The sequence below is a fragment of the Oncorhynchus mykiss genome, chromosome 17, assembly GCF_057628025.1.
Source record: "Oncorhynchus mykiss isolate SJ-2025 chromosome 17, ASM5762802v1, whole genome shotgun sequence".
NCBI lineage: Eukaryota > Metazoa > Chordata > Actinopteri > Salmoniformes > Salmonidae > Oncorhynchus > Oncorhynchus mykiss.
In genome coordinates, this window is record NC_143038.1 from 21,045,468 (window position 1) to 21,117,556 (window position 72,089).

At 41.8% G+C, this 72,089-nt stretch overlaps 1 long non-coding RNA gene across 2 annotated transcripts; it reads right to left on the minus strand.

The window, feature by feature from the left end:
- Nucleotides 1-33,637: 33,637 nt before the first annotated feature.
- LOC149975858 (uncharacterized) lies at nucleotides 33,638-39,938 on the minus strand. Of its 2 annotated transcripts, XR_016487645.1 has the most exons (5): nucleotides 39,589-39,938; nucleotides 34,915-34,966; nucleotides 34,721-34,795; nucleotides 34,215-34,287; nucleotides 33,638-34,019 (listed from the first exon to the last, which is right to left on the minus strand). It is a non-coding gene; the product is annotated as an uncharacterized LOC149975858 (long non-coding RNA). The 2 variants fall into 2 exon arrangements; XR_016487646.1 differs by lacking the exon at nucleotides 34,721-34,795.
- Nucleotides 39,939-72,089: the final 32,151 nt, after the last annotated feature.

Genomic DNA, 72,089 nt, shown 5'->3' on the forward strand with positions numbered 1-72,089 from the left:
TTGGCAAGATGTGGGTGAGGCGTGGTTATAGCATTTCCTTCACATGACCCATTAATTTAGACAAGTGTGTCGGGTAAGCGTCATCTAATAACAATAAAATATTTTTGTTTCTGACATTGCTACTATGCAAGTATTTTTTTTATTTTACCTTTATTTAACTAGGTAAGTCAGTAAAGAACAAATTATTATTTTCAATGATGGCCTAGGAATAGATGGTTAACTGTCTTGTTCAGGGGCAGAACGACAGATGTCAGCTCTGGGATTCGATTTTGCAACCTTCTGGTTACTTGTCCAACACTCTAACCACTAGGCTACCTGCCCTTTCATTTATACCTTCTGTATCCTATGCATATGACAAATAAAATGTATTTGATATAGCCTGTGTTTACCACATGGCCTCACGTGAATCCTTAAAGAGACGAGTGGGGCTTAAGAGGGTGTGAACAATGCTGAATGGGCGAAGACAAAGAAGAGCTCTCCAGTAGGTGTACCAAATTATTCAAGGAACAGTTTCTCAAAAGTGGGGTTACAAGTTTATTAACATTCAAAATATAATTACATTCCAATTGTTCCTCAACTGCAGTGTATAATATACCATTTTCTATGTCTGAATCTCTACTTTTATCCAATGTAATAATCCCAATTTCAAATTTTGATACATAAGACCCAATCAAGGCGGTCGGTCACATTCATGTTTAAACGGATGGATATATTGGTGTTAAAATACACTAGTTATGCAATTTTGGACCACCAGGATGCTGTTGTGTTTATGCTTTTTCCTAACAACAATGACAAATTTCATGTCTGACGACAATAGAATGTTGATGATGTCACTGCGACAACAGCCGATAGACTTAGTATAAACCAGCCTTTAGTCTTGAAATCTTTGGTTGTTTAGGATGTTGGGTTCTGAATTCTTGAATTATGAAATCATGAAATATACCTATTCCTTTCACAGAGGGAGAGAGGGTAATTTATAACGTTTACATTATGTTGTGATATGTTATTGTTAGCCGTCAGGGATCCTAGGGGAGGAGGAAAGACACCGTCTGGTACGAGTCAACATGACAGCCGTGAGTTGGGGTGGAGTGAACACTTTGGGGCAGATGTCAGGTCAGATGAAGTGAGGAAGAACAGGTATCACTAAGGTTCAGTTTAGTAAAAGAGCTGCATTGGCTGTTCAGATGTGTAGGAGGAAACTCGGCATAGGAGAAACAGTTAAATATCAGTGCTTGTATGAATATGTCTCTTGTGGATTCAGCTGTTCGATCCATTGGGAAGAATAAACTTGGTTTAAGCTTTCACAGTGTCCATCCGTATTAGCCAGAGTCAAAGAATGGCACCTGATCCAGACAGAAACTCAGCTACTGCTCTGTTCAATCATTGGGCATCTTTGCATTCAATATCATTACATTTGAACAGTTTAACGTCCATAATTTTGAGACAGTAATGTATTCATAAATGTAATCAATAATACAATGAATTTGACTTAGATTGGTATAATCAAACTATTATTCAATAGGAGTGTGTGCATGCATTGAGTTATTGAGCTTGTTTTAGTTTATTTCATGGGCCTACACATGAGAAACAATCCCTTCCATTTAGGACTTATTTTATAGGCAAGTGCTAAGAGAACATATTTTATTGTACTGATTAACAACATTTGCAAAGAAGAAGCAATCTCTTTTTTCTAAAAGTGTGCGCTGTCTCTTTAAAAATGAATGATGTCATTCCTGAGGCAGAAAGTGGCTGTGTAATCTGACTTTCTGGATATAGATTCTAGTGGAAACCAGACGGAAGGCAAAAGAAGACGAAGAAGTGAATGAGTTTTTGGTGGCGAGGGAGACAAAGTTTTTGAAATCAGCATATATTGCGTTATGGTTTGCATATTGTCACAAATAAAGCACTAGAGTAGTGAGTTTAGCTGTAAACTAGCAAGGAAAGTTAGCCTACAATTAAAGCTGTAAGGTACCGGTATCGTCTTGCATTGTAAAGTGTTCTAGCCTGTATGGACATTGTTTTGCAAACAGTAACGAACAGTTTCAACATTTCTATATGACGTGTTGCATTATTCAAGTATGTTCACTTCTGTGTGGCATGAGTGGGGACTGTGGAGCTAATGCAGGCCAGACAGCTCTTGCAATGAATGAGTAGGTGGAGCAGGGACTTAGCTCTTCAAGATATAAAGTGGATGTGCTGATTAGAGATTGACCGATTAACCAGAATGACCGATTTAATTAGGGCCGATTTCAAGTATTCATAACAATCGGTAATCGGCATTTTTGGACACAGATTATGGCTGATTACATTGCACTCCATGAGGAGACTGCGTGGCAGGCTGACTACCTGTTACGTGAGTGCAGCAAGGAGCCAAGGTAAGTTGCTAGCTAGTATTAAACTTATCTTATAAAAAACAATCAATCTTAACATAATCACTAGTTAACTACACATGGTTGATGATACTAGTTTGTCTAGTTTGTCCTGCATTGCATATAAACGATGCGGTGCCTGTTAATTTATCATCAAATTGGCCTACTTCTCCAAACGGGTGTGATTTAACAAGCACATTCGCGAAAAAAGCACTGTCGTTGCACCAATGTGTACCTAATCACAAACATCAATGTCTTTCTTAAAATCAATACACAATTATATATGTTTAAACCTGCATATTTAGTTAATATTGCCTGCTAACATGAATGTCTTTTAACTAGGGAAATAGTTTCACTTCTCTTGCGTTCTGTGAAAGCAGAGTCAGGGTATATGCAGCAATTTGGGCCGCCTGGCTTATTGCGAACTGTGTGAAGACCATTTCTTCCTAACAAAGACCGTAATTAATTTTACATAATTATGACATAACATTGAAGGTTGTGCAATGTAACAGCAATATTTAAACTTAGGGATGCCACCCGCTAGATAAAATACGTAACGGTTCCGTATTTCACTGAAAGAATAAACGTTTTGTTTTCTAAATGATAGTTTCCGGATTTTACCATATTAATGACCTAAGGCTCGTATTTCTGTGTGTTTATTATATTATAATTAAGTCAATGATTTTATATTTGATAGAGCAGTCTGACTGAGTGGTGGTAGGCAGCAGCAGGCTCGTAAGCATTCAATCAAACAGCACTTTCCTGCATTTGCCAGCAGCTCTTTGCTGTGCTTCAAGTATTAGCCAACGGCTCCACGCCTCCCCAGCTTCTCCTTTAACCAAATCCAGATAGCAGATGTTATGAAAGAGCTGCAAAACCTGGGCCCATACAAATCCGCTGGGCTTGACAATCTGGACCCTCTATTTCTGAAACTGTCCGCCACCATTGTCGCAACCCCTATTACCAGCCTGCTCAACCTCTCCTTCGTATCATCTGAGATCCCCAAGGATTGGAAAGCTGCCGCGGTCATCCCCCTCTTCAAAGGGGGAGACACCCTGGACCCAAACTGTTACAGACCTTTATCCATCCTGCCCTGCCTATCTAAGGTCTTCGAAAGCCAAGTCAACAAACAGATCACTGACCATCTCGAATCCCACCGTACCTTCTCCGCTGTGCAATCCGGTTTCTGAGCCGGGCACGGGTGCACCTCAGCCACGCTCAAGATACTAAACGATATTATAACCGCCATCAATAAAATACAGTACTGCGCAGCCGTCTTCATCGACCTGGCCAAGTCTTTCGACTCAGTCAATCATCATATTCTTATCGGCAGACTCAGTAGCCTCGGTTTTTCTAATGACTGCCTTGCCTGGTTCACCAACTACTTTGCAGACAGAGTTCAGTGTGTCAAATCGGAGGGCATGTTGTCCGGTCCTTTGGCAGTCTCTATGGGGGTACCACAGGGTTCAATTCTCAGGCCGACTCTTTTCTCTGTATATATCAATGATGTTGCTCTTGCTGCGGGCGATTCCCTAATCCACCTCAACGCAGACGACACCATTCTGTATACTTCTGGCCCTTCCTTGGACACTATGCTATCTAACCTCCAAACGAGCTTCAATGCCATACAACACTCCTTCCGTGGCCTCCAACTGCTCTTAAACGCTAGTAAAACCAAATGCATTCTTTTCAACCGTTCGCTGCCTGCACCTGCACGCCCGATTAGCATCACCACCCTGGATGGTTGTATGGTGTATGGCTAGACTGAAAACTCTCCTTCCAGACTCATATCAAACATCTCCAATCCAAAATCAAATCTAGAGTCGGCTTTCTATTTCACAACAAAGCCTCCTTCACTCACGCCGCAAAACTTACCCTAGTAAAACTGACTATCCTACCGATCCTCGACTTCGGCGATGTCATCTACAAAATAACTTCCAATACTCTACTCAGCCAACTGGATGCAGTTTATCACAGTGCCATCCGTTTTGTTACTACAGCACCTTATACCACCCACCACTGCGACCTGTATGCTCTAGTTGGCCAGACCCACTGGCTCCAGGTCATCTACAAGTCTATGCTAGGTAAAGCTCCACCTTATCTCAGTTCACTGGTCACGATGGCAAAACCCAGCCGTAGCACACACTCCAGCAGGTGTATCTCACTAATCATCCCTAAAGCCAACACCTCATTTGGCCGCCTTTCCTTCCAGTTCTCTGCTGCCTGCTACTGGAACGAATTGCAAAAATCTCTGAAGTTGGAGACTTTTATCTCCCTCACCAACTTTAAACATCTGCTATCTGAGCAGCTAACCGATCGCTGCAGCTGTACATAGTACATCGGTATATAGCCCACCCAATTTACCTACCTTATCCCCATACTGTTTTTATTTTATTTACTTTTCTGCTCTTTTGCACACCAGTACCTCTACCTGCACATATTCATCTGATCATTTATCATTGTAATTATTCACTCCTATGGCCTATTTATTGCCTACCTCCTCATGCCTTTTGCACACAATGTATATAGATTCTTTTTTTTCTACTATGTTATTGACTTGTTTATTGTTTACTCCATGTGTAACTGTGTTGTTGTCTGTTCACACTGCTATGCTTTATCTTGGCCAGGTCGCAGTTGCAAATGAGAACTTGTTCTCAACTAGCCTACCTGGTTAAATAAAGGTGAAATAAAAAAATAAAGTAAAACATTGCACTCCCGAGATTAGGCTGACAATACTATAGTGCCTATAAGAACATCCAATAGTCAAAGGTATATGAAATACAAATGGTATTGAGAGAAATAGTCCTAAAATTCCTATAATAACTACAACCTAAAACTTCTTACCTGGGAATATTGAAGATCCATGTTAAAAGGAACCACCAGCTTTCATATGTTCTCATGTTCTAAGCAAGGAACTTAAACGTTAGCTTTTTTACATGGCACATATTGCACTTTTACTTTCTTCTTTAACACTTTGTTTTTGCATTATTTAAACAAAATTGAACATGTTTCATTATTTATTTGAGACAATTGTTTTTATTGAGGTATTATATTAAGTTAAACTAAAAGTGTTCATTCAGTATTGTTGTAATCTTCATTATTATATATATATATATATATTTATATTAAAAAAAATGTTTGGTTGTTACGTTCAGTACTTCTGTCAAATGTGTCTTACGTGATTGAGAAGATCAAGTCTGTATCAACACTAGAGGTCGACAGATTATGATTTTTCAACGCCGATACCGATACCGATTATTGGAGGACCAAAAAAAAGCTGATACCGATTAAGGCACTGTATATACACAGACACGGGTCTGTGTGCCTACAGCTGTATTTTAGATTTTTTCTTTAAACGTCTTCTTCTCCAGAACCGCTGGACCGGTCTGAACCAAATTTGAAATATGCATAAATTAATGCACATCTTTTTCAAAGCGTTTGCTGAAACAATATGGCCTCTACGAGCCAATGAGCTTGCGTTAACGTTTTTTCATTGTCAACAGCGCCACAATGTAGCCAAATGAAACCATATTTTACATGTAAGCTAGACTCATATCTTTTAGCATATGTGCCACATTTCATCACTCTAGTCAAACAGATCAAGAGATATAAAAATGCAAATGTACCCTTTATAGCCTGGATTATAGTGTGTTTACATGACTTGAGCCATAGATGTCATATATAAAGTTTGAAGTTAGAGCATTTTACGTAGCTTTTTAAGTGTTTTTCACAAAATTTGAAATGTCGTAAAATACATAATTGCAGACTTTTTAGGCTCTTGATGCAAATTTGTTCCTTGTGTTGAGAGGGACCTATGGACTAAATTTCACGAATCTAGGTCACACAGGGTGAGGGACTGACATTTCAAAGTTTGAATTTTCAATCACTTGTTATAGCACCACCATGTGGTCAATTAGCATGGTATTGCATGAGAAGTTGTGGCACCCCCAAATCCAATTCTTCCTTTGGCCACCTCTCCTTCCAGTTCTCTGCTGCATTCCAGTGTTTAATTGCTATATTGTAATTTCTTTGCCATCATGGCCTATTTATTGCCTTACCTTTCTTATCCTACCTCATTTACACATGCTGTATATAGATATTTCTACTGTATTATTGATTGTATGTTTGTTTATTCCATGTGTAACTCTGTGTTGCTGTATGTGTCAAACTGCTTTGCTTTATATTGGCCAGGTCGCAGTTGCAAATGAGAACTTGTTCTCAACTAGCCTACCTGGATAAATAAAGTGGAAAAAAACAAGGGCTATATCTGTTCTTAGTTCTACATTTTTTGAAAGGGACATGCTTATTTAAGATGGTGAGGAAATGAACGACCAGGCATCCTCGACTGACGGGATGAGGTCAATATCCTTCCAGGATACCCGGGCCAGGTCAATTATAAAGGCATGCTCGCAGAAGTGTTTTAGGGAGCGTTTGACAGTGATGAGGGGTGGTTTGACCGCGGACCCATAGCGGATGCAGGCAATGAGGCAGTGATCGCTCAGATCCTGATTGAAGACAGCAGAGGTGTATTTGGAGGGCAAGTTGGTCAAGATAATATCTATGAGGGCGCCCATGTTTACAGCATTAGGGTTGTACCTGGTGGGTTCCTTGATAATTTGTGTGAGATTGAGGGCATGTAGCTTAGATTGTAGGACTGCCGTGGTGTTAAGCATATCCCAGTTTAGGTCACCTAACAGAACGAACTCTGAAGATAGATGGGGGGCAATCAGTTCACATATGGTGTCCAGGGCTCAGCTGGGAGCTGAGGGGGGTCTATAACAGGCGGCAACAGTGAGAGACTTATTTTTGGAGAGATTCATTTTTAAAATTAGAAGCTCTAACTGTTTGGGCATAGACCTGGAAAGTATGACAGAACTTTGCAGGCTATCTCTGGAGTAGATTGCCACTCCTCCCCCTTTGGCAGTTCTATCTTGATGGAAAATGTTGTAGTTGGGTATGGAAATCTCAGAATATTTGGTGACCTTACTAAGCCAGGATTCAGACACGGCAAGGACATCAGGGGTGGCGGAGTGTGCTAAAGAAGTGAGTAAAACAAACTTAGGGAGGAGGCTTCTGATTTTAACATGCATGAAAACAAGGCTTTTACGATTACAAAAGTAAATGAATGAGGGTGCCTGGGGACCCTCATGGGTAAGACAATAACAGCTAATCAGCTAAGACAACAACCACTGGTAAAATTGAGCTGAATGGGCAGAGAGGGTCGGTTAACTACACACAGGGCCTGAGTTTGAGGCAGGGGCCGACAGATAATCAAAAAATAAACTAAATGGAGTTCCGTGATTAATGAACAGTCCAGCAGGCATCAGCTATGTAGCCAAGTACTACGCTAGCACACTGTAGACATGGTGTTTAAAGTTAGCAGGCCGGGGTAAGGAGAAGCATTTTCTCTGACGTCCGGCAAAGGCCGGTTGAGGATGGAGTTACGTCGGTGGATCAGACTTGGTGGTTCGGCGGGGCACCGTGTCAACATAGGGTCCGGGCCAGATGTCGAAAGAGGTATTGCAGTTGTAGTAATTTTGTTCACTAGCCGGGCGATGCGCCTGGCTCGCGAGTAACTGGTGCGAGCTTCGGGGCAGGGGCGTTAGCCACTATAGCCACTCAGTAGTAGGTAGCTGTTAAGGGATTTTTTTTTATCAATGATGACTAATTATGTATACATTTCAATCTGGACTGACTAATCAGAATACTAGTGTGTTACTGTGTATGTACTAATCCGAATACTATTATGATATATGTATGAGTTTTCTTTCTTGATCCCAGTACTGAAAATAATGTGTGTGTGAAAGTGGTCAAGAGTTTAGAACAATGACAGTCTGTTCCTTGGTACAAATGAATTAACTATATCTCCAGACTGACTAGAATGCTTATCTACACTAGCTGACCTTGGCTCTAGGCGAGGAGGGAAGGCTAGAGAACTATAGAGCCTTTCTACCAGTGTCAAGAAGAGACGGAACATTTAGAAAACGCTGACGTCATTTTCAGTTTATAACCTGTGGTAAAATGTGTATGTACTCAGTACTCTCTTGAATAAAGGCTGTTACTTGACTTTTAAGACCGGGCTCTGTCCATTCCTATAAAATAAGGGTCATACAAATTCTTATGAATTGACAGAGTGTTTAATTTTAATTGGGAATTAAAACAGAGGAATTAAATTCCTTCAACAGTAGCTAGCAGCAATGATCCGTTGCAAAGGTCCAGAGCTTACGGCAAGGATCCGGTGGAGTAGTGGATTCTAACCGTGTTGGGGGTAGAGTCTGGGAGGCATCAGCTGAGCAGCCAAGTGATCGGAGTAGGCAGGGAGGTGGGCCTGGCTCAGGGCTAGCATCTGGGCTGCGTCACTCGGTGGCAGCTAGCTGTGATAATCATGAGTAAAGGTCCAGGGTTTACGGCAGGAATCTGGCGTTGTAGTGGAGAGAACAGTCCGATACAGGCAGGCTGGCAAGTATTATCCAAGCTAAAAAAAAGGGCTGGTGTCTTCGCAGGAGGTAAGGGCCGCTAGCAGTGGCTAACAATGACTAATTAGCTGGTTAGCTGCTGATGGCTAGCTTCTGATGAAGGATCTGACTATAAGGTCTAAAAAATAAATGTGGATCCGTGTCACATTGGGTGAGGCATGTTACCGGAAGGTATATTTCAGTTAAAAATAGACAATAAATTGAAATATATACAAAAAGGACAAAAAGTAAAAGGGAGGACAACAAACCACGTCTGCACTGCTATGCCATCTTGGAAAGGAAAGTGTTGTGTTAGCTATTCCAAGTTTATCATTTTAAAAGACTAATTGATCATTAAAAAAAACTGTGTGCTGATTAAAGAAGCAATAAAACTGGCCTTCTTAGACTAGTTGAGAATCGGCATTTGTGGTTCGATTACAGGCTCAAAATAGCCAAAAACAAAGTACTTTATTCTGAAATTCGTCAGTCTATTCTTGTTCTAATAAATTAAGGCTATCCCATGCGAGAAATTGCCAAGAAACTGAAGATCTCGTACAACGCTGTGTACTACTCCTGTGTCAAGAGAAGGATACACTGGCGATTTGAAAATCAAAAGATTACACCTATCTAAACAAACTTTACATTGTTTGCAAGATCAGACATACAGTACAGTACATTCAGAAATTATTCATACTCTTTAATTTATTGAAAATGTTGTGTTCCAGTCTGAATTCAAAATTGATTACCCGGTAATTGATTACCCCAACATGTTTTTAGAAATGTTTGCAAATGCACACCTTGATTGTATAATATTTGCACATTATTTTTTTAATTCTTCAAACTCTGTCAAATTGTTTGTTGATCATTGCTAGATTCTGACTTCCAGTGTACATGGTGAAACACTGCCCCTTCTTTCTGGGAACAAACTCTTTCAAACTTTTTTAATTTAAACGTTTTTAATATTTAAATCATACAGATTGGACCGTAAATAAAGGCTTTCTGAATCACATGAGGGTGAAAGACAGTCAACTGATAGACCTTTTTGGGAATGCTTTGCGAGTCCCTGCTGGTTAGCCAGCCTAGCTATAGACTTAGCTGGCCAGCTCCCTTGAACGGCAATAATAAAAACACCTAACCAGTAAAACATATGGATTCCTGTAGAAACCTACGCAGTGGTGAGAAAAGTATGGAGCCAAATTTATCAAAGAAAAAAAGTGCCAACAGCATGACATAGATAAGGAGCTTAGGTTCAAAAGGATGGACAATGTGACACTGAGTATTGAAAAAGGAATGAATTGCAAAGTTGACAGCTTACGTGCATCTTTGGAGAAAGCCATCCCGGACAATCATACAGCTTTACTGACTCAACTGGAGAGTAAATAGCAAGCAGCTACAAGACCCCATAGCCCTTAAAGTTGGACGTCTGGAAACCTGTGTAGAATCACAAGAATCTGGGAGAACAGGCGCTGTCAAAACAACAACGTTCAAACCAGATGTGTCTATCATAGTGGTAGCCGATGACAACTAGGACCTAATCTCCAAAGTGAACCAGCTGAAATTGGTAGGCCTAGGCTGCGAAACAGATGTGATTGGAGATGAGAGGATGATGGAGAGAGGCAAATGTGGAAACAAAAAGCTGCAAAGTCATCATGATTATGACCAAGTCCCACACCGACCTCCTTATAGAATTGAACTTCGAGACGCTGCTGAGGGAATCCCAGGAGGAAAGGACTATTTTGTCACAGGAAATGGATGAGTCATGAAACGAGACCAACCAGAGGGGCAGCGCGGACAAGGACATGGGGTGGACAGACCTACTACATACTGAGGAGCTTCCCATCCCCTATGTGATTAGATTTTAATAGTGCATTGGAATGTTAACGGATGGACTACCTTGAGCAACAATACTACAATCATTAAGCCCAGATATTATCTCAATAAATGAAACGCTTCGGCAAATAACATTGAAGGGTATGTATGGTATGGACACAACAGGAAACATTCCATTATCTGGGGGAGTGGGGGATATGTGTAAGGTCTGATTTGATGAAAGCATTTAAAATAGAAATCATCGATAAAGTCGGAAAATGAATTATTTGTTTGCGTTTAGGGAGTCAGATTGTTTTGTTGTGTTTTCATGCTATTTGCCACCTGAACAGTCCACATGCGGTAGAGATGCATCCTCCTTCTGTAGTCATTTGTTAAGTCAAGTATACCTACAGTATATACAGAAGCAGATGCAGTTTACATTTGTGGGGATCTTAACAGGCGAATTGGGAGGTTAGATGACTATATAAATGATATTGATGATATTCCATCATGTGTTGCTTTGGATGGCTTTGTTATTCATCATGGGGAAATTCCTTTGGGACTCTAAACTGTGTGTCATCAATGGAAAGATATGCCCCTTAAGCAATAACTTTACATCCATATCTGTCTGGCAAAGGAAAGGCTGTGGTCGACTGTTTAGAAACTTGTTTGAAATTTAAGGTCTTACCCCCTACACAGATGGTTGAAGAATGCAAATGTTTTGACTTAATTAGAGAAAAAAGTAGACTTCCTGATTCTCTTTTATTTATTGTCTTTTCTGTTGGCCATGAACATTCTCGACCAGGTATTACTGTGCATCACATACCCCGCATAGGCCTAAATGTAAGAAAAGACATGTGCCAAACGACTTTCCATGTTCTGAAATAGCATGCAGAGCTCTGTTAGAACTCATCGAAATTCTGCAAAGATGTCAAGAAGCAATATTTGATTTAGATGTGTGGTATGGAACATTTTGTGATATAATGAGAAATTAGAAAAAATGTCCAGGAACATGTAGAAGCCAAACAGGTCTTATTGGCTTACACCTTGAAGAGATACAGGCAATAAATCCAGTTCTGGAACCACATAAATAAGTTAGGAACAAAACGAAATAAGAAAATTACAATTGGAGTCAGGGAAGTGCAGGGGGTGCTGAACTCTAATATCACACAAGTACTGAATGAGTGGGAGAAAGGGTTTGCTAGTTTGTTTTCAGGTAATGAAAATGTGGCAAATTTTCAGGATAATTTTACGGCACATTTGCCCTGGCCGACTCAAACAAAAACACAAAAAAATATTGGTTACGCCACTTATTCCAAACTGTATCAGACATGCATATGTCCTGTTGTGGACAATTCAGGAGGAGTGTGGGGTTCTGGCTATTCTGTCAATTGACATATCCAACTATTCCTAAGTCTCACCATACACACCTTCCATCTCACCTTGCAGTGTTCCCAGCCCATGTCTCAACTTACTGCCAGTATAGGAGCAAACTCATATCTAAAAAAATAACTGTGTTATGGACAGGTTCATTTTTGATATACCTCTTAGCCAGTAATGTTTTTCAATGGGATCTGTCAATAGGGCATTTCAGCCTGGGCAACTGAAATGTCTGAACTTTCCCAACTGTGAACAGATGTACAAAAACCAAATTTAGGGAGACATAGACGCTATGAAAAAAAACTGATGATGCAATATGAAAAGAAATGGGTGGAGGAGATTAATCATAAACCCAAATTGAGATTTGATTTGTTTGATAAAGGGTCAATTTGTGTGTGAGAGATATAATATGTTATGTACAACCTACCTAAAAGCAAGATATGTGCACTATTAAGATCAGGGATATTGCCCCTGCGTTATCTTTCTTGTGACGTAAGCGTCGAGACTGTGCGTTAAATCCCAGACAAAGCCTTCTCATAGATGCAACAGAAAGCCAATGTATTCCATTGAGCCCATTTCATTCATTACCGGAGTGTGTTTGATAGGTCCATAGAAACAGTTCCACGGTTGTTAGAGAAAAGCAAGCAAGAGTGGGAAAGAGTCGCCAGCATAAAATGAATGCAACCAACGAGTTTTAAGTGACAAGTGGATTTTGCACACCTAAACACAGGAAATATATGGCTGAAAAGGAGAAATCCTCAGGTGGACGGAGCATGCTCGTTGCTACTTTACAGTGACTGGTGGGAGTGGAATAATGTGTCTTCCACTGAGTAATGGGAGCGGAAAAAAACAAGCCACAAACAATTCTGTGCTGAACCATTTTTCAGGCCGTGTTTAAAAAGCCTTCATCTTGTCCTGGACGAGATTCTGTCACCTAAGATTGCATCAGCCAGAACAGAAACGCAAGGAGACCTTCCTTCTCAGACACAAGGAGAAAGAATGGAGACAAATGGTTCAGTTTACCTCCCGGGTAAATCTAGCGGCATCTTTATCTCTCAGCAACTTTCTCTTGTTCTGTCATTCAGGAGGATTAAATACTCTCTCCAACAAAAGAGGAGAAAACACAGGAATATAAATTAGAATCATTTGCACATACTCCTTCCCATTTGTCTTCCCTCAGAGAGGGTAACCAGTCCCTGAAAACAGGTTTTTCATACCCATCTCGGAGTGCACAAATACACACACACTATTTATTATCTTCACACTGCATTATTTAGTGTATGAACTATAAGATTTATACGATTACCAATGGATATTAGCCATTTGCTTGAGAAGCCCCCATGGACAATCAATATCTATTTGCCGTTGCCAGAAACAACACTGGAGGAGAGTGAGAGCAGAGGAAAAGGAGAGAGGCTGCACCTCCATCACTCGGCCGGATTGTTGCCATTGTTATCAATGTTCTACAGAGGCTGCAACATATTGATGACCGACTGATGGTTAATGCTTAGTCTTTCTGAATGGAGACTAATGACTGTTTTGTCAAAATTACACTATATTGGCCAGGAAATACGATGATATTGCTAAAGTAAACAAATAACTTTACCATCATTATGTTGCCAAGTTTACTTTAGAGAGATGGCAATGTTGCAATGAGTGGCAAAGTTTGTCAGAAATAGCTAGCAATGGTAATGTTAGCTCGCAAAAACATTGGCGCTCTCCCCTCAATCTTAGCTAGCTTTTGTTGAAAACAAAATCTTGTCCGACAACTTTTTGTTGCCTCCTTTTAAAAAGTCTCTAAGACCCAGTAATGTAATTTAGACAAAATCTTCATCAGCACCTGTTGAGACTGTAATGAGTAGAATGCTCAGATGGGCATCAGTCCTAAAACTAAGATTATTGTGACTAAACAAGCAACCCATGAATATCATCACCTCTTTTTCCATTTAAATGCTTTTCATCCTATTATTGTTTCCATATTAAATAGTAAGCTGATGTTTAATTTGCCATGGTCCTTGGGGGTTTTAACCCACTTGTGTGCATACACACACACACGTGGCTAACAGAGGTTGACACTGTCTAAGATCACAAGCTTCTGTTACCTAAAGACAGGTTTTGACTCCTTTTTGGATTATCTTCATCATCAATACAGCATATCCTTTATATCAGAGGTTCCCAAAATGTGGGGCGCGAGGGATCTTTTATCTTTATGCATTTTTAAATGGAACTTAGTCCGGCTTTCAACGTACTCTTGAAAGTTGTAATAGTAGAATGCACAAGGTGCCATTTCAAAATTTGGGAGTGCATAATCAGTTTCCCTCTGGTCATGTGAGTCATTGCATACCTTGGGGAGCTATTTATAACCTGTCAGAAATGCCCAGATCAACCAGCCCATGCCAGCTAACATGTTTTAGCCCATAGATTTTGTTATAATGTTTGAGTCACTCAAATATCACATTAATTAACATTAGACATGGCAAAATTCATAGAATTGGAAGTAGATTTGCTTTAAAACTGCAAAATGTTCTCTGCACCCCATGACAAAATGTATAGAATTGCAGGAAATAACCTTTAACCCTATAAAATCTTCTCTCCACCAACAAGAACGGTGTGAACAGTCATGAGCAGTGCTTGTCCTGGGGTGGGTGGGCAGGCAATGTTCCCCAATGCTGGAAGCGTGGCCTGAGTGAAAAAGTTAGGAAACCTCTGCTCTATGTCATTTTCAGGCTGATTCCATTCTCTCTGACTGCTTCTGTATATCCCAGTCTGGGATTGAGTCCATAACTATAGTTTGGTTGTTACTCATCTCCATGGAGCAAACAAAGCAGATCCTAAATCAATCCCTGATCTTAATCTTTCCAGCTCTATACCCCCTAGCCAAACTCTGTCACTTATCACCCATAATCAGCTCTACACAATCTTACTGGCCTTTGTGAAACCCCCAGAAACAAAACAAAACAAAACAAAAATGCCATGTATCCTAAAAATGAACAGCCTGCCAACTGGCTCTCACAGAGATGGAGATGAACTTAGAGCCTTGGGGGGATTCCCTCTCGACATTGTGAGCTGACGCAATTGATCTATTTAAGACCGCATTACCCATGCTGCAAAGCAGAGCGAGATTTGTGGCGTTTTCATTACGTTCCAAATTTTTCACCTCTTAATTAGATCCAGTTTCGCCTGTGGGGAAGCACTGTCAGTTTCTGCACCCATTATTTTCTTCCTCTGAGCACCCCAAATATGAGTATTTCAAGGGTGAACCTGCCTTGAATAGTGCATAAACAAACAAAAAAAGTATATGTGCCATATCACTGTTTACTCTTCTTTGAGAGTCAGATTATATAGTAACACTATTTAGACAGTATATTGACACTAAGATCAAAGCAAGATTGATCTGGGCAGCTGTAACACACGTTGCTTTTTCTTGCATCAATGAGGGCCAGGTTTTTTTAAGTCGGTATCGATGCTCTATCTCTCTAGGCCAGTTGCTTGTGGACATCCAGAAATATTTGCAGATATATCTCCATTAAAATGGAACAACACAAAGAAGAGCCCCGCTCTACTATACTTATTCAAAGGTGCGAGCTGCTTGGCCAAATCTACAACACACAGATCCATCTTTCATTCTGGACATGTGTGCGGCTTCAAAGAAGACCCGAGTGTGACATCAAAGTTCCCTTCATCTCCTTGAGGTCCGTCTCCCTTCATCCGGCCTGTGTAAAAGTGAGTGTTTTAGTCTACAGACCTACAATCTTCCTCTCCTTGCTACATCTTGCTACATGTGGCTAATGAAGGTGCTTTTGTGCTTCACTAAAGGATATGATGTTCAGTTAAAGATTATTTTAAAAAACTCTCCCATTCTGATACATTGTTGACTCGCAGAGATCACACCATTTTTAGAAACCATGAATTACAAAATCTGATTGGAGAGTAGTATAATAATATCCTATACCCTGTCTTTGTCGAATAAAGAATAGAGTTTGGAAGAAAAACTTAATGTTTGTGCTTTGGTTTTGAATCTACATGGTGGTGAAGGAAAATATTGCTGTGTCAATAATACTAGTAAAATGTTGATTGATGGTATTTGATTAATAAAACGTGACTCCAATCACTGCTTTTGAAACAAAGCATAGAATATATTTTAGTATCTAACCTTATTGTTGGAATTCACTCATTTACTAATGTGATAGTAAAACAATAAGGCATTGATTAACACAACAATGGACCGTTATCTTAAGTTATAGGTAGGGTTGCAAAAAGTCGGAAACAAATTGTATTTGCTTGTTTTTTTACTCCTTTTATTTGAATCTTTATAGGAAAATGCCACAGGCACTATCTGATGGGTGGAGACATTTCACTGCAGCTAATGTAGAAGGAAAAGCTGTGTACGTTTGCAAATACTGTGCCAAATCATAGAATGCAACAAAGATACAGAATCATCTGGCCAAGTGCATGAAGTTCCCTCAGCGCTCAAAATAAGCAACCTCTGACAAAAGTCCCTCTACTAGGTGGAAATGATGAATCAGACACCTTATCAATATCAACAGCTCACGGTCCTCCTGGAATCAGAAGGTTTCTTTTGACTCAATGGAGGAATGTAGTCAGAGATGAATCTCTTGCTCGAGCTGCGTATGCAAATGATTCACCTCTAATGCTCACAGGCAATGTGAATTGGAAGAGATTTCTGAATGTTCATCACCCCAGCATACACCTGTTATGACTTTGCCCTGTTGGGTGAGGGTCATAAAAACCCCTTTCTCTCTCTTCCCTCCACCGGTTTATGAACCCCCCCCCCCCCCCCCCATAAATTCTTAAACTCTCTCTCTCCACAGAGAGTCCATAGAATGGACTTTTGAAAATTCTTTGTTACCACAGAGAGAGACTTTGCAATACAGTAACAGAACAAGGTTGGGGAATGGAACAATATTTCTGTAATTCAACAAGTTGAAAGTGTCCGTTGGTACTTAAAGAATATAATGTCAGATCAGTTGTTGTCTGGGACATTATATATGATGATAGGGCGACATAAATTGTATCTTGGAAAGTCTACACATTCTAGTTAGCAGATTCACATGGAATTGTTGTGCAATTTAAATGTTTAAATATGAAACTATTTGTGAAAAGATTAAATGTAATTTTATCCTTGTAAATGCGAGAATCATTTTCATAAGTAATTTTATGCTCACTCAGTGGCCACGCCCAAGTGAACAGACATTGGCATGAAACACGCCCTTCTCTTCCCCAGTATAAAGCCCCCAGTGTGAGCTATGGGTTACGAATGGTTAAGACCCCTACAAACGTTAAGACTAGAAAACCATCCCACTTGAAGCATTGGCAACACAGCTGGAAATAGTTAAACTCTGAGTCTATCGATTCACAACAGAATAAGTGAGAAATTCTAGACGACACAAATTACTAGACTGCAGCTAGAAATTACATAAACCTAGGATGAGAATACCGACAACCTCCAAAGCATCTATTCCATGAGAACATTTCTGAATGGTACTCTGAAGTTTCCATTCTAAGCGCCTACAACAACAAAATACTTTGATCTTCGTGGAAACGCAACCAGAGAGACTCTGATGAACCCTACAGGACGATCATAGATTCCAACAGAGAAGACAACAATGACATACGGGAGAAAATATAAATCGCAATTTCTTTTTGAATGAGCGGCCGTTCAAGGGCAAAGGATTAGCCTTTCAATTAATATAATTATAGACTGTGTGTAATGAATCCATGTTGTCTTTCCCGCTCTTTCTCAGTCCACACTCCCTTCCCTTTGTTTACCAAGCCGTCATATCAGCTTAGCCCACTAGGGACTTTTCCATCATTGTTAGTAACTAATATCTACTGTTTGTTTTTACATTTTTCTGTGATTATTTAGTTCGTTAATAAATAAAGACAATTTTTATGTTACTGATTCATAATTTATGAGGGTTTATGCAGATAACCAATAATTTTATAACATTCAGATAAGACTCATTGAAGGTAACAATTAATAATGATTAATAATTGACTGCTATTGATATAAAAGATCTTCAGATCTTTAAGAGAGTGGATTCAATCAGTATTCTAAAAGAGCACAGACACAAGGGAGAATAGACTCACCAGTCTCTACATTGCAGATGAGCTGAAGGAAGACATCAATGACCTTGGACCACAGAAGGTATTTGCACTGGTGACAGACAATGCTGTGAACATGAAGGCTGCTTGGTCTAAAGTGGAGGAGTCCTACCCTCACATCACAACCAGTGGCTGTGCTGCTCATGCATTGAATCTGCTTCTCAAGGACATCATGGCACTGAAAACAATGGATACACTCCACAAGAGAGCCAAGCAAATGGTTAGGTATGTGAAGGGTCATCAAGTTACAGCAGCAATCTACCTCACCAAGCACCAAGCAAAGTGAGAAGAATAAGAGCACCACATTGAAGCTGCCCAGCAACACCATACATGCCGCAGCGTACATGTTGGACCCCAAGTATGCTGGCAAGAGCATCCTGTCTGGTGCAGAGATCAACAAGGCCTATGGTGTCATCACTACCGTGTCTCGCCACCTTGGCCTGGATGAGGGCAAGGTTCTTGGCAGTCTGGTAAAGTACACTTCCATGCAAGGGCTTTGGGATGGAGATGCAATATGCACTCATCAGCCACCTGGTGGAAGGGACTTTGTGGATCTGAGGCTATTTCCCTTGTTGCCTCCATCATCCTCCAAATTCCACCAACATTAGCCGCCTCAGAGCGCAACTGGTCCTTATTTGGGAACACACACACCAAAGCACACAACAGGCTGACCATTACAAGGGTTGAATAATTGGTGGCTATCCAGGCAAATTTGAGGCTTTCTGAGCCTGACAATGAGCCACCCTCAACAAGGTTGTAAAATGACAGTGAAGATGAGGCCTCAGAGTCTAATGTTCAAGAGGTGGACTGAGGAGGTCCAGGGAGAAGACATGGAAGCCTGAGAGGAAGACAACCAAAGCTAGTTAGTTTAGTTTCTAGACTATCATTTTACAGATGTATGTTAGACTTTTTGGGGAGGTGCAATGGATCATTGGGGATCATTCAATATTCCCTTTCATTTGTTGTTCAGTGAAATCATCCCATGTGAAAAGTCAACTCATTTAATTTAAGTTAATTTCGTAACTAAATTGTTTTTTTTATTTCTATTGGAAGGATTTAATCATTTGCAATTATGTCTACTTATGAGAAGGTAAAAGATTTGTTTCCGTCTCCATATGATATGGTATATATATCCAATGCAAAAAACATCTACATTTAAATGGGATTAATATCAATTTGTGTATATTGGAGGCTGGTGACTTGAAAAATTGAGGAGGATGGGAGAGCCACGTTATAGGCGCGGAACACACTGAGACCACAAAGTGTGTTTCAAACATCAAAGACAAATTACCTAAAGCATTTAATAAAGACATTTATAGTACAATATTAATCCTTATCCCCGGCTGCTGTTCCCACATGCTTCAAGAGGGCCACCTTTGTTCCTGTTCCTAAGAAAGCAAAGGTAACAGCTAAATGACTATTGCACTCACCTCCGTCATCATGAAATGCTTTGAGAGACTAGTCAAGGATCAAATCAAATCAAATCAAATGTATTTATATAGCCCTTCGTACATCAGCTGATATCTCAAAGTGCTGTACAGAAACCCAGCCTAAAACCCAAAACAGCAAGCAATGCAGGTGTAGAAGCTCGGTGGCTAGGAAAAACTCCCCAGAAAGGCCAAAACCTAGGAAGAAACCTAGAGAGGAACCAGGCTATGTGGGGTGGCCAGTCCTCTTCTGGCTGTGCCGGGGGGAGATTATAACAGAACATGGCCAAGATGTTCAAAGGTTTGTAAATGACCAGCATGGTCGAATAATAATAAGGCAGAACAGTTGAAACTGGAGCAGCAGCACGGCCAGGTGGACTGGGGACAGCAAAGAGTCATCATGTCAGGTAATCCTGGGGCATGGTCCTAGGGCTCAGGTCCTCAGAGAGAGAGAAAGAAAGAGAGAAGGAGAGAATTAGAGAACACACTTAGATTCACACAGGACACCGAATAGGACAGGAGAAGTACTCCAGATATAACAAACTGACCCTAGCCCCCCGACACATAAACTACTGCAGCATAAATACTGGAGGCTGAGACAGGAGGGGTCAGGAGACACTGTGGCCCCATCCGAGGACACCCCCGGACAGGGCCAAACAGGAAGGATATAACCCCACCCACTTTGCCAAAGCACAGCCCCCACACCACTAGAGGGATATCTTCAACCACCAACTTACCATCCTGAGACAAGGCTGAGTATAGCCCACAAAGATCTCCGCCATGGCACAACCCAAGGGGGGGCGCCAACCCAGACAGGACGACCACATCAGTGAATCAACCCACTCAGGTGACGCACCCCTTCCAGGGACGGCATGAGAGAGCCCCAGTAAGCCAGTGACTCAGCCCCTGTAATAGGGCTAGAGGCAGAGAATCCCAGTGGAAAGAGGGGAACCGGCCAGGCAGAGACAGCAAGGGCGGTTCGTTGCTCCAGAGCCTTTCCGTTCACCTTCCCACTCCTGGGCCAGACTACACTCAATCATATGACCCACTGAAGAGATGAGTCTTCAGTAAAGACTTAAAGGTTGAGACCGAGTTTGCGTCTCTGACATGGGTAGGCAACTAAGGAGTGGCTCCGTAAGAAGCATCTGAAGGTCCTGGAGTGGCCTAGCCAGTCTCCAGACCTGAACCCAATAGAAAATCTTTGGAGGGAGCTGAAAGTCCGTATTGCCCAGCGACAGCCCCAAAACCTGAAGGATCTGGAGAAGAACTGTATGGGCGAGTGGGCCAAAATCCCTGCTGCAGTGTGTGCAAAACTGGTCAAGAACTACAGGAAACGTATGATCTCTGTAATTGCAAACAAAGGTTTCTGTACCAAATATTAATATTAAGTGTTTTCTGATGTATCAAATACTTATGTCATGCAATAAAATGCAAATTAATTACTTAAAAATGATACAATGTAATTTTCTGGATTTTTGTTTTAGATTCCGTCTCTCACAGTTGAAGTGTACCTATGATAAAAAAAAATGCAAAATCGGCAGTGTATTAAATACTTGTTCTCCCCACTGTATGTAAGAATGCTGTTCATCGACTACAGCTCAGCATTTCATACCATAGTACCCTCCAAGCTCGTCATTAAGCTCGAGATACTGGGTCTCGACCCCGCCATGTGCAACTGGGTCCTGGACTTACTGACGGGACGTCCCCAGGTGGTGAGGGTAGGAAACAACATCTCCACCCTGCTGATCCTCAACACTGGGACCCCACAAGGGTGCGTTCTCAGCCCTCTCCTGTACTCCCTGGCTATGCACGCCTCCAACTCAATCATCAAGTTTGCAAACGACACTACAGTGGTAGGCTTGATTACCAACAACGACGAGACGGCCTACAGGGAGGAGGTGTGGGCCCTCGGAGTGTGGTGTCAGGAAAATAACCTCACACTCAACGTCAACAAAACAAAGGAGAGGGAGCACCCCCCTATCCAGAGGGAGCACCCCCCTATCCACATCTATGGGACAGTAGTGGAGAAGGTGGAAAGTTTTTTATGTTCCTTGGTGTACACATCACGGACAAACTGAAATGGTCCAACCACACAGACAGCGTGGTGAAGAAGGCGTAGCAGCGCCTCTTCAAGCTCAGGAGGCTGAAGAAAATCGGCTTGTCACCAAAAACACTCACAAACTTTTACAGATGCACAATCGAGAGCATCCTGTCGGTCTGTATCACCGCCTGGTACGGCAACTGCTCTGCCCACAACCGAAAGGCTCTCCAGAGGGTAATGAGGTCTGCACAGCGCATCACCGGAGGCAAACTACCTGCTCTCCACGACACCTACACCACCCGATGTCACAGGAAGGCCAAAAAGATCATCAAGGACAACAACCACCCGAGCCACTGCCTGTTCACCCCGCTATCATCCAGAAGGCGAGGTCAGTACAGGTGCATCAAAGCTGGGACCGAGAGACTGAAAAACAGCTTCTATCTCAAGGCCATCAGACTGTTAAAACCTGTTTGGGCTAGGGGGCCTGTTACTCAGGCCCAGAAGGTAGGATAGATTTGGATAGAAAACACTTTAAAGTTTCTAGAACTGTTAAAATAATGTCTGTTTGTATAACAGAACTGATATGGCAGGAGAAACCCCGAGGACAAACCATCAAAAAAAAAAAAAACATTTAAACCTAACACTCTTTCCAATGGCTTTCATCTTTATTATGAGGCGAAGTCCTCCCAGATTGCAGTTCCCAGGTCTTCCACTAGATTTAAACAGTCTTTGGAAAGTTTCAGGCTGGTTTTTGGAAAAATGAGCTAGAAATTGTCGTTTTTCTAAGTGGGTCCCATTTTGGCTGTAGTGTTTCCATGCGCATGGATGAAAACGCGTTCTTTGTTTTTTATGAACATACTATTCTCCGTCTTAAATTGTATCGTTTATTTACGTATTAGGGTACCTAAGGTTTGATTATATACGTTGTTTGACTTGTTTGGATAAGTTTATTGGTAACATTTGGGATTCATTTTGTATGCATTTTGCTGGAGGGAAACCGTTGGATTATTGAATGAAGCGCGCCAGAAAAACTTAGCTTTTATGGATATAAAGATGGACTTTATCGAACAAAAGGATAATTTGTGATGTAACTGGGACCTTTTGTGCCAAAAGAAGAAGATCTTAAACGGTAAGACATTTATTATATTGCTATTTTTGACTTTCGTGTTGAACATGCCTGGTTGAAAAATGTTTTTCATACTTTTGTATGCAGGGCTCGCGCACTAGCGACTCCTGTGGCGGGCCGGGCACAGTGCACGCTGACCAGGTCAGTTGGACCAATTGGACACCATGAAATTGGAGCGAAAAAAGGGATAAAAAATATATAAAAGTCCAAGCAAGGGGTAAAATGGTCCTCGCCTTTCTCCTCTGAGTAGCCTCCACTAACACTTGCAGCCAACAATAACTGCTGTAGCACATTTATCTTTCACAAAGATGGAATTGTGAGACTCTAATTCATGGCCCTGAATGGACAATCAATGTAATTGAAAATCAAATCATATTTTATTGGTAACAATTAGCAGATGTTATTGAGGGTGTAGCGAAGTGCTTGTGCTTCTAGCTGCAACAGTACAGTACTATCTAACAAATGACACAACATATACCCAATACACACAAATTGAAGTCGGAATGAATTAAGACTATATCCAGTTGAAATCGGAAGTTTACATACACTTAGGTCATTAAAACTCATTTTTCAACCACTCCACAAATTTCTTGTTAACAAACTATAGTTTTGGCAAGTCGGTTACAACATCGACTTTGTACAGGACACAGGTATTTTTTTCCAAAAACTGTTTACAGACAGATTACTTCACTTATAATTCATTGTATCACAATTCCAGATGGTCAGTAGTTCATATACACTAAATTGACTGTGCCTTTAAACAGCTTGGAAAATTCCAGAAAATGATGTCATGGTGTTAGAAGCTTCCGATAGGCTAATTGACATCATTTGCGTCAATTGGAGGTGTACATGTGGATGTATTTTAAGGCCTACCTTCAAACTCAGTGCCTCTTTGCTTAACATCATGGGAAAATCTAAAGAAATCAGCCAAGACCTCAGAAAAAATATTGTAGACCTCCACAAGTCTGGTTCATCCTTGGGAGCAATTTCAAAAACACCTGAAGGTACCACGTTAATCTGTACAAACAATAGTATGCAAGTATAAACACCATGGGACCATGCAGCCGTCATACCACTCAGGAAGGAGACGCATTCTGTCTCCTAGAGGAAAGTACTTTGGTGCAAAAAGTGCAAATCAATCCCAGAACAACAGCAAAGGACCTTGTGAAGCATTTCACTACACTCGCATTAACATCTGCTAACCATGTGTATGTGACAAATAAAATTTGATTTGATTTGAAGATGCTGGAGGAAACAGGTACAGAAGTATCTATATCCACAGTAAAACGAGTCCTAAATCGACATAACCTGAAAGGCCGCTCAGCAAGGAAGAAGCCACTGCTCCAAAACTGCCATAAAAAAGCCAGACTACGGTTTGCAACTGCACATGGGGACAACGATCATACTTTTTGGAGAAATGTCCTCTGGTCTGATAAAACAAAAATAGAACTGTTTGGCCATAATGACCATTGTTATATTTGGTGGAAAAAGGGGGAGGCTTGCAAGCCAAAGAACCCCATCCCAAACGTGACACACGGGTGTGGCAGCATCATGTTGTGGGGGTGCTTTGCTGCAGGAGGGACTGGTGCACTTCACAAAATAGATGGCATCATGAGGAGGAAAATTAAGTGTAAATATTGAAGCAACATCTCAAGACATCAGTCAGGAAGTTAAAGCTTGATTGCAAATCGGTCTTCCAAATGGACAAGTACCCCAAGCATGCTTCCAAAGTTGTGGCAAACTGTCTCAAGGACAACAAAGTCAAGGTATTGGAGTGGCCATCAGAAAGCCCTGACCTCAATCCTATAGAAAATTTGTGATCAGAACGGAAAAAGCGTGTGCGAGAAAGGAGGCCAACAAACCTGGCTCAGTTACACCAGCTCTGTCAGGAGGAATGAATCACCTAGCTTATTGTGGGAAGCTTGTGAATGGCTACCCGAAACGTTTGACCCAAGTTAAACAAGTTAAGGGCAATGCTACCAAATACTAATTGAGTGTATGTAAACTTCTGACCCACTGGGAATGTGATGAAAGAAATAAAAGCTGAAATAAATAGTTCTCTCTACTATTATTCTGACATTTCACATTCTTAAAATAAAGTTGTGATCCTAACTGACCTAAGACTGACCTAAAACAGGACATTTTACCTTGGATTAAATGTCAGGAATTGTGAAAAACTGAGTTTAAATGTATTTGGAATGTGAATGTAAACTTCCGACTTCAACTGTACAATACATACAGTATATGGACGAGTGATGTCAGAGGACTAAGATATAGTAAAGAATACAGTATATACACTACCAGTCAAATGTTTATGAAAACCTACTTATTTAAGTGTTTTTCTTTATTTTTACTATTTTCTACATTGTAGAATAATAGTTAAGACATCAATACTATGAAATAGTACATATGAATTCTTGTAGTAACCAAAAAAGTGTTAAACAAATCTCAATATGATTGCAGCTTAGCACACTCTTAGCATTCTCTCAACCAGCTTCACCTGGAATGATTTTCCAACAGTGTTGAAGGAGTGTTGTGCACTTGTTGGCTGCTTTTCATTCACTTTGCAGTCTGACTCATCCCAAACCATCTCAATTTGGTTGAGGTCAGGGGATTGTGGAGGCCAGGTCATGCAGCACTCCATCACTCTCCATCTTGGTAAAATAGCACATAAACAGCCAGTTTGTTGGGAACAGTTTGTTGGGTCATTGTCCTGTTGAAAAACAAATGATAGTCCCGTTAAGCCCAAACCAGATGGGATCGCGTAATGCTGTGCCTTGAATTCTACATAAATCACACAGTGTCACCAGCAAAGCACCCCCACACAATCACATCCTCCTCCTCCTGCTTAACGGTGGGAAATACACATGCGGAGATCATCCGTTCACCCACACCGCATCTCACAAAGACATGGTGGTTGGACTGGAGTTAGTACACCGGTCTAATGTCCATTGCTTGTGTTTCCTGGCCCAAGCAAGTTTCTTATTCTTATTGGTGTTCTTTAGTAGTGGTTTCTTTGCAGCAATTCGACCTGTTCACAGTCTCCTCTGAACAGTTGATGTTGAGATGTGTCTGTTACTTGAACTCAGTGAAGCATTTATTTGGGATGCAATTTCTGAGGCTCTAATGAACTCTAATGAACTTATCCTCCGCAGCAGAGGTAACTCTCGGTCTTCCATTCCTGTGGCGGTCCTCGTGAGAGCCAGTTTCATCATAGCGCTTGATGGTTTTTGCGAGTGCACTTGAAGAAACTTTCAAAGTTCTTGAAATGTTCCATATTGACTGACCTTCATGTCTTAAAGTAGTGATGGACTCATTTCTTACCATAGTATGGACTTGGGGCTAAATTCAGATTTCCCCCCCCCCCCCCCCCCGCCCACCTTGTCACAACACAACTGTTTGGCCAAACGCATTAAGAAGAAAATAAATTCCACAAATTAAAGTTTAAGAAGGCTCACCTGCTAATTGACATGCATTGCAGGTGACTACCTCATGAAGCTGGTTGAGAGCATGCCAAGAGTGTTGAAAGCTGTCATCAAGGCATAGGGTGGCAATTTGAAGAATCTCAAATATGAAATATAATTTGATTGAACACGTTTTTGTTTACTACATGATTCCATTTGCGTTATGTTATAGTTTTGATCTCTTCACTATTATTCTACAATGTAGAAAATAGTTAAAATAAAGGGAGAACCCTTGAATGAGTAGGTGTTCTGAATATCTTGACCTGTAGTGTACATATGAGATGAGTAATGCAAGATATGTAAACATTATTAAGTGACTAAGATACTGTTGAATAGTATAGAAAACAGTATCTACATATGAGATGAGTAATGCCAGATACTGTATGTAAACATTATTAATGTGACTAGTGTCCCATTCCTTAAAGTGGTCAGTGATTTCTAGTCTATGCCTATAGGCAGCAGCCTCTAATGGGCTAATGATGGCAGGGGGACAGTATCGTGAATTTCCGGCTGACTGACGTGCCCAAAGTAAACTGCCTGTTACGCAGGCCCAGAAGCTAGGATATGCATATAATTGGTAGCATTGGTTAGTAAACACTCAAGTTTCTAAAACTGTTAAAATAATGTCTGTGAGTATTTTGCAGGCCTTTTCAATGCAAGCCTATGGGATATACAAAGAAATAGCTCCCAGATTGCAGTTCCTATGGCTTCCACTAGATGTCAACAGTTTTCGTACAGGGTTTCAGGCTTGTAATTGTAGTTTTTCCAAGGTGTGCTCATCAGGAAAGGTAGGCTTTTGGCACGCGTGAATGATTCGTTATTTTCCCTTTCTATTGAACACCATTCTTTCAGTCTGAAATATTATCATTTATTTACATATTAGGGTGCCTGAGGATTGATTAGAAACATTGTTTGACTTGTTTGGATGAAGTTTACTGGTAGCTTTTTGGATTCCATTGTATGCATGTTGAAGGAGTGGATTACTGAAATCAATGGCGTCAACTAAACAGACTTTTTGGATATAAAGAGGAAGACTTATTCGAACAAAACAAACATTCATTGTGTAGCTGGGACTCTTGGGATTGCAAACAGAGGAAGATCTTCAAAGGTAAGTGATTTATTTCATCGCTATTTGTGATTTTTGTGAAGCCTGTGCTGGTTGAAAAAGTATTTTGATGTGGGGCGCTGTCCTCAGATAATCGCATGGTATGCTTTCACCGTAAAGCCTTTTTGAATTCTGACAACGAAGTTGAGCTTTTAAATGATGTAAGACACTTGTATGTTCATTAATGTTTAATATTACGATTTTGCCATTTGATTTTGAATTTGGCGCGCTCCAATTTCACCGGATGTTGTTGAAGGGTGTCCCGCTAGCGGTTCGCGATCCCTAAGTTAACAGTCTGATGGCCTTGAGATAGAAGCTGTTTTTCAGTCTCTCGGTTCCAGCTTTGATGCACATGTACTGACCTCACCTTCTGGATGATAGCGGGGTGAACAGGCAGTGGCTCGGGTGGTTGATGTCCTTGATGATCTTTTTGGCCTTCCTGTGACATCTGGTGCTGTAGGTCCCCTTAAAGCTGTCAGACAGACACAGGATCTGTCAGAGGGCTTGGGTTATTATACTGGCTACTCCAAACAGTCTTAGGTTACATAATTTACAACCATTTCACAATGGTCCCATTCAGCTCATTTTCTTGGATGTTTTCAAAAGCACTAAAATCCACTTAATAATACAGATAAGGCAATCTGCATTGTGCTAAAAGCCCTCGTTTTCCTCACTGCATGAAACCACTGTTTTGATCCCTGAACATAGGCAGTTGACATGCATTTATTAGTAACAGAAGTATTCAATCAGTTACAACATTTTATAATTGTTTTAATGACCGATTGTTCTTACTTCTCCTACACAGATTCTGGTAGACTAAAAAATATCCATCCCACAAACCGACATGATTCAGTGTAGCTGTTAAAAAAATGTGTGTTCATAGCTGATGATCAGACAAGTGTTCATACTTCTCTTATCGTCCAGGTGATAGGTGATATGTTAACTTTGTACCCTTGTACATTTGGGGTCCTGAACAATTTTTTAGTAAGGGACCCACCTCAAAAACACCTTCTGCCAGCCGTGGCAGCCATTTTTGCTATTCCGCTATAGCCAGATAATGCATTTTCCTTCATATCTGCTGAACCAAACATGATAACACAGAAAATATGATGTCTACATCTATGTTTGATGGTCAAGGATTACAATGGTGATAAGTACAACATAATAAACAGTTCAGATTATTATATACATGGTTAATATGGGTAAGCCATGGCAAAGAAAATATATAGCTCTTTCTGACAATGTACACAATATTATGACCCTAAACTGCACAAGTGTCGCAGGTTTCATGCTTTTATGAAAAAGAATGTGTAATATTTACATATCGCCTGGACTAATATATAGATTCCAGTAGACTAGACATATCTGTCCCACAAACTGACATTACATATTCAGTGTAGCTGTTTTTCTCTCACATCAAATGTTATGAGCCACCACCTGGCTGATGTGTTGTTGACTGCTAGCTCTCAGGAGGGCCTTATTTTCATGTCTTAGCATCAAAACGGTAGAAAGTTACCATTCTGGGACATTGAGTGCAATGACATTGCTGCACCAGAACTTAAGCAATATCCTGGGGGGCATTGTGGAACTGTCAAAGGATACATGGCTTGAATACATAATATTAAAATTCCTATAAATGTCCTGTGCATCACTGGTAAAATAGTTGTTGTCGTGACTTGACTTTAACATTAATCTGAAGACTGTTATTTATCGAATGACCTAAATATGTTTAATTCTTAACCGATGAAATTAATCATGTAACAATTAACTCATTAGGATCTGGGGCACCATGAGAGCGGTTCTTTACCCATCATATCTATAAACAGTCAACTTATTAACCATAACCGTGTATCATATCATAATTCTGAACAGTCGTAACCTTACTTAGGATTCAGTACTACACATATTGGTTTAATTATTTATTTACTAGCTAATTAAATGGTAGCACAGGATAAACATACACACTTAATATGTTAAAAACAGGTCCCTAGCGGAGTGGCTGCTTGTTACAAAAAAGATGGAGAGGGAGGGACAGAGACTTGGTACTTTCAGAAACTACTCTCACTTACAGTAACTAAATACTTTGTCCACGAACTGCCGCCCGCTTTGAGTAAGAAATCATGAATGTATTTACGTGAAATGCCTTGGTTCGCCAGATCTCTTTTGGAAAGGGAGTTGGGCCTTTTTGGGGCACGCTAGTAAGGCTCTGATTGCCCACAAGTCTACCAACAAGTCTTTTACTGTTGTTCTTCTCTGTAGTTCAGCATCCGGTGACTTGCTATGTAGTCTTGAACGGAACTACAGAGTTTATTTTCCTTCCATAAGCTCTTGAAGATGCTTCTTTGAAGATAGGCTAACCAACCGTGTCGATGGTTCCCAGTTGGGTGAGGAGGGTAGCGTAATACAATGGTTTGAGCAGAGTGGTAGAATGGTACCACTTAAATTCGCTTTCGAAGATACTTTACTTAGGACACCTAATCAGCCGTACCAGTGATTGTCCGGGAAGTGAGTTTATCGTCTCTACCTCATGTTGAGATTCAAAATTCAGACCACTTTCAACATGCAACTGCAGCTTGGCTATGTTAATTTCTTAATTCATCATTTACACCGTTTGTTTGAAAGGGGTGGTTCCGTCAGGCTGACATGCTCTCTGACCTCACTCGGTCAGAGAGCGTGCATGTCACTTGTACATAGTTATGTAAAACAATTATCTCTTATAGTTTCACAAATCTCTCTCTCGTCATGTTTCATATTACATGCACAATGCATGATATGGAAACGTTGTACATGTAGTGGGTATACTTTCCAAGTTCCAGTATTTCCTTCATACATTTTTTATGACATCACAAAATAACAAACAAAATGTCGTTAGTGTTCTATAGATCATTTCTGACCATTCCCCACGTTCTATGTTAGAAATATTGTTCCAGTTTTCGCTTTTGAACGTGTTAGAGTTTCAGCGGGAAAAGTCTCTTGAAACAAAGGAAATTCCTTTGGTGAATATCTTCTCCCCTTGATTTACAACAGGACGTGAGTTGTTATTCACCACTAGTCCCCCCCCCCCCTCCCCCCTGCGGGAGAGAGGGGGTCTCAGTGAAGTTATTCATTGCAAACCTGATCTATTTGGAATCTCGTGGACAGTCATGACACTGTTATCCCCCACATCTTTATATTATGACATTACCATTTTCTGGTTCATGACAGATCAGTAGAAGATTCACTGATGCAGGCTGCTCTGTAGTTTACTCTTTTACTCAACAATTATAAGAGTCTTAGCACCGGATAAGGACCCATACAGAGTCCCCTTTCATTGTTCCCTGAGCAATCTTAACAGAGTGTAAAATACTCCATCATTTCCATTTTTAACAGTCTCTCAAATACACGGGCACATTAAGAGGCAAAGCAGGTCCTCCTAGGCATGTATATAGGTTGGGTTGTGTATCGGAGGACGCATGACTTTCAACCTTCGTCTCTCCCGAGCCCGTACGGGAGTTGTAGCGATGAGACAAGATAGTAGCTACCACAACAATTGGACACCACAAAATTGGGGAGAAAAAGGTGTAATATATAATATATAATATTTATTTTTATTTTTACACCTTTTTCTCCCCAATTTCGTGGTGTCCAATTGTTGTGGTAGCTACTATCTTGTCTCATCGCTACAACTCCCGTACGGGCTCGGGAGAGACGAAGGTTGAAAGTCATGCATCCTCCGATACACAACCCAACCTAGCCGCACTGCTTCTTTAACACAGCGCGCATCCAACCCGGAAGCCAGCCGCACCAATGTGTCGGAGGAAACACTGTGCACTTGGCAACCTTGGTTAGCGCGCACTGCGCCCGGCCCGCCACAGGAGTCGCTGGTGCGCGATGAGACAAGGACATCCCTACCGGCCAAGCCCTCCCTAACCCGGACGACGCTAGGCCAATTGTGCGTCGCTGCAGTACAGCGCCAAACGGGTTAGGCATATATTTTTATTAATCTTATATTGGCCTTGCTTGGGTGTATGTGCCATATAAAAAGTTATCATTAATGAAATAAACAACCTTTTATGAAGGAGGAACCACTGAGGAACCACTGGAGTACAGTGGTTCCTCCTTCAAAAGTTGCAAGCTTGCACCGCGGGACTTAGAGGTACCCAGCATCACGGCTTCATTGCTCCAGACCACCACAAGGGGGAGTTAGAGCACTCATTATGCATTTGGGTCCCTAGGTTTTATATGACCAATCATATCGAGTGGTTGCAATGACAAATTTTGACTCGAGCCACCCTTCTTCAACAAAGATAGCTGACAAAACATAACGATGGAACCAGATGTAAGTTGTTATAACGTCATAACGAGTTAAGCAAAAAATGTACAATTGAGAGGAATGTTAACGTAGAGGCAAACATTTGTGCATATCTTTTTGTCATAAAGTTAATTTATGAAAATTGCTATTTAGCAAGTTATCTGACTAGCCAAAATTAGCCAGCTAACTAGTGTTAGAAATTTGTGTTGTTTAATGTTTTAGGGACTGAGAACCAGTCTGTCGTCTTGTGAAACAGTGGATGTAAAGAATCTAGCTAACTAAAGCATTTACTGCAAATTGAATGTACAATTGTGTAAGCTTGCCTTGCAATGCAGCTGAAGTAACGTAGCTAGTTTACTTACTTGCTTACTGTGTAGTGGAGGATGAAAATAACTGTATGCCTATGGATGTGTAGCTAGCTACAGTATGTAGCCGAACTGTGTATGGCCTCTTAAACTTTAGATTCTGAATTAATATTCATGCAAATCTATGAACCTCAGCTACTACTGTGATTATTATTATTTGACCATGCTGGTCATTTATGAACATTTGAACATCTTGGCCATGTTCTGTTATATTCTCCACTCGGCACAGCCAGAAGAGGACTGGCCACCCCTCATAGCCTGGTTCCTCTCTAGGTTTCTTCCTAGGTTTTTTACCTTTCTAGGGAGTTTTTCCTAGCCACCTTGCTTCTACACCTGCATTGCTTGCTGTTTGGGGTTTTAGGCTGGGTTTCTGTACAGCACTTTGAGATATCAGCTGATGTACGAAGGGCTATATAAATTGATTTGATTTGATAGTTGTTGTATCAACTTGAAGTCTGAATGGCATTAATGAAGCCTATGGATAGAGTAGAATATAATAACTTTATTGTGCCAAGGATGCAAGTCCTATATACACATGTACTGTAGTTATTACCACGCATGAGATTCCCACATTGTAGCCTCAACATTGAATATATTCACTGGTCTTGTACTCTTCCTTGGCAAATAAAGGTGCGGTTCAGGTATGAATCTCTGAGACATTCTTTTTCAGTCATATCAAACTCCATTAATTGAATGATTGGAGTGGCCATCTGTCACGCCCTGACCATAGTAAGCTGTTTATTCTCTGTGTTAATTGGGGCGTGATAGTGACTTGGGTGGGTCATCTAGGTGAAATTTATTTCTATGGTGGCCTGATATGGTTCCCAATCAGAGGCAGCTGTTTATCGTTGTCTCTGATTGGGGATCATATTTAGGTATCCATTTCCCCATTGTTATTTGTGGGATTTTGTATACGGATAGTGGCCTGTGTGCACCAGTAGCTTCACGGTTCATTTGTGTTTGTTTGTTTTGTTTTGCTGAGTTTCGGTTTATTAAAAATATGTGGAACTCTACTCACGCTGCGCCTTGGTATACTCATTATAACGAGCGTGACACCATCACAAAGCCCTGACATCAATCCGATAAAAAATCTGTGGGCAGAACTGAAAAAGCGTGCGTGAGCAAGGAGGCCAACAAACCTGACTCAATTACACCAGCTCTGTCAGGAGGAATCGGCCAAAATTCACCTAACTTATTGTGGGAAGCTTGTGGAAGGCTACCCAAAACATTTGACGCAAGTTAAACAATTTAAAGGCAATTCTACCAAATACTAATTGAGTGTATGCAAACTTCTGACCCACTGGGAATGTGATGAAAGAAATAAAAGCTGAAATAAATCATTCTCTCTACTATTATTCTGACATTTCACATTCTTAAAATAAAGTGGTAATCCTAACTGACCTAAAACGGGGAATTTTTACTAGGATTAAACTTCAGGAATTGTGAAAAACTGAGTTTAAATGTATTTGGCTAATGTGTATGTAAACTTCCGATTTCAACTGTGTACATACAGTTATACACCTCAACAGTGTTTACCACTCCTGCTCCTGGGACATTAATGATTACACATTGTAACTATGCAATAGACTAGAAACATGATTGATTTGTAATTCATATGTAAAGAAAAAAAACTATGTTTATCTAACTCCCTTCATCTGCTTTAATATGAGGACACAGGATAGTGTTTCAATGAGATGCTTTATTGAAAGAAGTTCATTATCCAGGTGTTATAAATACATATATGCATTATAATTATGATAATGGTAATATTATAAATACAAGTTCAATCTCTACTTCAATGCACATATGGTGTGCATTATAAAACGAGGAAGAAAGGTGAGGTGGGGAGAGAGGTGTAGAAGACAGAAAGGGAAAGAGGTCAGAACAGGGGCAGACAGCATATGACTCATGAATTAGAGTGCTAACCTAATATTCTCTCAGTTCATCACAATTGGGGTGTCACCTAACCAGTCTTGGGCCCCCAGTTGGCCCGAAGGTTATCTTAAGAGCGGGTGAGGTAGTGATGACGGAACTGGTTTCCTCTCTCACATCAAAACATACCTGCAGACGAGAGAGCCTGATTAAGCCTTGTTTTTTTTTTATTCTAACACGGTCAGTCATCATAATCATCAGGAGGTGAAATGCAAAACTGACCTTTGATCATTAACTCTGGGACTACTACATCTCTGTCTGTATTTCATTGTAAAGCATCTCTTTAATAATCCTTCCTGTTTACCCGACCAAGTGACCTCTCACCTATGATCATGCTGTGCCCTCTGTGTCAGCCAGTTCAGTTGCGGGAGGGGTTCACCAAAACAGAGGATATAACCTAGAGTATTTAGGGAGAAGGGGGAGAGGGATGAAATGAAGAAGAGAGAATGTTATTATGTGTGTGGTCTCACTCGGTGTCCACACTAAGTGGCTACAGTGTACTTTATGCTGAAAAACAGACACAAGGACAAACAATAGAAGATAATGTCAATAGAAGATACTGTGTGACGCAGACACCTATCGGAGTGTACCTGAAACATTTACAGGGCTATGTGTCTCACCACTTGATTATTGCAAGGCTAACCCCCAGGGAAATCATGACTTGGCAGCAACAGATAGTCCAGTGAAAATGGCTGTGTTTATGTGGTGTAAATCTGAAAATTAGCAGCTGACATCTTAAGGGTTTTTTAATTAATGCATGTCAGACAGAGGTTCCATGTACAACAAGACAAGCAGAGATGGAGAAAAAGAACACAAAACAGTTTAATTACCTCAGGTTATGGACACTTTTGCCAGAAATAAAGCTTCCACGGCGTGTTCCTTGGACAGTGAACATCTGGCAATACCTACATTTTCGACAGCTTATTTTTTATAGATATGAAAACAATAACTGAGATATGACCGTTCAATCTAAAGCAGCAGATGTCATTTCTAGGATACGTCAATACAGCCCAGTGCTGCTTACCTGAGATGCCATCACCACACAGTCCTTCTTCGTATGTGTCCGCTATGACTTCCTTTGTGTTGTAAAAAAATAAAATAGGTTTTGCTCTCAATTTAAAATACACAAATGTACCTCCATAGCATACAAACATGCTACTGTATGCAGAATTCTTAACGCACAACCAAAGATGCTGCCATATCCTGTTAGCATGCCCACAAGCGAGCCACTCAGGAGCAGAATGATTTGGAGGGCTAATAGCTGAACAATAGACTATTCAACCTTCACTAAAGAATAGTCTAACAGTCGAGCTAGGTGTGAACCCCCCCCTCCTATCACAGACCAGATTTGCCCTAACGACCAAGGGGTAGCCTGCTACTCAATGTAATAAAGTAATGACTTTTCAAATACGTTACCTTACATGTTATGTTGGCTAACAATCTGTTAGCTATTCTGTCCTTACAAACCACATAGCATATCATTACAGCAGTATGTTAGTAGTTATACATCAAACTTGCCAGTATATTAGCTATAGGCTATCTAACTACCCAACGTTTATTGACTTGATTATTCTCGGCATTCTTAGCTTAGCTAAATGGTATAGTCGTTGTGCTTTCTCAATGGACATTCGTTCTGGCTATCTATAGGCTGGACAATAGAACGAGACAAAATTCACCCAAGGCTAAAAAACGGCTTAAGAATGTTGGCTAAACTGGAACACTAGCGTGAGCCCATAGCAAATCGTTGAAATCAAACATTTGCGGAGCCTGTTTTGACTGGAGTGATGTTTAGAATTTAATAAAAAATGTATCCCTTTTTATTTTACCCTTACAATCTGTTCGTTGGACGAAACTGGGAAGAAAAACGTGTGTAGAAAGTAAACATCCACACCTCGATGGTGTCAACTGTGCTAATGTCTGCGTAATGAAAAAGTGGGGAAAACATAAAAACATGACTATTTCTGGTCTCCTGATCGATGACAAATGACCTCGCTGCCCAGACTTACATAATTATAAAGAGGAAATTCTCCTGATTAATATGATGCCCGTGTAACAGTTTTGCTTCCGTCCCTCTCTTCGCCCCTACCTGGGCTTGAACCAGGGACCCTCTGCACACATAGACAACAGCCACCCTCGAAGCATTGTTAACCATCGCTCCACAAAAGCCACAGCCCTTGCAGAGCAAGGAGAGCAAGCAAACTACTTCAAGGTTGCAGAGCGAGTGACGTCATGATTAAATTTGAACTATAAAACAACATGAGCAGGTCTCACTGCCAACAATAGTGAAGCGGGCATTGTGACGTTGAACAATAAGCTGGGAATAGAACTTTCGGAAGGCGAGCTGGTGCCACGGTGCTCAATAGAACTAATAGGAGCTGGCAGGGTGAAAAATGCACTAAAATAAGACCTATTTTTTCGCGATTACTTCAAAACTACGGCAAGTAGCTGGGAAATATGGTCATATTATGAAATTGGGCTCCACGGCAGATGCAATGAACTAGTTTTTATCAGAAATAATGTGTTCTGCCTACCACCTACATGGATTTCAGAGCACTCTCGTCTGAGTGTACCAGAGGGAAGAATAATTTCTTTACGAGTGCTCAAGACCCGTTGAACATAGCCGGTGTCAGTAAACGTTGGGAAAAAAGCGTCACCAACGCTCTGGTTAACACTAAAACTGCCTTACAAGCTCCTCTAGGGCTAGTAAAATTGGTTCTTATTTGTGTCTGGAAGTAGCTAGCCAACGTTAGCTTGGGTGCTTGACTGCTGTTGTAAGGCCAGAACGCTAAAATCAACCCTACTGTGCTCCAAGAGAGAAACGGTCTGAATTCACAAAACTGACCATTTTACTCTGAATGGAAACACCATAATATTAATCAAATTAATTAAGCCAAATTTCTTAAAATCAATCTCATATACTATGCTATTACAAAAAAGGTTTTATATCCTCTGGTAATGCCAATATGGAATACTATCAAATGCTTCTCAAAGATGCCCTCTGATGGTCAAACTAGCAATAACTTGCAGTAACAGAAGAAATGGCTGAGAATTAAATGACGTGCCACAAAATGCTGCATCAGCCCGCAACCTTTAAAGGATGAACAACAAGGCAAGTGCACATGAGTACAACACAAAAAAAGACAAGTCACCTGAGCAACTGGCCAAATAGTCCTAAAATAGTCCTAAACCAGGTAAACCCAATAATCCCAATCAGGCTCACCTGGACACTAGAAACATAAGGATGCCCTCCAGTGACACCCTCAGGGATAACACTCCATGATGACCTCTAACCTGTGACATCCCCTTTGTGCAGCAACTCATTTTCGTTCGTTCGCTCTCAAGGAAGACTGAGGGAATCCACTCTACCCCCGAGTGCCCTCCGTGCCACAGCTCTCCCCTGGCTCTAGTTCAGGTAGCAGGGGCAGGAAGCCAAATTGTCAGTTGCCACCAAGCACTGTCCCCATGGTCCAGTGTGTCAACACTTCCCTTTTCAATAAAAAAAAGCATCTGCTGTATCCAGGCGTCATGCCAAGGACACACAGCCAAAATACACTGAAAAGGAGACTCTCTCCATCACCACCAGAGGGCGCTCCTAGAAGATTCTACAGAGTGATCCTTGCACTGCCCATTGTTCTTCGCGCTAGCAGGAGACTCACCACTGGCCCCCTGGGCCTGGCCCATGATAGGTTAAAGCTGGGCATGACTGACTTGCCTCTTGGAGTCATTGAGCCAATCCAGTGCTAGGGCCCCAGATAAAGCCTTACCAATGCTCTGTATTCAATGTTTTCTCTTCTTGCAGAGGGAAGGCTTGGACAGGGGGAAGGCTTTCGCCACTGTTAAGGTCTATCTATCCGCTATCTCAGCCTGTCATATAGGCTTTGACAAGAAGAGAAAACACCCCGTTATGTAATTTCATGAAGGGGCACGTCCAGTTCTCATGCCTTTAGCCCCGATTTGTCTATTGTGCTTGAGTCTATTTCACAGTAGTCTTTTGAGCTGCTGGAAAGCATGGAGAATAAATCGCTCTCCTTTAAGTCCTTGGGAGTGAGTGAGCTACATGCACTGTCAGTTTGTCATTCGTGACTGCAGTTTGCCTGGGGCTCTTCTAAGGTCACCTTGTTGCCCAACCCCGCCTTTATGCCCAGGTTAGTGGCAATTACAATTGTCTCACGTTGGAGCTTGTGGCTTTCCACCCGCCACTTTTCATTTCTATGGAAGAGGAGCGTCTGCACAGTTTATGTCCAGTACGCATGTTGCCCATATACTTGGATAGGACGAGAGCTTTGAGTAAGAGCGACTGACTCTTTGTGTCTTGGTCACCTCCCTGCAAGGGGATGCCCCTCTCTCATCAACGGTTATCATTGGATTGTGGAGGCAATTATATTGACCTATAATAGCAAGGGGTTACAGCCTTCGGAGGGTCTAAGGCAGGGATCATCAACTAGAATCAGCCGAAAGACAAATTGTTTTGTGGAGCGGATGGTCGTTTGGCCGGCACAGGCAGGGTCGGCAGGTAGGCCTGTAATCGAAAGGCCGAATCCTCGAGCCAACTAGGTGAAAAATCTGTCGATGTTTCCTTGAGCAAGGCACTTAACCCTAATTGCTCATGTAAGTCGCTCTGGATTTGTAGACTGCACATTTACCACAAGAAGCCCAAACAGATATAGTTTGACTAAAACATAATTATTTCTAACCTGGCTTACATTTGTACATGATCTCTCTATTATGCGTGGGAATACTTGGGAACAGATTTCTTCAATTCAAATCAGTTGGAGCTGATTTCCTAGTATTATTATTATTATTCTTCTTAGAAAACTTTGGGTGGCCAAATAAAACGGGGGCCGCCAGTTGGGGAACCCTGGCCTAAGGGCTCACTCCACCAAAGGTATGTCTGTTCAAGGGCATCTCCTTACAGGAGATTTGCGATGTGGCTTTTTGTGCATCCCCTGTTGTGGGTGAAATTATAAGATTATGTTTTAATACTGTTATTGCATCAAATGGTTGTTTTATGGAGTAGAATAGGGTTTTTATAGTACTCTCATCTGTGCGTGGTCTTCTGAATTGGGCCTCTGGGGCTTAATGCTGACAGTAGATTTACGATGCCTTAAGTGAGTAACCTAACAAGTCACATTCCATTCATGTGAGGGAGATTGCTCCGGTTTGACTGGAAGGTACCAGGAAGAGATGGCTTGTATTTTCTCTCCTCCACGTCCTGGTTGGATCAATGCAGGTAAACGTTTTTGAAAAATCATCCAGCAAGAGGGACGAATAAAAGTCAGTCCCAATGAAATTGTATTCTTTGTTAAACAAAACACATCAACTACCAGCTTCTTCCTTGTGGGACAAAGCTCCACCTTTTCACCACTCAACAGGTCTGGCAGTCAGTATTTTGGCATTAAAACCTCTTAGCGCACGGATCCCGCTAGCAGAATCAAATTCGACACCATCTGGTGAAATCGGAGTGCGCCAACTTCAAAATACAAAATCGTAATATTAAACATTCATGAAAATACAAGTGTCATACATGATTCTTTAGCTTAGAATCTTGGTAATCAAACCACGTTGTCTGATTTACAATAGGCTTTATGGCAAAAGCATAGCATTCGATTATCTGAGGACAGCACCCCACAACAACATATGTTTTCAAACCAGCACAGGCGTCACAAAATCTTAAATAACGATAAAATAAATCACTTACCTTTGACGATCCTCCTCTGTTTGCAATCCCAAGAGTCCCAGCTACACAATGAATGGTCATTTTGTTCGATAAAGTCCTTCTTTATATCCTCAAAAATCTGTTTAGTAGGCGTAATTGAGTTCAGTAATCCACCCATTCAACATGCAGACAAAGAAGTCCCAAAAGTTACCAGTAAAGTTTATCCAAACAAGTCAAACGACATTTATAATTAATCCTCAGGTAGTCTAATATCTAAATATATTATATTATTTCATACGGAGACTAGTATGTTCAATAGGAAAGGAAAATAACGAAGAGCGTGCCCTCGTTCATGTGTGCAGAGACTACTTTTGCCTTTGTGCTTCCCTTGGATAAACTACTATTCCTCATTGGTTTTAAAAAAAAACAAGCCTTAAACCATGTATAAAGACGGTTGACATCTAGCGGAAGCCATAGGAACTGCAATCTGGGAAGCAGAAGTCATAGTTTTCAATAGCTTCCCATATGAAGTGGATGGGAGCTAAAAAAAAACAATTCTGGATTAATTTTCCTCTGGTTTTTGCCTGCCATATCAGTTATGTTATACTCACAGACATTATTTTAACAGTTTTAGAAACTTCAGAGTGTTTCTATCCAATTTTACCAATTATATGCAAATCCTAGCTTCTGGGCCTGAGTAACTGGCAGTTTACTTTGTGCACGTCAGACAGGCAGAAATTCAGGAAACTAGACCATGTGCTGAAAGGTTAAAGTGTGTTTTTTCACACTGCAAAGAGCAATATCTGTGATGTATTTTTCATTGGTGAAACTATTGAATTCAATCATTTTGCCGCATGCAGCCCCACTTTTGTAGGCCCACGGATCACTTTGACAATTTTGGGGGAACTCAGTCGGGTCGCCAGTTACTGTTGAGAGTTAAGGTAATAGAATACACAAGGTGTAATTTCGAAATTTGGGTACATAAAGGAAAGTAAGCAGGAGTCAGATACTGTCTGAAATTAAATCTATGTGATATAGATATATAGTACAATCCAGTGCCATTATGCCAGCAGATCCCGTAAGCGGGCAAAGGGAGTTTGAGACAAAATTGGAACAGCTTGGAGATATTATACAGAGCTAAATGAGAGAAAAAAAACATTTGGTTCTTTGAAGGCAACAAACATTTGCCTTCTGGGATACCACGTGTTGGCTAAGTGGCGCACTGTACACATCAACCAGCTGCTAGTCTTCCAACTTCAATTGGTTTGACAAGCCACAAGAATGTGGAGTGGCACTGCAAGCACAGAATTCTCCTGCTGCTCAGCCATCCAGCGAACGCTTTGAGATTTACAAATCATACAATTGTAGGGGAGCAACTCCTCGACACAACTTATTTCTACTGTAACTGTCATCCCCTCAGTACAAATAAAGAGAATTTGGCCTCTGGAAGTGTAGAAGTGTTTGACAGGGATTGACTTGTGCTTACTGTAGTGTTTATCAGTGAGCCTGTAGAGAGGCTCCATGGAGCAAAGCATGCTGGGAAATCCATTTCTCACACAGGACACCACTGTGCAGTACACATTGTGTAACCATTTCACGGGAGCTGCCAACTCTTAGACCAAAAAGATGGTGTTTGCCGACAGCCTCCTCTCTCCAAAGCCAGAGGATCATAACAAATCCAAGGGGGCCTGTTGAGTAAGTAAGCAGATAGATTCAGCCGACGCTGCCAGAGCACTCAAAAAACAGGACACCACAGATTCCAGTACCTGTTGGCTTCAGCCACTTAGTCACCTTCCCAATCTGGTCCTGTCTGAAAGAAATAAATTAAATGGAAGAGAGCTTTTCTGGGGGAACCATTGAGCAGGCAACTGCATTGATGGTTGCCTTCTAAGGGAAAGAGGAAAAAGCTCTGAAAAATAAAACCTTTCACTGCCCCAAACATAGCAGTATAAATGGCGGTGTCAATACAACTGCCTCTGTGTTATATTGCTGCAACATCTCACCATCCATCCTTTGGTAGCTGCATATCGATCACAACCGATTCCAGACAAAGCACGCCTTTTAGCAAGCTTCTATCAGTGGCCCTAAATCACGAAAAAAAATCATATAATTATGAAAAGATCTGATCCCTGCAATGAGGGAAAGCGACTTTGCCAGTGGCCTATACCTTTTTTTCCCTAGCTTGTCATATTTTTCCTTCACAGGTAGAAAACATTTCAGACAAAATCTTTGTGTAAAGTTGCGTTTCTCTCATTGCAGGGATCGGAACAGAAAATGTGTTATTTGTAATGATATGATTTCCTTGTGTACATCCATTAACCACTCAAATCTGACAATAGTACCTACTGTGTATATTCTGGGTTTGAAATAGAATTAGAATTGTATTAGCTAATCATCATGGGGTCCAACAGAGAACTAAAGAGACATTGCAAATAATTACAATTTACATAAAGACATTACAAACATTTAACAAATAGACACTACAGACAATTCAAATGACCTGACAGGTAAAACATTTAATATTCTCTCTGGGATTAGTATCTATCCAGTCATGTGGTTGATCGCATGAGATCTTTTATTGTTTTCTTGAAGGTGGATTTACTTTTTGCCTGAGAAATGTGAGTTGGTGAAGCATTCCATTCAGTGATGGCTCTGTATATAAGTATATAGATTTGAGGATATTTTTGACACGCTCTATCATAATCAGTCGTAAATTGCTATGGTAAATTTGCATTTAAACTGTGTTATTGTCCAACTTTAGAATGTTTTGTTGTTCAGGGGTTTCAGACGGTTTTAACAAACAATGTCTTTGCTTTCAGAATATGTATGCCTTTTTGCCAAATTCAGAGTTTAAATATAGTTTTTAATCTTATAAATGTAGGATGAAAACTAGCAACGGAGCACTTTCATGTCGTTTGGTCAGTGGCGTGCCGTGGGCCTGAGGCCTGGGCCTTCAGTGAGGTCCTACACAGTCCCACCCGAATTAATCCACCTCTTATTACCATCATTATGATGCCATGGCTCTAGACACTATACATTTAGACAGAAATGCAGTATAACCAGGCGTCACACAAAAACATGACACAATCAATGAGTCTTTTAAATATTTCCCTATTTTTCTTCACCTTTTCATTGTGCAGCTCCGTTGCCCTGCGCTCTTGTTCGTTGAGCTGTAGATCCACTCGGGTGTCCCCAAAAGTTTTCAAAAGCACCATTGCTTGTAAGTGCCCAGTCGTACTTTGGTGTCTCGTTGCTGCCTTGGTTAGACAACTCAAGTTTGCAAAGCCAGTGTGGCTCCAAACACCAAATCCATCACTTGCAAATAATAGGCATTCCCAGCAGTACAATTTGCAGTGCTTCTCGGAGCCTGTGAGCCAGTGATAGCGCTCGTAGTTGGAACTTTGAAAGTGCCGAACGAACCCCTTTCCCGCCTGTGACAGGCTTTGTAGCGTCGGCGTCGGGCGACCTCTCCATACAATGTCTAACTTTCCTTGAAAAGTTTGTCTTGAGAATGGCGTTAAATTATAGCCTTGACCAAATCGATATCTTCTCCTCCTTCCGCCATTGTGGGTTGAAAAAACAGCTAAGTAGTACGCAAATTAATTTGTTTATCAAATTCAGTTTCCTAGTTCTGAGGTTCTGCATAGACCTGCCCATAGGACCTGCCTCTCAATATTGGTAATCCAATCAAAAGATGTGCACGCACTACGCCTGCTAGCTGGCTCCTGTGTAACACTGGAGCCAGCCAGCAGGCGTGCAATAGCCAACTCTAAAGCTGATTGGTTGACACTAAATTTTGATTTCCATTCACTTCAAGCTACAAGCGCCGCACTGTTGATTCTGAAGGCCTGAGGGCAGATTTTAGACCCCTGGCAACTCATGATGGCTGAATATGATTGGATAAAAGATCTAACATAAAGACCAGCCCTCCAAATCTCAACCTGGGGCTGGAAGCAGTGCAACCAAGAGGAAAGCTATGAAATGAAGAGTATAACTCTTACTCTGGGGAAAAATTGAATACATATTTGTGGGAAAATATATATATTTTTAAATTATATTCTGATGATGTTTATGCCAGCAGAGAAGGCCTTGCTGGCCCTGACGGCCCACCACTGCGTTTGGTGGATTGTAACAGCTTGTAACACATCACATCAGGCTTTCGTGGCACTATCTTATCTGTACTATCAAAACCCTCACCTATTCCGAAATCATTAATGAATTACAAACTAGCTAGCTATGTATTTTGAATCAAGCTGCAATAGTCTATTCAATTAATAATAATAATAATTCAATAAAATATTTTACCTCAGGCTACACTCTTTCTCTGGCTCTTCAGATCAGTGAAAAATCCATCATGCATAGTTACACTTTCACTACTGACCAAACCTTAGCAAGCTAGCTAGTTTAGCTTTGTACTGCATCAATGTATTTCTAGGAGAGAGAAATCGGCAGATTTTTAAATAGTAATGATTTGTTGGGAACTGGGTCAGACGATCAGTGGCGTCAACTTATTGGCGGCCACTTTTTGACACCTGAGCCGCAGAGTGTCTCCATCAGTGACTCTGCAGACACCGATTCAGACGAGCTCACCGAAGTCGAGGCCAAGCCCCTTGAAGAGGCAACCGAGGAAGACCACCTGTTAATAGTGGATCCGTCAATTGTGGCGCTTCAGTCGTTCAAGGAGGAATATGTCAGTGATGCTGGACAAGAAATTGAAAAGGCTTGCGAGTTCAGGTGCACTTGCAAGTCCAATGAAGGGAATTCCTGCTATTTGCCTTTTACCCCCAAGGAGATTGTCAAGAGACATGACCAGATGAATTAACTCACCATTGGTAAGTGCTTGCCATTCAACTATTTGTCAAGTTTAGTTGGCTGTGAGTTAGTAATGTGTAATGTGTGCATGTTTCACGGTCTGTGTTTGTGTGTATGTGTGATGAAGCACAAGTAGACTGACTAGCTAGCTAGCTAACATTAGTGTATTTAAGCCAAGTGTGTGTGAGAGTGATTTAATGTGTGGCATTTTTATTTAACTTGGCAAGTCAGTTAAGATCTAATTCTTATTTACAATGACGGCCTACACCGGGCAAACCCTAACAACGCTGGGCCAATTGTGCGCCGCCCTATGGGATTACCAATCACAGCCTGTTGTGATACAGCCTGGAATCAAACCAGGGTCTGTAGTGATGCCTCTAGCACTGAGATGCAGTGCCTTAGAACGCTACGCCACTCGGGAGCCAGTGTATATGTACATTTGTGTGCACGTATACATGTGCACCTGTATCCGTGTGTGTAAATATTTCTTCTGAATTATTTGAATGCAAACTTGGTTTGGTGACACTCAGCATGTAATGGCTCGTAACTCACTTAATATTTGGAGTAGAGAGGACATGTTAATCTCATTAGAAAGCTAGCATTCTCCCCTTTCCAGCACTGAATACAATGTTTATGTTTTAGCCACCCTTGGCCTTGATGACAGCTTTGTACACTCCTGGCATTCTCTGAACCAGCTTCATGAGGTAGTCACCTGGAATGCATTTTGAATAACAGGTGTTCCTTGTTGAAAGCTCATTTGTGGAATTTCTTTCCTTAATGCGTTTCAGTCAATCAGTTGTGTTGTGACAAGGTAGGGGTGGTACACAGAAGATTGCCCTATGTGGTAAAAGACCAAGTCAATAATATGGCAAGAGAAACAACAGTCCATCATTACGGAAAATTTCAAGAACTTTGAAATTATTAAGTGGTCACAAAAACCATCAAGCACAATAAGGAAACTCGCTCTCGTGAGAACTGCCACAGGAAAGGAAGACCCAGAGTTACCTCTGCTGCAGAGAATAAGTTCATTAGAGTTACCAGCCTCAGAAATGGCAGCCCAAATAAATGCTTCACTGAGTTCAAGTAACAGACACATCTCAACATGAACTGTTCAGAGGAGACTGTGTGAATCAGGCCTTCATGGTCAAATTCCTGCAAAGAAACCACTACTGAAGAACACCAACAAGAAGAAGAGACTTGCTTGGGCCAAGAAACACAAGCAACTGACATTAGATCGGTGGATCTGATGAGTCCAAATTTGAGATTTTTGCTTCCAACCGCCGTGTCTTTGTGAGACACAGAATAGGTGAACGGATGATCTCTGCATGTGTAGTTCCCACCTTGAAGCATGGAGGAGGAGGTGTGATGGTGTGGGGGTGCTTTGCTGGTGACACTGTCAGTGTTTTATTTAGAATTCAAGGCACACTTAAATGGCATGGCTACCACAGAATTCTGCTGCGATATGCCATCCCCTTTGGTTTGTGCTTAGTGCGACTATCATTTATTTTTCAACAGGACAATGACCCGAAACACCTCCAGGCTGTGTAAGTGCTAGTTGACCAAGACGGAGAGTGATGGAGTGTTGCATCATATGACCTGGCCTCCACAATCACCCAACCTCAACCATTTTGAGATGGTTTAGGATGAGCTAGACCGCAGAGTGAAGGAAAAGGAGCCAACAAGTGCTCAGCATATGTGGGAAAAGAATTCCAGATGAAGCTGGTTGAGAGAATGCTAAACGTGTGTAAAGCTGTCTAGGCAAAGGGTGGCTACTTTGAAGAATCACAAATCTAAAATATATTTTGATTTGTTTAACACTTTTTTGATTACTGCATGATTCCATATGTGTTATTTCACAGTTTTGATGTCTTCACTATTAATCTGCAATGTAGAAAATAGTAAACATAAAGAAAAACCCTTGAATGAGTAGGTGTGTCCAAACTTTTGAATTTAACAGACATGACATCTGTTATATAATATAATATAATATCAGAACACCACCCAATATGGCCGACCAGAGGGTAGTGGCGCTCCAATGAAAAGCTCGGGTTGAGAACTTTTGCTTCCTGTCTCATGTTGTGCAGCGAGCCTCATGGGAAAGTTAAAGGGCTGTCTTGTCACTCGATGGACCAGACCACCTGTGCATGTGGGGCGAGGGTGTTCCAAAGCAGCAGGATGCAAACAGAGAGGGCAACAGCCAACAGATGCAAAATGCCAGACAGTGGGTTGATCTTTCTCCAAGGCCAATAGATGCAGTGCAATGTCGAGATTGTGCGATGTGAATACCACGTTTGAAGATAATAGAAAGAGGGCAGAGTCATATGTGTTTGAAAGATGTGACAATTTACATCATTTTGTATTGATAGGCATTTAATGTTTCAATTCAACAGCAACTATCCGTACAAATAAACACACATAAGTAAGTTAGCAAATACAGATACAAGTTACACGCGAAGGGTTAAACAGCTTCTCATCAGAAAGACACACCAGTGTCCTTTGGGGGTGCTGTAATTGGAAATTGGCTTAATTTCAATGCATAGGTCCGCATGCAGATGAACAAAGTCACTTCTGTACTCTTTTTCTTCCTCCTCTGAAAATCCACTGAAAGCCAAACTTTGATAGTCAAGTCCTCCTTCCCTCCCTTCTGTCTTTCTCCCTCTCTCACTGGTCAGATTAGGGCTATGCTCTGCAAATGTAAATCAGCTGGTGAGGAGATCAAACGCTGAAAGTTGATGTTGCCCTTCGGTCCACACCACTTGCTTCACATCAAAATTGAAAATGTTACAGTTATTCCTTGGTAAACCCTCAGAGAATAAAAGTAGAGTTTGCCAGAGCATAGAGCTCTGAGGGATAGCTGCAGCAGTGAGCTATCCCTATCTTAAACTCAAAAGCTATTGGCAACCCCTAAACTAAACTCTGACTGTATAATGGTTAAAAAAAGAAATAGCAAGCAGAGCTGTGGAGAAATGAATTTTAATAGACATTTATCTAATACACATGTATCAGTTGCAGCTGCCGCAGTGGCGTCGGACGGGCCAGTTGCATGTTTGTTTTGGGCTTCGTCGCCGTGAAATAGCAAGCAGAGCTGTGGAGAAATTCATGTTAATACACATTTATCTGTGTCATAAGTAATATTTGTCAGTGATTGAGGTGTGAAATATCTTGCCAAATGTCACGTTGTATAAATGATTGGCGACAGGCGCAGGAATTCGTAATATGGGGGTTTAATACTCCACCCAAAATATACAACATGCCATGAAATTGATGAATGTGGCATTTGACGGACCAGTTGCAGCTGCCGAAGTTGCGGCGGCGTCGGTTGGGCCAGTTGCAGCGGGCGTTGAACAGGCCAGTTGCGGCGGCGTCGAATGGGCAAGTTGCAGCTTCCGAAGTTGCAGTGGCGTCGACAGGGCAGTTGTAGCTGCCGAAGTTGCGGTGGCTTTGGACGGGCCATTCCAGCTGTCTCCATTGTCATTTTGGTTATTGTTCCCATGTCCGTTGGTCTTGTGATTACCTGAGCTTTGTTGTTTCGACTTTCGTGCTGCATGTATTGTGTACTCGTTATTACGGGTTTCGTCCCGTGTATTTATTAGAGGTTTAACCTCGCTATTTTGTTTGTGTTACATCCCTGTGTTTTTGTATACGTGTTTGTTTTGGACTTCGTCTCCGTGCCTTTTCATGGCATGTTGTATTTTTGGGTGGAGTATTAAAACCCCACATTTTCTGAAGGCTGCTGCGTTTAGCCGATTTCATTCAAATTTAGCTGCATTTCTCAAGAGAAATCAACTCAAGAACTATGTGGGACGCTGGGCTGAAGGGAGTTGTAGTTGTCATCTCACACTTTACTTTTTTTCTCCCCTTACTAGCTCTGACTGATCAAAGCTAATTTATTGAGTAAAATTTTACTTATGTGGTTGTCCCACCTAGCTATCTTAAGGTGAATGCACTAACTGTAAGTTGCTCTGGATAAGAGCATCTGTTAAATGACTAAATGCAAATGTACAATGGCCATAATCCATAAACCTGCTTTTCCTGGCTCAGGCAGAGATGGATACACTTTTAGGCCTACTACGTTAGGTTAGATACACACAGACCGCATGAGAGAGTGATGTACACAACACAATGACGAGGGATAGAGACAGTTCGTGAAAGTATGCCTTATCTTCTTTGAAGAACCAGCCGAGCTAAATAGGATGACTAAAGACAGAACAGAATGGGGAGTACAGAGATAACATTGTCTGGCTGTTTGGCTGCTACTGCCTGAGCAGAGAAGAGATGATGACTTTATTAAGGAGTGAAATATAATAAAGTAATCAAATAAAAACAAAGTAATATGCACAACTGAAATATTGTATTATTTCATAGTCATTTCTGATTTTTCTATTGATTTCTACCCAATGTGGACCTGAAAGCGACAATGGAAAATGTTTGGGCAATTGTATGTTCACTATTTGTGGCTTTGGAATTTCAAAAATAATTTTTATTTCATAATACATTTAATTTAAAAAATAATAATCAACACTGAAATCAAAACCATTATTATTTTTTGATAATTGAACTGAAACCAAACTTAAAAAGCACTAATCGCCCAGCACTATTGGCTCATCCAGCCCTGGCGGGTGGACTACTTCAAAATGGAAATTGCCTCAACGATGCTCCCCATGCTGTCATAGGCAAAGATACACTAAAGAGTCCTCTATCTATTACTATGCTCTCCTCCACTCCATTTGTTCATATTGGAAGGAACCATTTACTATACTAGGAAGAAGGTGGTGAGGGGGGGTTCTTTGCCTGGTCAATTCAGTGTGCCCCCTCCACATAAACACCACTGACAGATCTTTTTCTAAATAATTATGATAAAATGTGGTCTTTAAAAATGAAGTTTAGTGATCAATTTAACATCTGAAAAAAAGGGAAAGTCTGAGGTGGCACGTTGCCCCCTATGGGCATGACGCTTCTGGAGGACACACACTCGTAGATGGCTAAGTTCCGTTTATATGCATTGGGGAATTCCTACAGGAATTGATGGCTCTAAATTTCCCATCCTTTGATAATTATGAAAGAAAAAAAATGTCAGCTATTGTCAGTCCCCCTCCATTCTCTTCTAAGTGGACAGACAATAGCTATAAGAAAGAAGGGATATTGGACATGGATAGGCATCCTGTTCGTACACAAAACGGATGAAGCCGGCGAACATATTTTCTCACTAAACTTTTGAGCAGCAGTGAAATGTTTCAGTAATCACTCAATACACCTCTCGGTAATGAATTCCTGTTACTATGTGCCTGCTTTGCAAAGTGGAGGCCAATTAATCCGACTCAGCTGTGGCCCTTTGAGAAGCCTCGCTAAAGCGATTAATGGGATTGTGGGTAGCGCTGAAGGGGAGTGTGGGTGACCAGAGCCAGGCTTGTGCAGCCAGAGAGTGCCTTATCTTTTCTCTTAAAACCTTGTCCAATGAGGTGCCGGAGAGATGTTAAGTAAGTTGCTTTGAAAAAGACCCTAAAACAGAGAGGTGGAAAGAGGGCAAAGACATTTTGCTGCAGAAATTTGAAAGCTTTTACATGCTCTCATACCTGCTGTGGGAGGGGATTCGATTGGATTGAAAAACTAGACCACGCCAGGCATTGTTTAATGGGTTATCTTTATGAAAATTGTGCAGCTATTCAGTTATCACTCTGTTTTGGCATGGGCACTAACTTTTTGCTATTCTGCTGAGATTCTCCAAAGTAGCTATCCTTTGCCTTGATGACAACTTTACACACTCTTGACTTCCTCTCAACCAGTTTCATGAGGTGGTCACCTGGAATGCATTTCAATTAACAGGTGTGCCTTGTTAAAAGTTAATTTGTGGAATTTCTTTCCTTCTTAATGTGTTTGAGCCAATGAACTGTGTTGTGACAAGGTAGGGGTTGGTATACAGAAGATAGCCCTATTTGGTAAAAGACCAAGTCCATTCTATGGCGAGAACAGCTCAAATAAGCAAAGAGAAACGACAGTCCATCATTACTTTAAGACATGGTCAGTCAATTCAAGAACTTTGAAAGTTTCTTCAAGTGCAGTCGCAAAAACCATCAAGCGCTATGATGAAACTGTCTCTTGAGGACAGCCACAGGAAAGGATGACCAGAGTTACCTCTGCTTAAGAGGATGAGTTCATCAGAGTTACCAGCCTCAGAAATGGCTTGTTCAGAGGAGACTGCGTAAATCAAGCCTTCATGGTCAAATTGCTGCAAAGAAACCACTACTAAAGGACACCAATAATAAGAAGAGACTTGCTTAGGCCAAGAAACATGAGCAATGTACATTAGACTGGTGTAAATCTGTCCTTTGGTCTGATGAGTCCAAATATGAGATTTTTGGTTCCAACCTCCATGTCTTAGTGAGACGCAGAGTAGGTGAATGGATGACCTCAGCATGTGTGGTTCCCACCGTGAAGCATGGAGGAGGAGATGTGAGGGTGCTTTGCTGATGACACTGTCTGTAATTTATTTAGAATTCAAGGCACAGCATTCTGAAGCGATACGCCATCCCATCTGGTTTGAGCTTAGTCCCACTATCATTTGTTTTTCAACAGGACAATGACTCAACAAACCTCCAGGCTGTGTAAGGGATACTTGACCAAGGAGAGTGATGGAGTGCTGCATCAGATGACCTAGCCTACAATCACCCGACCTCAACCCAATTGAGATGGCTTGGACCACAGAGTGAAGGAAAAGCCAGTTAAGAGAATATCAAGAGTGTGCAAAGCTGTCATCAAGCCAAAGGGTGGCTACTTTGAAGAATCTCATAAAATATATTTTGATTTGTTTAACACGTTTTTGGTTACTACATGATTCCATTTGTTATTTCATAGTTTTGATGTCTTCACTATTATTCTACAAACTATTATTCTACAATGTAGAAAATAGTACAAATAAAGAAAAACCCTATAATGAGTAGGTGTGTCCTAACTTTTGACTGTTACTGTACCTCATCGGTTTCTGTTGGATGTCAATATGCTGATGCAGACTTCCTATAACGACAAAAGGTGAGACCCAGATGCAGAAACAGGAGGCAGATGGTTCGAGTCTCTGATATTTATTGAACAATGAGGGGCAGGTAAGAGGCAGGTCAAGGACAGGCAAGAGTTCATAACCAGGTCAGAGTCCAAACGGTACAGGTCAGCAGGCAGGCTCGGGGTCAGGGGCAGACAGAATGGTCAGGCAGGTGGGCTCAGTGTCAGGGCAGGCAAAAGGTCAGAACCAGGAGGACTAGAAAAGAGAGACTAGGACAAACCAGGAGCTTGGAAAAACGCTAGTTGACTTGACAAGACGAACTGGCAACAGACAAACACAGAACACAGATACCCTGCATAGATTGTAATGGACACTGAAGGTGATAGGGAAGATGGGTGACACCTGGAGGGGGGTGGAGACAATCACAAGGACAGGTGAAACAGATCAGGTGTGACACTTCCCCTTCAATAATGAACCCTGCTCAGTTTCCAAAGAAAGTTTCTAAAGCCAATTTCTATCAGTTAACTTTAGCCCACAGTAGTGGCTGTCGGAGAGGACAATTTTATTTTCATGAGCATGGCCTTATTTCTATTAATCTTTTCACATGTGAGTTCCAAATATTTATAACGGTTGCCCCAGCGTGTGTAACGATCTTCTTCCTCTGACGAGGAGTATGAGATATCGAACCAATGCGCAGCGTCGTAAGTGTCCATAATATATTTATTAAACTGAACACAGAATACAAAAGAACAAGAGAAATAAATGAAAAGCGAAACAGTTCTGTCTGGTACAGAGACAGAAAACAACTACCCACACCCATAGTGGGAAGACAGGCTGCCTAAGTATGGTTCTCAATCAGAGACAATTGCCAGCCGCCTCTGATTGGGAACCATACCAGGCCAAACACATAGAAATAGAACACAAAACATAGAATGCCCACCCCAACTCACGCCCTGACCAAACTAAAATAGAGCCATAAAAAAGAAACTAAGGTTTTATGCACATGTTGTTTTATGTGATGTCAGAATGCACTCACTGTTCCAACTCACTGTTCCAACTACAGGATAGTTAACTGCCTGCTAATTAGCTGCCTGCTAATTATCTATAGGCTATGTTTCAACTTGTCAATTTCAAATTATTTTCTAACACGTTTTATTTTCTAACAACAGTAGAATTGAGGTATGTTCCACCATTAATTCACATAGAAGTAGCCAATTTCAGCGTTGTGGACAATTTTATATTTGAGGCTTTATTGAGCTGGACAAACTTCTCTCTTCTAGGAGAGCCCAAGCACTTCCCTAGTGTTTCCGCAGATCAAGTATGCAGACATTTGCACAGTGTTTTATGAACTGGCACATTTTCTGGCTGGCATTTGCAGTTTAATTCACATGCTTTCAAGTACTGATGACAACTAATGCATTCTGATTATTGCATAGATTGTAATGGACACCAATGTTATTTCTTACATTAGTACCCCAGGTCATCTTAGGTTTCATTACATACAGTCGAAAAGAACTACTGAATATAAGATCAGCATCAACTCACCATCAGTACGACCAAGAATATGTTTTTCGCGACGCGGATCCTGTGTTCTGCCTTACAAACAGGACAACGGAGTGGATCCTATGCAGCGACCCAAAAAAACTACTCCGAAAGAGAGGGAAACGAGGCGGTCTTCTGGTCAGACTCCGGAGACGGGCACAGCGCGCACCACTCCCTAGCATTCTTCTTGCCAATGTCCAGTCTCTTGACAACAAGGTTGATGAAATCCGAGCAAGGGTAGCATTCCAGAGGGACATCAGAGACTGTAACGTCCTTTGCTTCACTGAAACATGGCCCACTGGAGAGACGCTATCCGAAGCGGTGCAGCCAACGGGTTTCTCCACACATCGCGCTGACAGAAACAAACATCTTTCTGGGAAGAAGAGGGGCGGGGGCGTATGCCTCATGGCCAACGTGACATGGTGTGATGAAAGAAACATACAGGAACTCAAATCCTTCTGTTCACCTGATTTAGAATTCCTCACAATCAAATGTAGACCGCATTATCTACCAAGAGAATTCTCTTCGATTATAATCACAGCCGTATATATCCCCCCCCAAGCAGACACATCGATGGCTCTGAACGAACTTTATTTAACTCTCTGCAAACTGGAAACAATTTATCCGGAGGCTGCATTCATTGTAGCTGGGGATTTTAACAAGGCTAATCTGAAAACAAGACTCCCCAAATTTTATCAGCATATCGATTGCGCAACCAGGGGAGGAAAGACCTTGGATCATTGTTACTCTAACTTCCGCGACGCATATAAGGCCCTGACCCGCCCCCCTTTCGGAAAAGCTGACCACGACTCCATTTTGTTGATCCCTGCCTACAGACAGAAACTAAAACAAGAGGCTCCCACGCTGAGGTCTGTCCAACGCTGGTCCGACCAAGCTGACTCCACACTCCAAGACTGCTTCCATCACGTGGACTGGGACATGTTTCGTATTGCGTCAGATAACAACATTGACGAATACGCTGATTCGGTGTGCGAGTTCATTAGAACTTGCGTTGAAGATGTCGTTCCCATAGCAACGATTAAAACATTCCCTAACCAGAAACCGTGGATTGATGGCAGCATTCGTGTGAAACTGAAAGCGCGAACCACTGCTTTTAATCAGGGCAAGGTGTCTGGTAACATGACCGAATACAAACAGTGCAGCTATTCCCTCCGCAAGGCTATCAAACAAGCTAAGCGCCAGTACAGAGACAAAGTAGAATCTCAATTCAACGGCTCAGACACAAGAGGCATGTGGCAGGGTCTACAGTCAATCACGGACTACAGGAAGAAATCCAGCCCAGTCACGGACCAGGATGTCTTGCTCCCAGGCAGACTAAATAACTTTTTTGCCCGCTTTGAGGACAATACAGTGCCACTGACACGGCCTGCAACGAAAACATGCGGTCTCTCCTTCACTGCAGCCGAGGTGAGTAAGACATTTAAACGTGTTAACCCTCGCAAGGCTGCAGGCCCAGACGGCATCCCCAGCCGCGCCCTCAGAGCATGCGCAGACCAGCTGGCCGGTGTGTTTACGGACATATTCAATCAATCCCTATACCAGTCTGCTGTTCCCACATGCTTCAAGAGGGCCACCATTGTTCCTGTTCCCAAGAAAGCTAAGGTAACTGAGCTAAACGACTACCGCCCCGTAGCACTCACATCCGTCATCATGAAGTGCTTTGAGAGACATGTTCCATCTCTTCATATCTCAGTCTGTTGTCCCCACTTGCTTCAAGATGTCCACCATTATTCCTGTACCCAAGAAAAGGAAGGTAACTGAACTAAATGACTAGCACTTGCTTGTCATCATGAAGTGCTTTGAGAGGCTAGTTAAGGACCATATCACCCTACCTGACACCCTAGACCCACTCCAATTTGCTTACCGCCCAAATAGGTCCACAGACGATGCAATCTCAACCACACTGCACACTGCCCTAACCCATCTGGACAAGAGGAATACCTATGTGAGAATGCTGTTCATCGACTACAGCTCGGCATTCAACACCATAGTACCCTCCAAGCTCGTCATCAAGCTCGAGACCCTGGGTCTCGACCCCGCCCTGTGCAACTGGGTACTGGACTTCCTGACGGGCCGCCCCCAGGTGGTGAGGGTAGGCAACAACATCTCCTCCCCGCTGATCCTCAACACTGGGGCCCCACAAGGGTGCGTTCTGAGCCCTCTCCTGTACTCCCTGTTCACCCACGACTGCGTGGCCACGCACGCCTCCAACTCAATCATCAAGTTTGCGGACGACACAACAGTGGTAGGCTTGATTACCAACAACGATGAGACGGCCTACAGGGAGGAGGTGAGGGCCCTCGGAGTGTGGTGTCAGGAAAATAACCTCACACTCAACGTCAACAAAACTAAGGAGATGATTGTGGACTTCAGGAAACAGCAGAGGGAACACCCCCCTATCCACATCGATGGAACAGTAGTGGAGAGGGTAGCAAGTTTTAAGTTCCTCGGCATACACATCACAGACAAACTGAATTGGTCCACTCACACAGACAGCATCGTGAAGAAGGCGCAGCAGCGCCTCTTCAACCTCAGGAGGCTGAAGAAATTCGGCTTGTCACCAAAAGCACTCACAAACTTCTACAGATGCACAATCGAGAGCATCCTGGCGGGCTGTATCACCGCCTGGTATGGCAACTGCACCGCCCTCAACCGCAAGGCTCTCCAGAGGGTAGTGAGGTCTGCACAACGCATCACCGGGGGCAAACTACCTGCCCTCCAGGACACCTACACCACCCGATGTCACAGGAAGGCCATAAAGATCATCAAGGACATCAACCACCCGAGCCACTGCCTGTTCACCCCGCTATCATCCAGAAGGCGAGGTCAGTACAGGTGCATCAAAGCTGGGACCGAGAGACTGAAAAACAGCTTCTATCTCAAGGCCATCAGACTGTTAAACAGCCACCACTAACACTGAGTGGCTGCTGCCAACACACTGACACTGACTCAACTCCAGCCACTTTAATAATGGGAATTGATGGGAAATGACGTAAATATATCACTAGCCACTTTAAACAATGCTACCTTAAATAAATGTTACTTACCCTACATTATTCATCTCATATGCATACGTATATACTGTACTCTATATCATCGACGGTATCCTTATGTAATACATGTATCACTAGCCACTTTATACTATACTATGCCACTTTGTTTACATACTCATCTCATTTGTACATACTGTACTCGATACCATCTACTGTATCTTGCCTATGCTGCTCTGTACCATCACTCATTCATATATCCTTATGTACATATTCTTTATCCCCTTACACTGTGTACAAGACAGTAGTTTTGGAATTGTTAGTTAGATTACTTGTTATTACTGCATTGTCGGAACTAGAAGCACAAGCATTTCGCTACACTCGCACTAACATCTGCTAACCATGTGTATGTGACAAATAAAATTTGATTTGATTTGATTTTGATTTGATGATGTGTGTAAAATACTTTTAAAAAATTGTACTGATTATAATGACTTAATGCTAATCTATTTGCCAGCTATGCGTGGTGCCATGTTTGTTCATATTATATAATGCATTCTAGGTGTCACATAAATGTCTCTCAGACCAAAGATGTTATACTGAGGTGAAGGAAGGGTTCTCACATCTTTCGAGTAAACTTCCAGAAGTGAATGAAGGGAAGTGAATGATCCTAGATAACACAACACCTTCAACATGCATACTGCAAATAGACAAAACTCATATCTTTGGTTGAAGCGGGAAAAAAAAACATGGCAGCGTGCACAAACTACCCATCATCAGATTACTTTTGATTACAAGAAATTGTTTCAGTCAATTATTTTGATCAAATCAAATCACATGTATTTATAAAGCCCTTCTTACATCAGCTGATATCTCAAAGTGCTGTACAGAAACCCAGCCTAAAACCCCAAACAGCAAGCAATGCAGGTGTAGAAGCAAGGTGGCTAGGAAAAACTCCCTAGAAATGCCAAAACCTAGGAAGAAACAGAGAGGAGCCAGGCTATGAGGGGTGGCCAGTCCTCTTCTGGCTGTGCCGGGTGGAGATTTATTACAGAACATGGTCAAGATGTTCAAATGTTCATAAATGACCAGCATGGTCAAATAATAATAAACACAGTACTTGTCGAGGGTGCAACAAGTCAGCGCCTCAGGAGTAAATGTCAGTTGGCTTTTCATAGCCGATCATTGAGAGTATCTCAACCGTTCCTGCTGTCTCTAGAGAGTTGACAACAGCAGGTCTGGGACATGTAGCACGTCCTGTGAACAGGTCAGGGTTCCATAGCCGCAGGCAGAACAGTTGAAACTGGAGCAGCAGCACGGCCAAGTGGACTGGGGACAGCAAGGAGTCATCATGCCAGGTAGTCCTGAGGCATGGTCCTAAGGCTCAGGTCCTCCGAGAGAAAGAAAGAGAGAATTAGAGAGAGCATACTTAAATTCACACAGGACACCGGATAAGACAGGAGAAACACTCCCGACACATAAACTACTGCAGCATAAATACTGGAGGCTGAGACAGGAGGGGTCAGGAGACACTGTTGCCCCATTCGATGATACCCCCGGACAGGGCCAAATAGGCAGGATATAACCCCATCCACTTTGCCAAAGCACAGCCCCCACACCACTAGAGGGATATCTTCAACCACCAACTTACCATCCTGAGACAAGGCCGAGTGTAGCCCACAAAGATCTCCGCCACGGCACAACCCAAGGGGGGGCGCCAACCCAGACAGGAAGACCACATCAGCGACTCAATACACTCAAGTGACGCACCCCTCCTAGGGACGGCATGGAAGAGCACCAGTAATCAAGTGACTCAGCCCCTGTAATAGGGTTAGAGGTCGAGAATCCCAGTGGAGAGAGGGGAACCGGCCAGGTAGAGACAGCAAGGGCGGTTCGTTGCTCCAGAGCCTTTCCGTTCACCTTCACACTAATGGGCCAGACTACACTCAATCATATGACCTATTGATGAGATGAGTCATCAGTAAAGACTTAAAGGTTGAGACCGAGTTTGCTTCTCTCACATGGGTAGGCAGACCATTCCATAGAAAATTTGCACTATAGGAGAAAGCCCTGCCTCCAGCTGTTTGCTTAGATATTCTAGGGACAATTAGGAGGCCTATGTCTTGTGACCATAGAGTACATGTAGGTATGTACGGCAGGAGCAAATCGGAAAGATAGGTAGGAGCAAGCCCATGTAATGCTTTGTAGGTTAACAGTAAAACCTTGAAATCAGCCCTTGCCTAAAAAGGAAGCCAGTGTAGGGAGGCTAGCACTGGAGTAATATGATCACATTTTTTGTTTCTAGTCAGGATTCTAGCAGCTGTATTTAGCACTAACTGAAGTTTATGTAGTGCTTTATCCGGGTAGTCGGAAAGTAGAGCATTGCAGTAGTCTAACCTAGAAGTGACAGAAGCATGGATACATTTTTCAGCATCATTTTTGTACAGAAAGTTTCAGATTTTTGCAATGTTACATAGATGGAAAAAAGCTGTCCTTGAAACAGTCTTGATATGTTCGTCAAAAGAGAGATCAGGGTCCAGAGTAATGCCGAGGTCCTTCACAGTTTTATTTGAGACGACTGTACAACCATCAAGATGAATTGTCAGATTCAACAGAATATTTCTTTATTTCTTGGGACCTAGATCAAGCATCTCTGTTTTGTCCGAGTTTAAAAGTAGAAAGTTTGCAGCCATCCACTTCCTTATGTCTGAAACACAGGCTTCTAGCGAGGGCAATTTTGGGGCTTTACCATGTTTCATTGAAATGTACAGCTGTGTGTCATCCGCATAGCAGTGAAAGTTAACATTATGTTTTCGAATGACATCCCCAAGAGGTAAAATATATAGTGAATACAATAGTAGTCCTAAAACGGAACCTTGAGGAACACCAAATTGTACAGTTGATTTGTCAGGAGACAAACCATTCACAGAGACAAATTGATATCTTTACGACAGATAAGATCTAAACCAGGCCTGAACTTGTCCGTGTAAACCAATTTGGGTTTCCAATCTCTCCAAAAGAATGCCACTTTTAGTGAGTTTGGTACACATCCGGTGGATAGAGAGCCGTTTATTATGTTCAACATAGGAGGGCCAAGCACAGGAAGCAGCTCTTTCAGTAGTTTAGTTGGAATTGGGACCAGTATGCAGCGTGAAGGTTTAGAGGCCATGATTATTTTCATAATTGTGTCAAGAGATATAGTACTAAAACACTTGAGTGTCTCCCTTGATCCTAGGTCCTGGCAGAGTTGTGCAGACTCAGGACAACTGTGCTTTGGAGGAATACGCAGATTTAAAGGGGAGTCCATAATTTGCTTTCTAATGATCATGATCTTTTCCACAAAGAAGTTCATGAATTTATTACTGCTGAAGTGAAAGCCATCCTCTCTTTGGGAATGCTGCTTTTTAGTTAGCTTTGCGACAGTATCAAAAAGGAATTTTGGATTGTTCTTATTTTCCTCAATTAAGTTGGAAAAATAGAATGATCGAGCATCAGTGAGGGCTCTTCGATACTGCACGGTACTGTCTTTCCAAGCTAGTCGGAAAACTTCCAGTTTGGTATGGCGACATTTCCGTTCCAATTTTGCTTCAGAACTTGGGTATTTTCTGTGTACCAGGGAGATATGACAAATATTCTTATGACAAATGTTTTGAGTTTTTAGAGGTGCAACTGCATCTAGGGTATTGCGCAAGGTTGAATTGAGTTCCTCAGTTAGGTGTTTAACTGATTTTTGTCCTCTGACATCCTTGGGTAGGCAGAGGGAGTCTGGAAGGGCATCAAGGAATCTTTGGGTTGTCTGAGAATATATAGCACGACTTTTGATGCTCCTTGGTTCGGGTCTGAGCAGATTATTTGTTGCGATTGCAAACGTAATAAAATGGTTGTCCGATAGTCCAGGGTTATGAGGAAAAACATAAAGATCCACAACATTTATTCCATGGGACAAAACTAGGTCCAGAGTATGACTGTGGCAGTGAGTAGGTCCGGAGACATGTTGGACAAAACCCACTGAGTCGATGATGGCTCCGAAAGCCTTTTGGAGTGGGTCTGTGGACTTTTCCATGTGACTATTAAAGTCACCAAAAATTTGAATATTATCTGCTATGACTACAAGGTCCGATAGGAATTCAAGGAACGCTGTATATGGCCCAGGAGGCCTGTAAAGAGTAGCTATAAAAAGTGATTGGGTAGGCTGCATAGATTTCATGACTAGAAGCTCAAAAGAGCTTTTCTTTGAAAATTGAAATTTGCTATCGTAAATGTTAGCAACACCTCCGCCTTTGCGGGATGCACGGGGGATATGGTCACTAGTGTAACCAGGAGGTGAGGTCTCATTTAACACAGTAAATTCATCAGGCTTAAGCCATGTTTCAGTCAGGCCAATCACGTCAAGATTATGATCAGTGATTAGTTCATTGACTATAACTGCCTTGGAAGTGAGGGATCTAACATTAAGTAGCCCTATTTTGAGATGTGAGGTATCACGATCTCTTTCAATAATGGCAGGAATGGAGGAGGTCTTTATTCTAGAGAGATTGCTAAGGTGAACACCGCCATGTTTAGTTTTGCCCAACCTACGTCAAGGCACAGACATGGTCTCAATGGGGATAGCTGAGCTGACTACACTGACTGTGCTAGTGGCAGACTCCACTAAGCTGGCAGGCTGGCTAACAGCCTGCTGCCTGGCCTGCACCCTATTTCATTGTGGAGCATGGGGAGTTAGAGCCCTTCTATGTTCGTAGATAAGATGAGAGCACCCCTCCAGCTAGGATGGAGTCTGTCACTCCTCAACAGGCCAGGCTTGGTCCTGTTTGTGGGTGAGTCCCAGAGATTCTATATTTTGGGAGGGGCAGAAAACAGTTTTCAACCAGCGATTGAGTTGTGAGACTCTGCTGTAGAGCACATCACTCCCCTTAACTGGGAGGGGGCCAGAGACAATTACTTGATGCTGACACATCTTTCTAGCTGATTTACACACTGAAGCTATGTTGCGCTTGGTGACCTCTGACTGTTTCAGCCTAACATTGTTGGTGCCAATGTGGTGTGATTATAAATAGTAATTGCTATTACCTAATTCATATTGTGGTTTCTGTCAGCCGAGAATTATCTAAATATAACCGCTTGTGTTTGTTCAATCTTTCCTCAGTAAGAGCAAGGACAAATGTAGAATACATTTTCCGGTTTGGAAGATTGTGTTGTATTCCTTCTCGCATCTATGCGCTCTCCTCCACTCACCTTTTCCCTTCACTTGTGGACTTCAATGCACGACACATTAGCTGTATGTGACCAGGCGGAAAAAAAACTTTCCAAGCCAAACGTTATCATAACCACTACACACAGCCTACATCATTGTCACCATATTAGCTAAAGTAACATCCTAGTCAACATAGCTAATATAACTAATGTGTTAGTAAACATTCTACAATCATGCAGTAACGTTACAGTGTACAGGCAGTAAGCAATTTAGCACTTACACTGGCTGACCCCCGGTGGCAAAATATTAGTAAAACCAAAAGCTTACCTTGACTTGGAAGAGTTCCAGTGTTGTGTTGGATAGACATTGCCAGCTAGCTAACACAGCGTCTCTCTGTTTGAACAGGATGTTTGAGTAGGCTAAACTAGCTAGCTGCATTTTCTAGCTAAGTGAGTGTAACTGAAAGTTAAAAAAAAATCTAAATCTGTCTCTACCTCTCTCTTACCTCTCCTTCATTTTGGAAGAAATTAATTTGTTCAAAACTGTTAAACTGTTGTCTTTGAGTCAACTACTCTCCCCGTTTTATGCAATGCAGTGCTAGCTAGCTGTAGCTTATGCTTTCAGTGGTAGATTAATAATCTGATTCTTTGATTGGGTGGACAACATGTCAGTTCATGCTGCAAGAGCTATGATAGGTTGGAGGATGTCCTCCGGAAGTTGTCATAATTAGTGCGTAAGTCTATGGAAGGGGGTGAGAAACATGAGTCTCCTAGGTTTTTTATTGAAGTCAATGTACCCAGAGGATGGAAGCTAGCTGTCCTCTGGCTACACCATGGTGCTACCCTACAGAGTACTATTGAGGCTACTGTAGACCTTCATTGCAAAACAGTGTGTTTTAATCAATTATTTGGTGACATGAATATATTTAGTATAGTTTTATCAAAAAAAGATAACTTTGTAAATGTTTTGAAATGTATTTTTATGAAATTCACTGAGGATGATCCTCCCCTTCCTCCTCTGATGAGCGTTCACTGACCCACAGAATGTTGGCCCTCAGCTGAAAAGTGTCTTTAACCGGACCCATTAATCCAGAGACAAAAGCAGACAAGAGCGAGTAATTGACAGCACATAGCTTTCTGAATGGCCCCTGCCAACACAGCTAACCAAAGGGCCCAACATGGGGCTAGGATTACCCTTATCAAGCATCAACTGTTTGCCTTCCCAGACAAAGAGCTATTGCTTTGAAACAATTTAATGGACCATGGCCGACCATGGAGTGGGCCTTTTCATATTATGGGGAGCTGCAATGAAAAGAAATGAATAGAACAAAATGCAGGCACGTCAAGAGGTACTATCTGTTTCAGACATAATGAGTGTGAAAATGTGCATTGACAAGAGTATCAGATGCTAAACAATAGCAATCCCTATGTTCATTGTATCCATGAGTGATAAAGCAAAGGCTAAAAGGTTTACAAAACAGCTCAAACACAATTACTTCGAAAAAAAAATTGTCTACCGTCTGGTGAAGATATTGTTTTCTTGTTATTAGCATGCTGGCACATCATATAATTGTCCGAAATGACACCCTAGTGCACTACTTTTGATCAGAGCTCTGACAGTTCAGTGTGAACTGCTACTATATTTATATCTCTGCTGAACAATGTATCATCCCGCAATCACCACTTCATATACACCTCAGCTCAGTGTGTACAACTCCTTAGAACTCTCCACAGATAATTCCTTTATACTTTCCTCTACATGACTTATTTCCTAAGCTTGCCGACACATACAACGTGACTTACTTCCCAAAAGCTTTCAGATACAACCATTTCACTGTAATTCCATTTCAAAATACAACAATTCTGCTATTTCTTTTCCTTTTTGAATTGACTCTTGAAGGATACCCTTTAAAGTTCAATTTAAGTGACTGACCAGCCCACATGCTGTTGCTCAACTGCGGCTTTATGCTGCTTTGTAAATAAAAGGTAGACAAAAACATGCCATTTAGGTGGTGTGCATGTGGTGCCTCAGTGATTCCCACTCTACAGCTCTAAAATGGTCAAATAACAGATGCACAGCACCGAGCAAAATTATCTGGCACCATCTGCCTTATTGCAGGCTGCGCACAAGCTTTAATGCCATCAATTTCAACCAGATTTTTAGGGGTTACAGTGCTGACTTTGCTCCAGTCACCTAAAACATAATATTGTCTAGGAAATTACACATATGAGTGTTATACCAGCCTCCAGGGGATGGTTTGGTACTGTAGAATGAGAAATGAATGACACAATTGTGTTATAAACCCATGAGACATTCCTGAAATACACAATATCTTAAATAAGTTAGCATAGCAGCAAACAATACTCACAGCTGAATGGGCACACACATGACTCAAATTAGGCCATCTCTACTCCAGTCTTTACCAGAAGACACTGACCCTACCGTTAAGCACTGTGGTCGGAAGGCAATTATGGTTACATTAAGACAGCGTAGAGCCGGCGCGAGATATGGGTCGAAAATCTAGGGATGGGATATGCCACTGTACTCCAAATTGTACAAATTGTACCTTTATCGACACTGATACACCGAAGAAAATTGAAATTCTGCTAGTTTTTAAGGAAACTGAACTTTTTGTCCTCATGCTAGCTAGCAGTATCCACCGACTGCTAGCTACCCCGAGGACGAAAAGGGCAGTGTGGATCACGGTAACATTCGCATCCCTGAATTGAGGTACGTTTTCCCACCTATATCTCACATCAGCTCCATGGTGTCTTAATGTAACCATGATTTCGTTCTGACCTCAGTGCAACGTTAGAGTCTATCTTCTCGCAACTCCCGTCTGCCCATTTCCCTCTCTATTTTGGAAACTTACCTGACACACAAACTAACCTAATGTAGCAGGCGTAAAAAAAAAAATGCCTGAAAGTAGATCCCATAAACAGGTCCTGATGAGAAAAAATATATACTTTGTCCAACCAACCCAGTAAATGTGGAGGAGTTCAGATGGAGTGTCGACTTGTCAACATACAGAAGCAAATATTGGCTGGCTGGCTGTCAATAAATACCTTTAAAGGCGCAATATGTAGCTTTGTGAGCGACCAACCAAATTCACATAGAAATGTTAGTTAAAGATCTGTCACTTTCGTTGACAACAAGATAGCACCCATTCTATGGGTGCTATTTTTATGCTTCTAGTCCTTAAGTTTTGTTTTTACATCTTTTTCCTTTAGGTTTTGTACACCAGTTGTTTGAAAAAAACTGAAAATATATTTCACAGCAGTTTAGATGGTACAGTGATTCTATATACTTTACATTGCGTGTTTTGTCACATAAACAAATATTAGGCCAACATATTAGAATTTTTGCGTGATTTCTACATTTTGCGCCGTTAAAGGCTTAAAAATCCTTCTTTACCCTGTCTCCATTCATCTACACTGAAGTGGATTCAACAGGTGACATCGATAAGGGATCATAGCTTTCACCTGGATTCACCTGGTCACTCTGTCATGGAAAGAGCACTCTTGTACACTCACTATATATTTCCACACTGATATTGGAATAATACTGCGAATTGTTTGTATTTATTAGGATCCACATTAGCCGCTGCAAAAGCATCAGCTACTCTTCCTGGGGTCCACATGAAACATGACATAATACATAGTACAGGACATTATTAGTCAAGGGGTGAAGTACATAAATGTAAAACGTCAAACATAGCCTGCACATCAATACATACTGTACACACAAGATCTAGTTCAAATACATAGTACAGTGCAAATTACAATACAAGATTTGTAAAATGGCTGTCTCTTCACAGTCCCATTTGTGCGGGGTTCTTTTATCAGTTTTTTTTACTGGTTTTATTGCTAGCTTGAGTTACCTGGGTTGGCAGAGTTCCATATAGTCATGGGTCTATTTAATACTGTGCGTTTCCCAGCCTGTGTTCTGGACCTGGGGACTGTGAAGAGAACTCTGGTTGCATGTCTTGTGTTATACCGATGAGTGTCAGACAGTGCTTGAACAGACAGTTCGGTACAGTACCTTCAACACCTCGCACAAAGATCAATAGTGATGCAGTCAATCGCTCCTCAATTTTGAGCCAGGAAAGTTTGACATGCATGTTACTGACACTTTCCCTCCATGTACTGTACATCTAAGTGCCATATATGCTGCTTTGTTCTGGACCAACTGCAATTTACCTATGTCATTCTTTGCCATACATGACCACACAGATGCACAATAGTCCAGGTGCAACAAAACTAGGGCCTGTAGGACTTGTCTCGTCGACTGAGATGTCAAAAAGGCAGAGCAATGCACTACTGGACAGACCTCTTCCCATTTTATCAACCATTGAGTTTATATGTTTTGACCAAGCTTGCTATTTAGGGTTACACCCAGCAGTTTAGTCACCTCAGATTACTCAATAGCCACATTAATTCAATAATAGATCTAAACGAAGTTTAGCATTGAGCGAGTGATTTGTCCCAAAAGTTACGATTTTATAGTGAACATTTTGAAAATTATGATAATGCAGATTTGAGTGTAAGAGCTGTTTTAAAAGGCCACCTGACATTTCAGCCTGTTTTGGTGGAATGGAGTTTTGGCCAGCCTGGTGACAACACCAGGTGGTAAATTAGTTAACAGACCAATAAGAAAGAGGTTCCAAACCTCTCAGCCAATAAAAGCTAGTTTTCAGTTTTCCACTCCCAGACCACTTCCAGATAGTCCCAGCAAAGTTCTTGCTTGATAAATTGCTCTTTGCTAAGATTTTTTTCTTATTTTTTTCTTTCTTTTTGAACATTTTACAATCACAGTATGGTAAACTGTTACACTCTGTGGTTGTGGTTGTTTTGGACCCAGTAAAAGGTCTGGTGAGTCCTGCACCCCACCCAAATGGAAAGTGAATAGAAAGTGACATATCATTTGAAAGCTACAGCCCTTGTCTTTTTGGAAATCAAACTCACATCTTACTACAGGCTCTGTAATAGTCACATTGTTTCTGACCCCTTTATCAGAATCCCACAGATCTTAGGGTAGTATACAACACTATGAGCTGTTTAGAAAATGCCACCAGAGGACATCAGAGTTTTGAACCCAGAAATTATTTGATATTGAGAATGGACCTTAAAAAAGTGGCAGAATGCACCTTTCTTTTTAAATACAGTTTTAAAAATAAATATATATAAAATTGCATGCCTACTGGCATCTTTTAGAAGGGCTTCATTGAACAAAAGTGCTGAGAATTTGACTTTCAAAGTTTTCTAGGAAAAAATTACAAGGTAGCAAAAACTGATACCATACCAACGGCTAAACAGGCCTCTCTCATAGTGAGGTAGACAAAGATTGGGGTCGATTCACTGTTTTTTAAACGTTGTGGGAGACTCGTATGAAGTCCGGGTCCTGAATACTGAGAAGGCATTTTTCTCTGATCTGAGGCATCATACAGCAGGTCTTAATTACGTCCCCCGAGACATGGGGCACGTCTAAGGCTGGACCGCCCACAGAGCTAAAGGGTTTCAAATAGTTAGAATTAGATGATCAATACTGTGATTAGCAAAGCCTTGTAGCTATTGTGTGTTGTTAACAATCCATTGCATCAGTGCCAAGCCCAGGGTACAGTGAACGTTTTGGGCAAAGGAGTGATAAGAGGAGCTTTACACATAGCACCGTTATGCACTTCATAACTGTGTGTGTGTGTGTGTGTGTGTCAGTGACACACTGTGTATTAAGACTTTAATGGTTTTCTGCAATACAGCATAGGTTGATGTACTATATACAGTATGACCTTGGCATTGCATGTGAACTTGCAACTAGGCTACCCCCGAAACAGTGCTATACTCAATGGTGAATTAGAATTAGTAAAGCGTTAATAGATGCCATTGGTATATGAAGTATTGGTGTAGTGGTATTGGCCACAGGAAGGGACAAAGCTGATATTTTTCCTCTAGCAATCAATTCACTTGTTGACATTGCCAATGATATCTGACAAATGAGCCAGAGGTGAGGGAATCAGACTGAAGAAAATTTGGCACAACAAAGCCTAATTCGTTTTAAGGACAGATTTACAAGTTAATTCCCTGTATTGTGGGTCATTTCAGTTCTCAACCTCCCATGTTCAGCCATGGCTTTTCTGCCTACAGTTATGAAACTTGTACCTTCATAAGCTGCTAAGAATTTAATAATTGGACACTGGCATATACAGTGCCTTGTGAAAGTATTCGGCCCCCTTGAACTTTGCGACTTTTTGCCACATTTCAGGCTTCAAACATAAAGATATAAAACTGTATTTTTTTGTGAAGAATCAACAACAAGTGGGACACAATCATGAAGTGGAACGACATTTATTGGATATTTCAAACTTTTTTAACAAATCAAAAACTGAAAAATTGGGCGTGCAAAATTATTCAGCCCCTTTACTTTCAGTGCAGCAAACTCTCTTCAGAAGTTCAGTGAGGATCTCTGAATGATCCAATGTTGACCTAAATGACTAATGATGATAAATACAATCCACCTGTGTGTAATCAAGTCTCCGTATAAATGCACCTGCACTGTGATAGTCTCAGAGGTCCGTTAAAAGCGCAGAGAGCATCATGAAGAACAAGGAACACACCAGGCAGGTCCGAGATACTGTTGTGAAGAAGTTTAAAGCCGGATTTGGATACAAAAAGATTTCCCAAGCTTTAAACATCCCAAGGAGCACTGTGCAAGCGATAATATTGAAATGGAAGGAGTATCAGACACTGCAAATCTACCAAGACCTGGCCGTCCCTCTAAACTTTCAGCTCATACAAGGAGAAGACTGATCAGAGATGCAGCCAAGAGGCCCATGATCACTCTGGATGAACTGCAGAGATCTACAGCTGAGGTGGGAGACTCTGTCCATAGGACAACAATCAGTCGTATATTGCACAAGTCTGGCCTTTATGGAAGAGTGGCAAGAAGAAAGCCATTTCTTAAAGATATCCATAAAAAGTGTCGTTTAAAGTTTGCCACAAGCCACCTGGGAGACACACCAAACATGTGGAAGAAGGTGCTCTGGTCAGATGAAACCAAAATTGAACTTTTTGGCAACAATGCAAAACGTTATGTTTGGCGTAAAAGCAACACAGCTGAACACACCATCCCCACTGTCAAACATGGTGGTGGCAGCATCATGGTTTGGGCCTGCTTTTCTTCAGCAGGGACAGGGAAGATGGTTAAAATTGATGGGAAGATGGATGGAGCCAAATACAGGACCATTCTGGAAGAAAACCTGATGCAGTCTGCAAAAGACTTGAGACTGGGACGGAGATTTGTCTTCCAACAAGACAATGATCCAAAACATAAAGCAAAATCTACAATGGAATGGTTCAAAAATAAACATATCCAGGTGTTAGAATGGCCAAGTCAAAGTCCAGACCTGAATCCAATCGAGAATCTGTGGAAAGAACTGAAAACTGCTGTTCACAAATGCTCTCCATCCAACCTCACTGAGCTCGAGCTGTTTTGCAAGGAGGAATGGGAAAAAATGTCAGTCTCTCGATGTGCAAAACTGATAGAGACATACCCCAAGCGACTTACAGCTCTAATCGCAGCAAAAGGTGGCGCTACAAAGTATTAACTTAAGGGGGCTGAATAATTTTGCACGCCCAATTTTTCAGTTTTTGATTTGTTAAAAAAGTTTGAAATATACAATAAATGTCGTTCCACTTCATGATTGTGTCCCACTTGTTGTTGATTCTTCACAAAAAAATACAGTTTTATATCTTCATGTTTGAAGCCTGAAATGTGGCAAAAGGTCGCAAAGTTCAAGGGGGCCGAATACTTTCGCAAGGCACTGTATATATTTGAAAAATTCAACTTAGTGACATTTGTCAAGATGTTCTAAAGCAATTCCTTATTTTATTATATGCCAGTGTCCAATTATTATATTCTTAGCAGCTTGTGAAGATACAAGTTCCATACCTGTAGGCAGAAAAGCCATGACTGAACATGGGAGGTTGAGATCCAACACCTCACAAGTTCATCACATTACATTGAAAAATAATACCCAGGTCCTCCTCTGTTGTGTTTTCTCACTTAATTAATACACATTTAGAAGGGGGCTCACCCAATTTAAAGTGGTGCATCCCCACCCCATACTGTACCTGCTATCCCAGCCAAACCCGCTATCCTCCTCTGCAGTATAGTTCAGTTCTTACTCACTTAAGCGGCAGCCACTCTGACTGGCTGCTGAAATTCATTGCTGCACTCCATTACACGGCCAAGCAGTTGGGCTGGACCTGGGATTAGAGGGCCAATCAATACAGTCAGTATCTACCCCTTCTAATCTCTGTTGCCTGTGTCAGGCCTGCTATCTGTAATAGATCACAGGGATTAGGAGGAATTCTTAAGACACTGCTGCCACTCGAGGGTTGGCAGAGTGTGCCGAGGATGCCGATGCAAGCCCACTGCCGCCGTGAGCCGAATGGAGAAGCAGCCAGAGCCAAGAGAGGAGAGGAGAGCGGTAGCCTACACAAAGGAGGATAAGCAGTGGGGCAGGCAAGGCGAGAGCCCATGTCATTTCTCTAATCCTCCATTTATACTTTCACCGGCCTACAGATAATGAAAATGAAAAATAAAATGGAAAACTTCTCCGGCAGCAGGCTTTAATCTGTTGCATGCGTTTAACCATGGCAAGGTGACTGGGAACATTAACGTGTACAAACAGACCAGCTAGAACCTCCGTAAGGCAATCAAAGAAGCAAAATGACAGTACAGGGACAAAGTGGAGTCGCAATTCAATAGCTCAGACACGAGACGTATGTAAGAAGGGACTCTAGACAATCATGGATTATAAAGGGCAAGCCAGCCACGTCAAGGACACCAACGCCTCGCTCCCGGATAAGCTAAAACACCTTCTTCGGCCGCTTCGAGGAAAACAACATTGAGCTGCAGACGCAGGCCCCCGCTGCTCTCGTTCTCCGTGGCCGACGTGAGTAAGACATTTAAGCATATTAACCCTCGCAAGGCTGCCAGCCCAGACGGCATCCCAAGCCACATCCTCAGAGAAGGTGCAGACCAGCGGGCTGGAGTGTATACGGACATGTTCCATCTCTTCATATCTCAGTCTGTTGTCCCCACTTGCTTCAAGATGTCCACCATTATTCCTGTACCCAAGAAAAGGAAGGTAACTGAACTAAATGACTATCACTTGCTTGTCATCATGAAGTGCTTTGAGAGGCTAGTTAAGGACCATATCACCTCCACCTTTCCTGAAACCCTAGACCCACTACAATTCACATACTGCCCCATCAGATCATTGGACGATCCAATCGCCATTGCATTGCACACTGCCCTATTCCACCTGGACAAGAGAAATATCAATGTAAGAATGTAGTTCATCGACTACAACTCAGCCTTCAACACCATACTGCCCTCCTAGCTCATCCTTTAAGCTCAGCACTGGGTCTGAAACCCCTCCATGTGCAATTAGGTCATGGACTTCCTGACGGGCCTACCCCAAGTGAAGGTAGGCAACAACACCCATGCCACCCTGATCCTCAAAACGGGGGGCCCACAGGGGTGCGTGCTCAGCCCCCTCCTGTACTTCCTGTTCACCCATGGCATCTCCATCATCAAGTTTGCTGACAACACAACACTGATCTTGGACTACAGGAAACAGCAGAGACAGCACCCATCCCTATTGACAGGACTGCAGTAGAGGGTCAAATGCTTCACGCTCCTCTGCTGTCCTGAAATGACCTGAAATGGTCCCTCCACACAGACAGTGGGCTGCAACAGTGCCTCTTCAACCTCAGGAGGCATAAGAAATGTGGTTTGAACCCTAAGACCCTAACAAACCTCTACAGATGCATCACTGAGAGTATACTGTTGGGCTGTATCATGGGCTGGTACTGAAATTGCACCGTCCATAACCAAAAGGGTTCTCCAAAGTGTGGTGCAGTCAGTCCAACCCATTGTCGTGGGCACACTGCCTGCCCTCCAGGATATCTACAGCACCCAGTGTCACAGGAAGGACATCGACAGCATCCGGACTCTGACATGGGTCATTCTGATATTCCTTTATTTCTTTCATTTCACTTTTTGTATTATGTGTGTATTGTTTTGTATTGCTAGGTATTTCTCTGCACCTGCGATAACATCTGCAAATCTGTGTACGCTAGCAATAAACGTTGAGTTGATTTAACAAGAGGATCTGCCAGGTCAAATGACCCTAGAATTCTTTGTACATTTTCTTTGTACATTTTCACACCATCATCATGATGGGCATCAAAGACTTACAGAGCAACACCTGCCAGGCCTTATTTTCAGCTGTAGTCAAAGCACTAAGAAGTCTGTAAGCCCTGTTTTGTCCTCTCCTCACACATGGCTGAACTGCAGGAGGCATGTCCAATCAGAAATAATATGCGTGCGGAAAAGCAGCTTACACATGTTTGTAAAAGCAAAACTAACTGACGGGTGCAAGCCAATTTGAGAGCCGTCTCATTGTCTATGCGTGCGTGTGTGTGTCTGTGTGTGTGTGTGTGTGTGTTTCATGTAAATCATTAAAGTACAAATGCAGAGCCAATAATGGGCTCTGCTATTAAATTAGCATTATCTTTCACGCAGGAAAATAATAATTATTTAATTATTTATTTAATTAATGTTTATTGACAAATGTGTTTCATTGTTCCATAAAAAAAGTGGGTAACTTATTAAATGCATAAGATTGAAATAATGATTAGCTAATGTTATGAGATGGGGGTAGTTTAGTGTGAGGCACAGATGCATATCATACTACACTTTCACACCTCATCCCCAGGGGGCATCAGAAACTAGTTTAGTTGATGTGCTCTGCCAGGAAGGCTTGATAAATACTAAGGTGTGGGCAATTAGGATGCTTGGCAGTCCAGCAGAGAGAGAGAGGGGAGGCCAGAAGCCTCTCAGATGGACTTTGTTTGTTTCTTTGTGTTAATTAACTCCTTTAGTTGGGAATGACTTTTTGTAGTTTGATTTTTGTACATATTTA